We start from the raw sequence: 72,089 nt of genomic DNA on the forward strand, positions 1-72,089 counted from the left end.
ACTTATCATCCACAGACTAGTGGACAAACGAAAAGGGCGAATAATATTTTAGAAGATATGCTAAGGTCCTGTGTGTTAGCTTATTCGGTCAAATGGGATGAGTGTTTGCCTTTAGCAGAGTTTTCATATAATAACAGTTATCAAGAAAGCATAAAGAGGAGCCACACACAATCTGTATCCATATCTTAGAATTTGGAATTGGATCCGAATGGCGGTCATTTCGGCGGACCGTTCGGCGGTCATTTCGGCTGACCGTTCGGCTCCCCGCCCTCCCGCCTTCCCTGCATGCCCTTCCGCCTCCCCCGCCCTTCGCTCCGTCAACGGCGGCCGCCCCACCCTCCCCGCACCACCTAGCCACTCGCTGGCGCTCACCCCGACTCCGGCGACCACTTCCTCCTCCCCCTCCCGTGTGGCGACTTTGTCTCCCGCCGCGGCTTGTCCGTTCTCCCCCGCTGGGCGTTCCAAGGCGCAGCGGTGGGCGTCTTCCTGCCTCACCAGCCCGTCCTCTTCGGCCTTGGGCGTTGGTGCCGTTGGAAGCGGTGCCTCGCAGAGGACTTTCAAGGACGTGCTGCTGCTCCCTCCGCCCCTGCCGTCTGCCCGGCAGTCCCTCCCTCGACCTCCGCACAGACCGAAGTTTGCGGTGGTGCAACGTCCTGGAACGGTGCGCAGGCCTGTTCCTGACCGGGAGGGCTGGGTTAGGGTCGAACCTCGTCGACGTCAACTCCCCCCTTCGCCACCTTCCCGTCGATCGATCCCTAAGGATCTCCGGGGTAGGTGTTTTAACTGTCTGGCCTCCTCTCATCGGGCGGCGGACTGCCGACGTTTGGTGCGCTGCTTCAAGTGTTGGGGGTTCGGACATCGTGCAGTTCAGTGCAAGGTTCGTGCTGCGCAGGTGATCAAAGCTTCAGTTTCGGTGTGGGATCGCCTTGGCCCTAAGCTGGTTCACAAGCCTTTGGACTCTCCTAAACGCGCCATGGAGTGGCGCAGGGTCTCTTCGCCGATCCCGGCCATCCAGAGGTCCGGTGTGGCTGATCCTCCCTTGGGTGGCACGAAGAAACGCCGCCATCGTACGCGGGGTCGAAGGCCTAAGACCGCCCCCGTTGCACCTTTGGAGGAATCCAGTGATGTTGCACCTCCACCCGGTTCCTCTTCCCTAGAGCCGGTCAGGGTGCATGCCCCTCAACCGGTTGTTCCTGATATGGTGGATGCCACACATCTCTGCATTTTGGACCATGCGGATGCGCTTGCTAGAGAAGAACTGCGGTTGCGACGGTGTGCTCTGTTCGTTGTTGTCACTGGTTCAAGACCGAGGGTGGCTGCTGAGACTCTTGCTGATGAGGTGGCTGCTGGTTTCGGGCTGGATGCGTCGTCCTTCTCCGTTCATCGTTCGTACCCAGAAGATTTTGTCTTAATCCTGAATTCGGAAGAGTTGGCCAATCAGGTGTACAACAATGGTGCTGTTTTCAATTCTCTTTCTGGGTCTTTCAAGTTCCTGAGATGGTCTAGACTTGCTCATGCCGAGGTGGTGGCCTTTCCATCTCCTGTTCTTGTGGAGTTCAAAGGGATTCCAATTCATGCTTGGGATTTGGCTACTGCTCAGAATTTGTTGAGGGATCACTGCACTGATGTGGAGCTCCATCCTGACACGGTGAATAGACACGACTTCTCTTCCTTCAAGGTTTTTGGATGGTGCCGACGTCCACACCTCATTCCAAATTTGGTGGAGCTCCTTGTTCCGGAACCGTTGATGATGACGTCTGGCTCTACCTCTCTTGAGAGAAGATTGCTCGCTTACCAAGTGACTGCCCTTGTGTCTCTGATCTCTCCGCCGGTGCATAGCGCTGCTGCACCTCCGTCGCTAGCGTTTGATGATGATCAGGACAACGGGCCTCGTCGGCGCAGGCTCAACAGTTCAGTTCAGATGGGGCATGCTGAGTCCGGGGAAGCACTTGCAGCGCGAAGGCCCGTCCGTGAAAGGCTGGGTGTTGCCCCGGTCTCTGTTCGACATGTGGAGGCTGGATTGTCCGTGAAAGACTCGGCGCCTTCCGTTGCCTTGGTTACTGGGGACACGCATACTGATGTTGTGGAGCCGGTGATTGGCTGCATGGATGATGGGTTGAGTCTGCCCCTGGGGAATGTTCATGGGCCTGGCACTGAGACTTTGGAGATTCCAGGTGCTTGCGATGGCCCGGGTGGTGAAGTCTTCTTGTCCATGACTGATGTTGACGTGGACTCTTCTGTTCTGGCGGTGGAAACTTTGAGTGCTTTTTCATCCCCCTCCCCCTCCCCCTCGAGTGGCCCTGCCATCGCTACCCGTGTGGGGACTGTGTTGAAGCCGTCCATGAAGGCTGTTGGGGCAGGGCTCAGGAGGTGGCCGTGTTCCCCAATCAAATATTTCAGAAGGAAGTGCAGAGGGGCTGTTGCTTCACAATCCCCTCTCTCGGCTGCTCAGTCTGCGACCACTGCTGATTTCATCGCTAGGGTGTCCAGGCCGGCCGCTCGGGTCCTGTGTGGGCCGCAGAAGCTGAAGCGGCAGCGTCGCCCCAGGGCACCTTGTGAGGGGGCTCTACCTCGGCGGAGCAGGCGCTTGGCTGGAGCAGATGTTGAAAAGGTAATGGCCCCAGCACAAGTTTCGAAAGGAAAATGGAGGATTGCTAATGAGCTCGGTCTTCTTGGTGGGGATCCATCTGAATCGCTGTCCCTGGAGGTTCTCGATAACTATGCCAAGGTCTTCGGTGAGCGGCTGACTGATCTGCAAGTTAAAGCTCTTGCGGCTCTCTTCAACTGGACTGTCCCAGAAGACTTGCAGGGTGCAGTGGTGCAGGCCTGATCGCCTCTGTGTGTTGATGGTCGTTTTTCATTGTTTTTCCAAATGGATCCGTCAAAAATTGTGTGCTGGAACGTGCGGGGTCTTAATGGCTCGGCCCGTCAGGATGTTGTTCGTTGTTTGGTGGACTCAGTCAAGGCTGATGTTGTTTGCCTCCAGGAAACAAAAATGTCGGTTTTCTCTCGTTTGTTTGTGTTCCGGTTGCTTGGGTCTGAGTTTCAGAATTTTGTTTTCACACCTTCAGTTGGGGCTAGTGGAGGGATTCTAGTGGCTTGGAAGAATAATATCAGCTCATGTGGCTCTAGGATTGATGACCATTGTGTCTCGGTGAATTTTAGCCTTGAGACTGGGTCATCTTGGTGGTTGTCATGTGTCTATGCCCCTCAAGGGAATCATGAGAAAATTCAGTTCTTACAAGACCTCAGGTTGATTAGGACCCACTGTTCTGGGCCCTGGCTGGTTGTTGGCGATTTTAACATGATTCTGTGTGATGAAGACAAGAGTAATTCCAATGTTGATCGTGCTATGATGGGCAGATTTCGAAGGTGGAAGGACGATCTTGCCCTCCTGGAGCTTCCTCTGATTGGGCGCAGGTTTACTTGGTCGAATGGGCATGCCTGCCCTACTTTAGTCAGATTGGACAGGATGTTTTGTACTGCTGATTGGGAAGATTTATTTCCAGATTGCCTTCTCCAGAGTGCTGCTACTCAAGATTCGGATCACTGCCCTCTCTTGTTGGGCCTGTGTGATATTAATAAAAGGAAAGGGCGCTTCCATTTTCAGGCCTTCTGGGTAAAATTGGAGGATTTCCAGGATGTTGTGGCTAACGCTTGGAGTTCGATTCCCGCAGGCCAGTGCCCTCTTGTTAGTCTTTCCAAGAAATTACAGGCTACGGCAAAGGCTTTGCAGCGTTGGAGTGATAATAAAGTGGGGGATTTAAAACTACAGCTTGAAATGGCTCGGGATCTCCTTCATAGACTGGAGATGGCTCATGACAGCAGAACTCTATCTCCAAGTGAGGATTGGTTAAGGCGTACCCTTAAGAAGCACATCTTGGTGCTCTCCTCCTTGTCGAGATCTATAGCCCGTCTTCGGTCCAGAATTAATTGGTTGAAAGAAGGGGACGCTCATACTTCCCTGTTCCATGCTCAGGCTAGTATAAGAAAGAAGAAGAATTTTATTGGCTCGTTATCTACAAGTGAAGGGCTTATTTTGACATCACATGAGGATAAGGCTGATGAGTTGTTCCATTTCTATGATGCCTTGCTCGGGACTGCTTTGGGGAGAGAAAATTCTCTTAATCTTGATGCCCTGGAGATGCCTTCTTTCAATCTCAATGAGCTAGATGTGCCTTTCTCAGAGGAAGAAGTTTGGGGTACTGTAAAATCTATGCCGTCGGATAAAGCTCCGGGCCCGGATGGTTTCACCGGCCGTTTCTACAAGGTTTGTTGGGTAACAATCAAAGCTGATGTTATGGCAGCGATCTCTTGTGTTTGGGCTCGGAAATTTAGGAACATGGGGCTGCTCAATTCAGCGTTTATCACTCTTCTGCCTAAGGTTGAGGGTGCAACCCAAGTGAAAGATTTTCGTCCGATCAGCCTTGTCCACAGTTTCGCAAAGTTAGTAACAAGGATGATGGCCAACAGATTGGCTCGGCATTTGAATGATATGGTCTCTCCGAATCAAACAGCGTTCATTAAGAAAAGATTTATCTTAGACAATTTCATGCTTGTGCAGCACACTGCAAGGTTTCTTCATCGTCAAAGGCAAGCCCGCATTCTTTTCAAGCTCGACATTTCTAAGGCTTTTGATTCGGTATCTTGGGCTTTCTTGCTAGAAGTCTTGCAGAAGTTGGGTTTTGGGCAGATCTGGCGTGACATCATTTGTGGGCTGCTAGCCTCTTCTTCCACGAGAATTTTATTAAATGGTGTTCCCGGGGACTACATTGCTCACCAGCGGGGTCTTCGGCAGGGGGACCCTTTATCTCCAATGTTGTTCATCTTAGTCATGGACACTCTCAACTTGCTGATCCAGAGGGCATCTGATGAAGGGCTGCTTCACTCTCTTTCCACGAATAGTCTGCAGCACCGATTCTCTTTATACGCGGATGATGCAGTGGTTTTCCTCAAGCCGGTGCCTTCAGACATAAATCTGATTCTGGAAATCCTTCGGATTTTTGGGGATGCGTCCGGTCTAAAGACCAACGTTCAGAAGAGTAATGTTTTTCCTATCCGATGTTCTGAGGCGGATCTTGCTTGTGTTCAGGAGCTCCTTCCATGTTCCATTTTGGAATTTCCCTGTCAGTACCTTGGCCTCCCGCTTTCTCTTGGAAAGCTTAAGAGAAGTCAAATTCAAGCAATTGTCGATAAAACTGCAGCACAGTTACCTGGGTGGAAAGCTGATCTGATGACAAAGGCTGGTAGAGCCATTTATGTTCAATTTGTGATGACATCAAGAATGATTTATGCTGCTCTGGCGTTGGACATCCCTTCTTGGGCTTTTAAAGCAATTGATAAGCTTCGACGAGGCTTTCTGTGGAGAGGGAGGAAGGAGGTGAATGGTGGCCATTGTCTGCTGACTTGGCCCAAAGTCACTAGACCCAAGGACCTGGGGGGTCTGGGTATTAGTGATCTTCGGATCATGAGCTGGGCACTGCGGGCTAGGTGGCCTTGGCTGCAAAAATCTGATAGGACTAAGCCATGGTCGGACTTCCAGATTCAAACCTGCGACATTGTGCAAAGCTTGTTGGCTGCGGCTGTTATCACTCATTTGGGAGATGGGTCTGATACTCTATTTTGGAAGGATCATTGGCTGAATGGCAAATGTATTAAGGAGGTGGCACCTGCTGTCTTCGGTATGGTGCCCAAGCGTATTGCTTCTAGACGCCTGGTCAAGGATGCCTTGCCTGATCTCAATTGGTTGGCTGATCTGAGAGGGGCTATTTCTGTTGCAGCCCTTGCTAATCTCATGGACCTTTGTGACTTACTCGAGGGGATGGTTCTGCAGCCGGATGTTCCTGATGTGCATACCTGGAGGTTTAGTGAATCGGGTGAATACTCGGCTAGTTCAGCTTACAGGGCTTTGCTTCTTGGCTCTGTTAGCTTTGAGCCTGCTGAACGCATTTGGAAATCCTAGGCTCCAGGAAAGTGTAAATTCTTCCTCTGGCTTGTGGAGCACGATAGATGTTGGACGGCTGACAGACTTGCTAAGCGTGGCCTGGATCACCCAGTGTCCTGCCCTTTATGCGACCAGATGGAAGAAACTATCAACCATTTGCTGGTTCAGTGCAGTTTTGCAAATCAGTTTTGGTTCAGCCTTCTGCGGTCGGGTGGTTTCCAGGAGCTCTGCCCTTCCCATGATGACGTCTGTTTTGAAACCTGGTGGAGGAATAGTGCTGCCAGGGTGGGCATGCCTTTATCCAAGGGATTCAATTCTCTTGTCATTTTGGGTGCATGGACTTTGTGGAAGCATAGAAATAGGTGTGTTTTTGATAACTGTAACCCTAGCGCTGCGGTGGTGTTGGCAGCTGCAAGGGAGGAGTTGATGGGTTAGCGTATGGCTGGAGCCAAAGCGCTCTCTTTCTTTCATTTAGAAGAGGTGTCTTAGGTGTCTTAGTTGTTTGGGGTGTGTTTTTTGGTTTTGGTTTGCCAAATGTAACACCTTTGTACTGGGGTTTTTTCTCCCCATTTTATTCTTCTTCTTAATACAAAAATATGCAGCTCTCCTGCGTATTCAAGAAAAAAGAAAGCATAAAGATGGCACCTTTTGAAGCCTTATATGGTCGAAGTGTAGAACTCGTTTGAACTAGTTTGAGTCCAGTGAGAGATACTTTTTTGGACCAGACTTGGTGAATGAAGCTGAAAATAATGTTAAGCTTATCCAAGTTGCTTAAAGATAGCAAACCATTGCCACAAAGGTTATGCAGATAAGAGAAGACGACCCTTGTTTTTTCAAGTTGGCAACTACATATATCTAAAGGTTTCACTAATGAAGGGAGTGGCCGATTATGGTGTTAAAGGAAAGTTGGCACCATTATATATTGGTCCTTTCTTGATACTAGAACAATATGGACCTATTGCTTATAAGGTACAATTACCAGAACCTCTCTCAATTGTGCATAAAGTGTTTCATGTATCATAGTTGAAGAAGTGCCTTTGAGTTCCTGAACAAGTGGTGGATATTCTAGATGTCAACCTTGAACCAGACTTAACTTATTTTGAGTATCCCATTAAGGTTCTAGATCAGAAAGAGAGAATCACTCGTAGTAAAACCATCAAGTTCTACAAATTTCAGTGGCACCAACATTCTGAAGAGGAGGCTACCTGGGAATCCGAAGAATACCTAAATATCTAGTTTCCTAAGTTTTTAGACTCTTGTAAATCCTAGGTTTGATGTAATCTGTTTTTGAGTAAACAAACAGGGGCACACACCCTCTGCCTTGAAAGAGAAACTGGGAAATAAGTTTGTGATGCATTTCATTTTCCATTACTTGGCCTAGAACTTTAATCTCAAGACGAGATTCTTTTTAGGGGGGAAGGATGTAACACCCCAGTTGTTACAAGAAACTAAAACTTCGCATGTCATCATATGCATTGGCAACATTGTGTTTGTGATACACCTAGAATGCATTCACTAGGGTAAAAAATGAGTAATGAGTGGAATCATTACTATAGCGTCAACGCTCAGAAGACAAGCGGATTCAAGTGCACAACACGACAGTAGGTAGGGAACTATAGCGTCTTGTTATGCGTGTCTCACCCGTGTGCAGGGTAGGGGTATTTATAGGTAACCGAGAGGGGTAGTGGGTCCCCAAGTACTGTTATGCCCCCGGTTACCTGCTAAATTCCTAGAATATTCCCCTTAACAGGGTCATTACAGTGGACGGAGTACAACGGTTTACACATACTACGAAATCTACCCCTCAAGGGGCTTACAAGTGGGCTCGGATGACTATGAGGCGGAGCCTAGGTTTCTCTGTAATATATTGTGGCCTTCGCTTGTGTGTTGCACTCTTGATTCTGTGAATTCATGTCCTAGCCTTCGCTGGGACTTGGAGTTTGCCATTTGGGAGAAGGCCTTCGAGATGCGTCTGGGGCTATGGCGAGCCCCCCTCCGCGTCTAATGTGGACCTTCGCCTTCGCTTCCTAGCGAAGGGAGAGGACTGGAGAGTGCTGCGTGCATCCCCTTCGCTTGATGCACCTGTAAAAGAAATGCCTGGTCGTAGCCGGGTCAGACAGATCGAGGTCATGTTTGGCCTCCGCTCCAACAATTGAAAAATTAAAATTTAGTATGAACTCTTAAGGAGTTAGACACAGGAAGGTTCATATGACGGTGCACAAACACTAGTAGCATTGGATTACTCCCTATGACCAGGAATGCTAAGCATATTTATTATTGGGACATTTACATTTCACTAGTCTGGACGCTCTGCTCAAATCTACCCTCGCCCAAATTCTCTACTCAGTTTTCCCCTCCCACCTCCACACTATACTCAGAAATCACCTCACGGCGGCATTTTCTCCCGTCAAAGGCTCTTCCATGTGGACCTAAGTCCTTACAAGTGGGACCGGTCCTCACTTCACAACCCTGCTTCTCCCCCAAATCGATCCCAATCGAAATCGCACGCTCCAGGCTCCACCGCGCGGCTCCCCTGCGCCGAGACGAGCAGCAGCAGCAGCCTGTGCACTCGTCGTCGTTGTTGTCCTCCAAGCGCTCGCTCTCCATCGACAGCGGGGGCTCCTCCTCCATCCACCTTCATCCCGGCCGCACAGGCAGGCGGACGCCGCGGGCCGCACAGGCAGGCGGATCTCGGCCACCGCGGTGCGCTCCGACGGGCGACTTCTACGCGGGCGAGCTCGACGCGGGGGTGGGCGCGGTCGGGAACGGCCAGCCGCAAGCGAGCTCGACGCGGAGTGGGTGCGGCCGGTAGCTCGACACCAACATCGACACCAAATCGACACCAAAACTCCATCCCAAATCGACACCAAATCGACACTCCCACTGCCAGGGACGACGCCCGGCCGTGAGAAGACGACGCTCGGTCGTGGCCATCCTCGTCGGCGCCCTGCTCGCTGCATCTCCCTTGGCGCGCGCAGCAAGCTGTATCTGCGATGGCGCATGCGGCTGCTGCATCTTCCCTGGGCGCACACGACTAGATCTCCTTCCACTAGTAGCAATTTTCACTCGACCACCATCCCAATCTAGAGGTATGTAGCAATTTTCAGACCCTCTGTTACTTGATGTTGGTGCTAGTTTAACGACTAGAATAATTTTGTTGTCAACTAGGATGGATTTAAATACATCTTTTGTGTTGAATGTGAGAAGAAAAACAAGTAGAAGGTTGGATGACAGTGGTAAAAAACCATATGTTGGTTGTTATGAATTTCACGTGGGTGCGGATGTTACCTGGACTTTGGAACAGTTTAGCAAGGCTATATGTGATCGGTATGCTTGGAATGTTGATGATGAGGTACAATTCAGTTACTTTGACAAGTTTGAGAATAAATCTATGAAAATTAAGAGTGATTTGGATTTATCTCTGATGTTTGCTATGCATCTTGGAGAAAGGTCTGTTGTTGTCCAAAATGATGTGGTTATTGGAGGAAGGGCTAATCAGTCAATACGCTCTCAACCATCTTTTAGCCAAAGCCATCTAGTGTTGACACTAGACTATGATGTACCTGATGAGGTTGTTTATGATAATGAGGATGAGAGGTTGTATCCAGATTTGGTTAAAAGCCATCCAACATTATTACTAGATAACAGACCTGCACAATTTGTGGACACTGACCAAGAAGAGGAAGAGGAGAACATTGACATGGGGATGTCTGGGCATGAAGATGATGAGGACAGACCAGTGATCGATTATGACAAGGACAATCCTTCCCTAGCAGAAGGCACCATATTTCCATCGATGGTTGATTGTCGAAATGCACTCGCTACTTATTGCATTAAGGGTGAATATGACTTTGAAATTGACAAAAGTGAGCCAAGTAGGTTGAGAGTGCACTGCACATATGAGAGGTGTAGATGGAGGATGCATGCCTCTAAGATGCGAGATAGAACACTCATTCAGGTCAAAGTGAACCCTTTTCCTCACACATGTCCAAGTGTTGAAAGAAAAGAGACTTTGAAGATAGCTAAGAGCAGGTGGTGCGCTGATGTAATGTTGGATTGGGTGAGAGACAACCCATGTATTGGTCCAACTACATTGATAAAGAAGATACATGAGAAGTATGGAATGAAGGTGCCTTACATGAGAGTGTTTTATGGTAAGGAAATGGCTCTAGACAAGATTTATGGTCCATGGAAGGATAGTTTTAAGTTGATGTACACTTTCAAAGCGGAAGTGGAGAAAGCATGTCCAGGAAGTGTTGTAGAGATTGACAAGCACACTGTGCAGTACAAAGTGAGGAAGATGATTATGGAGAAGGAATGCTTTAGAAGGGTTTTTGTTTCAGTTAAGGCTTGTTGGAAGGGCTTTTTAGATGGTTGTAGACCATATTTAGCAGTGGATGCAACTGCTTTGAATGGAAGATTTAGAGGACAATTAGTAGCTGCTTGTGCCATTGATGCACACAATTGGCTCTTTCCAGTTGCATATGGGGTGCTAGAGGCTGAATCAGAAGAGAGCTGGAAATGGTTTCTACAGAATTTGAGAGTGATTATAGGTATTCCACATGGATTGGTGATACACACAGATGCATGTAAGGGTCTAGAAACTGTAGTTGAGGAGGTGTTCCCTGGAGTGGAGCATAGGGAATGCATGCGTCACCTTGCAGCTAATTTTGGCAAGATCTTTAAAGGAAAGGTGTACGATGACAACCTGTGGCCTGCATCACTAACCTACAGCCTCAAGAAGCATAATTATCACTTGAGCCAATTGCACGCAGCGAACCCAAAGGTGAAGGATTGGTTCAAAAAGAGTCATTCAAAGTTATGGATGCGAAGCAAATTCAATGAAGTATGTAAGGTAGAATATGTGAATAACAACCTTGCAGAGTCTTTCAATGCAAAAGTTAGAAAAATCAAAGGGCTTCATTTGGTGGAAATGTTGGACAAGATTAGGCAGATGCTTATGGAAAAGTTTGAGTTACGTCAGAGAATTTCAGCTGCAAAGTTTGTTGGCCACAAAATAATCCCTTCTGTGATGAAGAAATTGCTTACGAAAACTAGGGGTTTGAAGATGAAAATGATAAAGCGTACGCCATTTGAGGCAGAGGTGACAACATACGACAGAGAAAAGAGGGAATGGAGGTACCCAGTGAACTTAGAGAAGAGGACATGTAGTTGTAGGCAATGGGAGATTACTGGGTTGCCATGTATTCATGCCCTCTTCTTCATTACCTCTCTTCGTGGTCCAGCTGCTAAAATCGACCAATATGTGGATGATTACTTCTCTGTCACCAAGTTTAATGCAACATACGCTGATAATGTGCCTTGTATTGAGTCACAACATCAGTGGGACATAGTCGATCCAGGATTTGTGCTCTACGCTCCAGTACAGAGTAGAGCACCAGGTAGGCCAAGGAAGACTAGAATAAGATCAAGTGCAGAGGGCACTGGACTTGGCCCTAGGAGGCGGAAATGTAAAAGATGTGGAGAGTTCGGTCATTTTGCTAGCAAATGCAAAAATGTCGTGGATGCGGCTTTCGGAGAAGATCAACATTGGGGTGCAGAAAATTCAGAAGTGCCGCCATCCAATGTCATTGTAACCAGGGAAAATAGTCCCCCTACCATGCAAATTGAAGAAGTGCCACAAGCGCCGCCATTCAATGTCATTGTAACTAGGTAATGGTGGTATAATGTCGCTTATGTACTAATCTTGAAATTGTTCTCATCGTTAACCTTTGGTTTGTTGAACAGGGAAAATAGTCCTCCTAGCATGCAAATTGAAGAAGTGCCACAAGCGCCGCCATTCAATGTCATTGTAACTAGGTAATGGTGGTATAATGTTGCTTATGTACTAGTCTTGAAATTGTTCTCATCGTTAACCTTTGGTTTGTTGAACAGGGAAAATAGTCCTGCTAGCATGCAAATTGAAGAAGTGCCACAAGGAGAAGAGAAGGAAGAGGAGAAAATCAGTCCACATAAGGAGAAGAGAAGGAAGAGGAGGAAAAAGAGTAAAATTGAAGATAGTCGAGCAAATAACACAAGGAGCAAGCGACTAAACATAACAAGGAAGACTAAGAGCATGAAACAACTTCTTATGTAGCATGGGTAATGTCTGAACTGGTGCTGCTGCTGTAATGAATAATGTCTGAACTATCTTGTTTCTGAAAATGGTGTTTGTGTCTGAACTGGTGCTGCTGCTGTAATGAATAATGTCTGAACTGCATGAAACAACTCCTAGGAGGAGGAAATCTGTTTCTGAAATATCTTGCTGCTGCTGCTGTCTGTTTCTGAATAATGTCTGAATTGCTGTAATGAATACTGAAATCTGAACTGTTGTCTGTTTCTGAACTGTTGTCGCACTGTTTTTGAACTGAATGGCACTGGTTTCTAGTCACATAGCATTGTTCTGTCTGTTCAACAAAAACAGGCGTGTGTTGTAGTGGTCTGGTCTGACGTGCAGTAAAGATACTTGAGGTGCTGGGTTTGATTCCCTTCTAATTTTTTTTTGCATTTTGTTGCATATAGGAGACGTGTCCATTTTGTTGCACACTTTTGTCTATGTGTCTCATTTTTTTATCTCAAGCAACTAGGTTCAAATTATGACTCCCTGCCAAGTTTCACTATTTTTTGACAATATTTGGTATTTATTTATTTATTTTTGGCCCTAAAAGGCATTTAAACCATATAAATCAATAAATAAAAAAAAGTGGATTCTTTACATGAAGTAAGTCATCAATGATTAGATGAACTAATGGTTCACTTTTTGAGCAAAAACAAAGAAAAAAAGTAAGAATTATAGCTCAAAGAGTGACGTTGTAATTGAATGTTATGAAACTTAGTGAGAGACGTGTCCATTTGTGAAGCACATATTATTACACTTTTGCAAAACCTCATGGTCTTTTATCTCAAGCAACTAGGTCCAAATTATGACTCCCTGCCAAGTTTCACTATTTTTTGACAATATTTGGTATTTATTTATTTATTTTTGGCCCTAAAAGGCATTTAAACCATATAAACCAATAAATAATAAAAAAGTGGATTCTTTACATGAAGTAAGTCCTCAATGATTAGATGAACTAATGGTTCACTTTTTGAGCAAAAACAAAGAAAAAAGTAAGAAATATAGCTCAAAGAGTGACGTTGTAATTGAATGTTATGAAACTTAGTGAGAGACGTGTCCATTTGTGAAGCACCTATTATTACACTTTTGCAAAACCTCATGGTTTTTTATCTCAAGCAACTAGGTCCAAATTATGACTCCCTGCCAAGTTTCACTATTTTTTTTACAATATCTGGTATTTATTTATTTATTTTTGGCCCTAAAAGGCATTTAAACCATATAAACCAATAAATAATAAAAAAGTGGATTCTTTACATGAAGTAAGTCATCAATGATTAGATGAACTAATGGTTCACTTTTTGAGCAAAAACAAAGAAAAAAGTAAGAAATATAGCTCAAAGAGTGACGTTGTAATTGAATGTTATGAAACTTAGTGAGAGACGTGTCCATTTGTGAAGCACCTATTATTACACTTTTGCAAAACCTCATGGTATTTTTATCTCAAGCAACTAGGTCCAAATTATGACTCCCTGCCAAGTTTCACTATTTTTTGACAATATTTGGTGTTTATTTATTTATTTTTGGCCCTAAAAGGCATTTAAACCATATAAACCAATAAATAAAAAAAAAGTGGATTCTTTACATGAAGTAAGTCATAAATGATTAGATGAACTAATGGTTCACTGTTTGACAATATTTGGTATTTATTTATTTAATTTTGGCCCTAAAAGGAATTTAGATGTGTAAGACTATGTAGTCTCGGTTGCATATGATACTCGAACATCTAACTTGTCTACTTGGTCACTGTTATATGGCTTGGGTTTGTATTGCAGCGGTGTAGGTTCAAATCTTGCCCTTGCACCTTTTTTCGTTTCCCAACTTTTTGGTCCTTTTTTTTGCCAATTGTGTCGCCAGCCTAGCTATATTACACGACAGCATTTTTTTTACAGCCATATGAGACCTTATTTCATCCATAATTCATCTGTAGTGCTTACAGCTTACAACGGAACACAAAAAAATTCATAGTTCATCCATAGTGCTTACAACTTATTTCATCCATAGTTCATCCATAGTGCATAGAGCTTACAAATTTCTAGTGCTTACCACCTTGGTTCATAATAAAAAGTAAACCAACAAATATCATAAAAGCACAAATGACTAAAATGTAAATAATTTTGTTGAGGTTGCCATTTATCTTCATCAATTCAATTGCTAGAATGTCCAACTTCACAGACACATCTCCTTTATCTGCACCACATAACTCTGCTCCACAATTGGTCACCATCAATTGTGTAGCACCTTGTTCTTGCTCAAAACTGGACCGTGTCTGTTTAGTCATACCACTCAAGCGCAACCATTCGATGTACTCATCCATCCACATAAAAAAGTTGCACTTCTTAAGGATCTAATATAACAACACAAAAACCACATAATTAATCTAAAATCACATGACATAAAGGATGAATGATAAACTACGTAAACAAGGAAATGATCATGAACCTTGCCGGGTTGTGATTTGCTTTCGTCTCGGCGCAGGGTCAGGCCGTGGTGGTCGTTGTCGGCGGCCGAGATCCGCCTGCCCGTGTGGCCCGCGGCGTCCGAGACCCGCGGCGGCCGAGGGGAACGCTCGCCGGAGAGGAGCGCTCACCGCTCGAGCGAGGCGCGGTGGAGGGGAGCCGCGCGGTCGAGCCTGGAGGCTGGAGCGTGCGATTTTGATTGGGATCGATTTGGGGGAGAAGCTGAAGTGAGGACCGGTCCCACTTGTAAGGACTTAGGTCCACATGGAAGAGCCTTTGACGGGAGAAAATGTCGCCGTGAGGTGATTTCTGAGCATAGTGTGGAGGTGGGAGGGAAAAACTGAGTAGTGAATTTGGGCGAGGGTAGATTTGAGCAGAGCGTCCAGACTAGTGGGTGAAATGTAAATGTCCCTTTATTATTTAAACAAATTTCACAATTTTACTGAATTTAAAATTCATAAGCAGAGATGAGTATTATGAAGACGTAGCAGAGAGCAGGACATACAAATTTAAGCAAAGCATATACCATGATATACTTAGAGGCGAGATGGTGATCGTGTCGACGTCGATCCTACCAAGACTGAGGGTGATCGCGGCAAGGCGATTGGACTCTGGTGGTTGGATGTTGGATCAGAGGCAAATTTAAAAATAATTACGTTCTTTATATATTCTTTTGAAAGATTCGAGCTCATTATTAATTCTTGCTCCTTCACTAGCAAGTGCCCTAACTCAATCAATGCATCCAGTGTTGGCTGGTTGAGGGGGGAAGATAACAACAAAACGGGTGAAAGACTTATCTGCCAAAAGAGAAAAAGGGAGCAGGTGATGGCTTCCATACTGAGTATGAACATTGTTGCTTAGGCTATGTAGTGGATCATATGTCGTGGATCAGAGCTGTGTAAAAATAGTACAAACAACCCTGTGATGGCAGCAGTTACAAATCTGCAAATGAGAATACAGGAATATTGGATTTAGATCGCTGTTAGGGCAGATTTGTTGAGTGAAAAGCATTGGTTGACCATATGTCCGTGTAAATTCACCTCCAAGATCGTTGTTGGGGCGGTAGGGGCAGGCAGGCTGAGTGAGATCATGCGTCATGCAGGTCCCATGAGCAACGTAGGTGATGGTTGTGTCCTTGCCTGCTTCAGTGATGGCTTCGGCGACGTAGGTGAGGGGATGGTTATGTGTCAGTGATTATCTGAAGGATTCGGCGACAATGACACGTACGAACTGCGAGACCATCATGAGTGAGGGAGGGAGATGGGGCATGGATGGGCGAGCATTGGGGCTTGCGGCGTAGTAACACATCTAGGACTACGAGTTGTAGCGTTGTGGCGCCGAGGATTGCGGCATTGATCATAGGCGTCGAGGCTAGCAGCGCCACAAGACGAACGCGGGAGAGGGAGGAGGGCTGGAGCGGATGGAGGGTGGGTCCCGGTCGTAAACCACCCAGAACGGAGTGTCGCGGGGCGCAGACTGATAGGCGGTGTACTCCACCTTGGGAAGCCAACGCAGCTATTATCGAGGGCGATCCCTATGAAACAACGCAAATACATGGTGATGACCTAATTGGCGGCCTCCGTCTGGCCGTCGGCTTGCGGAAAAAGGTTGTCATCAGGTGTATCTCGGTGCCAGTGAGCCGCATCAATTCCTACCAGGAGATGAATGTGAAAACGGGTCCCGATCCTAGAACATGGACTGAGGCATGCCGTGTAGGTGCACGATCTAGGCGAAGAAGACCTGGGCCACGGACTCCACCGTGTATGGGTGCGTGACCAGGACGAAGTGGCAGTATTTGCTGAAGCGGTCCACCACCATTAGGATGACGGACTTCCCGCCTATACGCGGGAGTGTCTCGACGAAGTCCCGTCCGATTTCTGCCCAGGTCATCGTTGCCACAGGAAGGGGAATGAGCAGGCCGGCCCGGTGTAGGTGGTCTGACTTGTAGCGTTGACATGTGGCGTAAGCGCGAACGTAGTCCTATACCGTCCGCCGTAGGTTGTGGGAGGGAAAGTTGTGGCGTAGGCGGTGCAGTGTACGTTGGACGCCTTCGTGGCTGTTGTCGTGTACGACAGTGATGAGCTCGTGGAGGAATGGTGATGTTGGTGGAACGTAGAGGCGGCCCATGAACGCCACGAGCCCATTGACAAGTGATCAGGAGCCCGTGCTATGGCCCGCTACGAACTCCTCTTTGAGGGCAACTAGAGAAGTGTGACAGCCCTCCCAAGTTATCAGGTCCACATGCACCAATCCTTGCCTTAATGGCCTCAGATGGTTGTGCACGTGTACCGGATAACTTAACAAGGCTATCGAGTTCGCCAACTGGAACTCATCATCCCAAGGATCTCCCACATAACAGGTATATCACAGTAATCACATTTGATACACACACATTGGAGATAGAGCGGAAGACTTTTATAAAGTACACTTTACATTCCAGAACTCAAGTTTTACATGGTAGAAAGAGATGTATTTATTACAAGTTCTGATAGTACTTGAAAGCATAACTTAACTACAATAATTGGAAGGGTGAAGCCTTTCCATAAGAGATATATAAAAAAAACCTTCTAAGCTTCAAGTCCTCCACATGAAGTAACTAACCCAAAGATAAGGGAATAAAACTTCTCCTACAAAAACAACAAGGGATAAAACCCTGAGTACGCAATTACTCAGCAAGACTTACCCGACTAAAAAAATACTCTCAAGGGTATGCTGGCTTTTGGGAATCAAGGTAAAGCTCATCAAAGTTCAAGGACTCATTTTGCAGTAAAGCTTACTAGAAGTGGGTCCTTAAGCCAAGTTTTATTTCACAAGTTAGTTTATTACCTGAATCTTCTAGCCTGAATCTAGCATTTTCCTAATCTAGATCATTCACTTGACCTACACTAGGTTGCTTTTAAAATCCAAATTTTGTTTCGCTTGTTATCTACGATGAAAGGCAGCGATCCAGTCTTCATATCCGAGAAGTAACGGCAATCCGAATCGATTAATACCCAGCTGGGGATCTCCAGCCACACAACATATGTAGCACTTAACCCTTGCATATGTCAACCATTCCCACGGATCCTCCACTACATGAACTGGTCCGCGCTACCCGGGAGCACATCACCCTTCCATTCAGCCTCTTGCCAGGAGGGTAACTGCTACTCCCACCATCTCCCACGCCCAGTGCGCGGTTGTCTTTTCACGTATGGAATAGTCGGGTTCAGGCTTACCCATGACGAGGTATGTGGCCAGTTAAAAGGTCCTAGATCATCAGGCCAACAATCGGTACGGTCCTTAATCGACACAGACGGGCGACCTTTCCTGCTCAGCGTCTGGTCCCATTTTAAACTATTTCAAAATTTTGGCGCCTGACAGAGGGGCCATGCCTGGATAATGAATTTATCAACGTCTTGATGCCTTCATTATCCCAAGCCCATTTTCTTTTTTGTAAAAACATGAGTCATATATCAAAAACATTTTTCTTAGTCTATCAGCATGACTAAGCATCTCTAGCTTTTATAAAACAGGTGACAAGGTGTGGCAATCAACCTTTCAAGGATGGTAATGCATCAAGTGTTTAATCAATCAACTCCTATAACCTAATGCATCATATAAGTGATAAAAATTTTGTAAACACAAGGGAGGTGGCAAATGCACCGGGGCTTGCCTTGTTGCAGAAAAGATCCAAAACCTTTCTACAGTTAGATGGGACTCCACCACTGGATCTACAACACTGGAGCAGACTCCTCTTCAGGAACCACTTCTTGAATTTCAACTTCCTTTTCTGGGAGCTCTACACGAAATGATATGAATATGAATGCTTATGCTTTTGTAATTTGCAAAGAAGATAGCAAAACAACTCTCTAGACTATACCAAAATCAATGGTCTTTTATGTAAACTTGTTTCTTCACCAACTAATTCCTTTCATCCACTGATCGCACCACTACGATTCATACGCACATCACAAAGCCCAAGCTGATGGTGTGAACCACAAGCCAGCTATAAACAGTCGCGGACAATCTTTCCCGGGACATAAAATTATGCTACGATTAATCCAAACACACACGCAACCATGCCAATCACCAAGGTGCAGTTACCCAACGACGACAGCAAGTTCTACGGACGCAAAGACGTCGAGTTGGAGGACGGTGCTGCGCTAAGGAGCTAGATAACGTACGACGGCGCGACGACGATGTCTTGATGGTGAGGTAAGGACTCTGACGTGGAGAGGAGGACTGGGTGCCAGCAAGCTCGCACACCAGGGAGCGCGGCGAGCAGCAGCGTATGTCCAGATGCAGCGATGAGGGAGGTCGAGTAGAGAAAACCGCCGGCGGGCCGGAGCTGCAGGGGATAATGACAACAATAATACTAAGTACATGGTCGGCAGTTCCAAAAAAAAATCTACGGCGAACCCATGAGGCAGGCGCCAGGGAAGACCTGTGCTGAGCGCTGCTGTAGCCTCGGCGAGGTGCTCAGCAGCCACGTACGATGGGGAAAGCCAAGCAGGGTGGAGGCACGACGAAGTGGGGCTTTGTGTGATGAAGGAAGGGAGCTGAGCCGAGCGCTACTGCTGCTGCACGAGGGAGGCACAGTGGGGAAACCAGGAAATCGTCGAGAGCACAAGCAATTCAGTTTGGGCTCCAAACTAGCATAACAAGAGTTGGCTTAATGGAGGTCGGGCTGGGGCTATTTCAGAGGGAAAATGCGAATTAACAATCCCCAACACACACCTGCATGTTTACCACGCAAGGTGGAAGCTCAGGGAAAAAGTCCAGCACACCTTTACTGCATGTATGACACCTCATCAACAGTGAAGCAGCTGAATCATCCAAGAGATAGGCTTTACACCCTTCCTGCATCTATCCTCGGGGTGGTGAATTTTTGACAATAAACTTTCCTTTCTCATAAGTCTCTTTTGGGCTGGCATATCCTAGAATTCCCTATATCAATTTGGTGGATGGAGATACTTCCATCAGATTATTCTGAAACTGCTCCTGCTGTTTTACTCGACTGAAACCTCAAGTTCAGCTCCCCTTTTCTCTTTATTCTTAACACAACATGCCCACTTCATTGCCCCAAGATTATTCAGTAAACATAGCTTTTCCCGGTTACTGTAGTTTGTATAGGCTAAAAAGACCTATAATCAAATCTAGAGTACCCACAAGTGGGGTACATTACTCTGAGCTCGAACTTCCTTATCTGAACCAATCAACAGCCATTAACGTCTGACAGAGCCATTTTGCGACCCCTTTTCTCCTAAGTTTATGTAGTACCAGGTCCAGATGACTTAAAGGAATTTATGCACCTATACATGATCTCCCATTTTGCTACAAAACTCTCAATTCAAAAACCACAGGGATTGGCTGCACAGGGACTCTAAACTGAGCACCAACACTGAGATTCAGTCTCTGCCAGTTACTATTTCTAGTCTGAAATTTCAGACTACACTAACTGCTCTGAACTTCTTCAGTTCGACTGCAGAGCCAGATTCATCCTTCTTTTGCTCCCATTTCTTCATAGAGACAGAGCTACCTCCCCACATCAACTTGCACACTAATATATGTTCTTCAACTCTGCTTATAATGATATGGCTTAATACTCCAAGGATTAGTCACAAAATAGCTCCAAAAATTTGGAAAATCACACTGGACCAAAGCTACAGTTGACTGAATAACCTTCTGTCACCGCAGACTGAAAGTCCAACTTTGGACAGCCATTACTTCACTTTTGGTGTGGGATCACACCCAACATACTTAAAGGCACTTATTCACTAACATATGGTCTTCAAACTTTCTACAAAAACTTCAGTCCAAAACCTTATTGATTAAGCAGAACAGGCTCCCCAAACAGCACTCCCAACACTGATTTAGAATTCAGACACTATGCAAAATCTGAAAAATCTAGAAGTCTGACAGCCCCTATTTTAAGCAACTATTGCTCCACTTTTTATGCAGTACCAAGCCAACCTTCCTCAAAGGAACTTGTTCACTGATATACACTCTTCAACTTTGACACAAGGAGTATGGCTCAAAACTCTATGGATTAAACTCAAAAGGGTTTCCAAATTGCACCAAAACACACAGTTTCAGGTTCTGGTTTTTCACTAAGTCTGAAATCCAGAACAGCACATTGCATCTTTGGGCCATTGTTTCTCCCAGTTCCATACATCTTTAGGGGCATAACCTTTAACCAAACTTATACACCAACATGTGGTATTCCACCTTGGTACATAAACTTTAACCCATAGCTGTATGTATCAGCCACTAACAGGCCTCCAAGGTTGCTTCAGAATATAAAATCTTCAGTTTCAGAGATTGCACTAAGTCTGAAACTCCACAAGTATTACAACCCCATTTTGGACTAGTTTTACACCCAGTTTCACATGGTTTTAGGGACAGGTTGTATAAGCAAATTTGTATCCCTAGTGTAGCTCTACAACCTTATTATAATGTCCACCTTCAAACCGTTCATAGATCAAAAGTTATGAGGACGCAAAAACAGCTAGTTGATATTATTTTCAGCAAACTTCAAATCTGATTCAAAATTGATTTAAGCATTTTACTCCAACTTTTCCTCTAAAACATGGAGTTCTCCATACATGAAAGTTGTTCAGCTCTCCAAACTCTACAACTTTGATATATGGATCTTTAGCAAATTCTCTCTAGATTTAAAATTCCACTATTAGGCTACTTTAGTGTTTCATTTGAGATTGCTTTTCTCCAGACAAATCTCACCAGTCTGATCCCTTACTTAAAGCAAGAATACACTTCACCTCAAAGTTCAATTTTAGTACTTGGATTTCATGGCCAAGACATCTTTAGCTTGGAAGTAGTTTGCTTTCACTCGACCACTCACTAACTCTTCAAACTCCTTTGGCTCTCAACAAGATAACACACCACATATAGTTTGAAAATTTTGACCTAGTGAAATGCATTCTAGGTGTATCAATCAAAATGATGCTGATGCATATGATGACATGCCAAGGTTTTAGTTCTCGTAACACCAGGGGTGTTACATCCTTTCCCCCTAAAAAGGAATCTCGTCCCGAGATTAAAACTGTGGGCTAAGTAATGGAACAGGAAATGCGTCACCAGTTTATTTCTCAGTTACTCCTACAAGGCAGGGGTGTGCCCTTCATCGAAAGACAACTTATACAAACCTAGGGTTTACAGGACACTAGGAACTCAGGATTATACTTTTCCAAATACTTCTCTGACTACTACGTGACTTTATCTTGCGGGCGTTAGTTCCACTGTATCTCGTAAAACTCAATAACTTTTCTTCGAGTGACCCGATCCTTTTGATCTAACACATTTATGGGATATTCCGAGGAGGTTAAACCTGGTTTATGGTTAACATCTAAAATCTCAATACATATTTGGGGACTCGAAGACATTTCTTCCATTGGGACACGTGGAACACGTCGTGCACTGTTGAAGGTCCTTTTAGCAACTATACCTTATAAGCTATAGGTCCACTAAAATCTCTGTTTCAAACCTTGGTACCTATTGCTATCTTCAGGGTGAATGGAGTCCCGGACTGCAACCCAATCGCAATTCCACATCTCTTTCTGGACGCAACTAGTCAAATCTTCGAGGAACACATCCGAGAACTCCCTCACATCAGGTATATCCTTTACTTCTTTCACTTAAACTCCTGATGTAGACGAATCTTATTATTTCCTAGAATAGCCTGACTGACCATTTCCTTATATCCTTCAACCAAACTAATTGCCATTAGGAGCTAAAGTTTCACATTAAGATCATGTAGGATGTATTGCTTTTTTTACTGGCATCCACATAATCCAAAACATACTAGGATAGGCGAGTAAACCTCTTAAATAGTCCATTACACTCGCTTCTTCACCTTGCTTTAGATCCAAAAACTCTTTGAACTTTATTTACATAGGGGCTTCTTGAACATGACGTGCCCGAAATGCCTTACAGAACTCAACCTGAGAACTTAACGTCCTTCTGGCTGCAGCGCAAGGTATTCTGCCCACCAACTAAACTTGCCTTCCAGTCTTCAAAAACAGGGAAAGGTAGCATAGAAAGGCAAAGACAGGTAGCACGAACAGGGTAGACGAAACACGTACTAAAGCTACTACATAGGGGGTTTAACTTAAAGTTATATGTCATGATGCATGCTCGTCCTATTCGTCCTCACAATCTTGCCAGCATATAGTGGCTTGCACGCTCTATGGCGGTGGCATACCTACTCACTCCGGAGTTAACTAGTCGTAATTTCCTAGAGTTTAGTCAGTGTACCTGCAGAAAATTCCATTACAGCCCAAACCCCATGATGCAATTCACACATTTGGTCACAGTTTATACTCCATATATTTCTATATGGAGGCCAGCTCCTCATTAAGCGTCGAGCCACGCATAGGCGCCGCTGCCACACTTTTAACCACAGGGCAGCCCATTGTGGTAACTTACTTTCTTACCTGCGCGTAGGTGCGTCGTTACAAGTACATTACACTTTTCAGTATTCCAATGTCTGTATACCCATACACATCCATGGGGTACTGAATTCCCAGAAATTAAATACTCCACATTGCAACCTTCATATATACATATGTAGAATATGTATATAGTTTAGTGCCACATTTAAGCACTCCTCTAGACCGACGTTTGTTCGGTCATGCTCTCACAACTCATCTTTACCTGAGCGTCTATCCATTCAAAACTGAATGGCACTAAAAATAACATTACACATGTATGCATTACCCTTCCCAGGTTGTGGGTTAGTGGTTAGCATCTTAAACTAAGCCACCTGATAGTCCTTAGTTTTAACCACATATTATTTGCACTTTTACTATCAGGCCTTGATTATAGATTGTTAAGTTTATAAAAATCATTTTGAAGTTTGTCAAAGGATTACTTTAATATCCATGCTAATGGGGGATCGCTCCGATACCACGCTGTGACAGCCCTCCCAAGTTATTAGGTCCACATGCACCAATCCTTGCCTTAATGGCCTCAGATGGTTGTGCACGTGTACCGGATAACTTAACAAGGATATCGAGTTCGCCAACTGGAACTCATCATCCCAAGGATCTCCAACATAACAGGTATATCACAGTAATCACATTTGATACACACACATTGGAGATAGAGCGGAAGACTTTTACAAAGTACACTTTACATTCCAGAACTCAAGTTTTACATGGTAGAAAGAGATGTATTTATTACAAGTTCTGATAGTACTTGAAGGCATAACTTAACTACAATAATTGGAAGGGTGAAGCCTTTCCATAAGAGATATATAAAAAAAACCTTCTAAGCTTCAAGTCCTCCACATGAAGTAACTAACCCAAAGATAAGGGAATAAAACTTCTCCTACAAAAACAACAAGGGATAAAACCCTGAGTACGCAATTACTCAGCAAGACTTACCCGACTAAAAAAAAGACTCTCAAGGGTATGCTGGCTTTTGGGAATCAAGGTAAAGCTCATCAAAGTTCAAGGACTCATTTTGCAGTAAAGTTTACTAGAAGTGGGTCCTTAAGCCAAGTTTTATTTCACAAGTTAGTTTATTACCTGAATCTTCTAGCCTGAATCTAGCATTTTCCTAATCTAGATCATTCATTTGACCTACACTAGGTTGCTTTTAAAATCCAAATTTTGTTTCGCTTGTTATCTACGATGAAGGGCAGCGATCCAGTCTTCATATCCGAGAAGTAACGGCGATCCGAATCGATTAATACCCAGCTGGGGATCTCCAACCACACAACATATGTAGCACTTAACCCTTGCATATGTCAATCATTCCCACGGATCCTCCACTACATGAACTGGTCCGCGCTACCCGGGAGCACATTACCCTACCATTCAGCCTCTTGCCAGGAGGGTAACTGCTACTCCCACCATCTTCCACGCCCAGTGCGCGGTTGTCTTTTCACGTATGGAATAGCCGGGTTCAGGCTTACCCATGACGAGGTATGTGGCCAGTTAAAAGGTCCTAGATCATCAGGCTAACAATCGGTACGGTCCTTAATCGACACAGACGGGCGACCTTTCCTGCTCAGTGTCTGGTCCCATTTTAAACTATTTCAAAATTTTGGCGCCTGACAGAGGGGTCATGCCTGGATAATGAATTTATCAACGTCTTGATGCCTTCATTATCCCAAGCCCATTTTCTTTTTTGTAAAAACATGAGTCATATATCAAAAACATTTTTCTTAGTCTATCAGCATGACTAAGCATCTCTAGCTTTTATAAAACAGGTGACAAGGTGTGGCAATCAACCTTTCAAGGATGGTAATGCATCAAGTGTTTAATCAATCAACTCCTATAACCTAATGCATCATATAAGTGATAAAAATTTTGTAAACACAAGGGAGGTGGCAAATGCACCGGGGCTTGCCTTGTTGCAGAAAAGATCCAAAACCTTTCTACAGTTAGATGGGACTCCACCACTGGATCTACAACACTGGAGCAGACTCCTCTTCAGGAACCACTTCTTGAATTTCAACTTCCTTTTCTGGGAGCTCTACACGAAATGATATGAATATGAATGCTTATGCTTTTGTAATTTGCAAAGAAGATAGCAAAACAACTCTCTAGACTATACCAAAATCAATGGTCTTTTATGTAAACTTGTTTCTTCACCAACTAATTCCTTTCATCCACTGATCGCACCACTACGATTCACACGCACATCACAAAGCCCAAGCTGATGGTGTGAACCACAAGCCAGTTATAAACAGTCGCGGACAATCTTTCCCGGGACATAAAATTATGCTACGATTAATCCAAACACACACGCAACCATGCCAATCACCAAGGTGCAGTTACCCAACGACGACAGCAAGTTCTACGGACGCAAAGACGTCGAGTTGGAGGACGGTGCTGTGCTAAGGAGCTAGATAACGTACGACGGCGCGACGACGATGTCTTGATGGTGAGGTAAGGACTCTGACGTGGAGAGGAGGACTGGGTGCCGGCAAGCTCGCACACCAGGGAGCGCGGCGAGCAGCAGCGTATGTCCAGATGCAGCGATGAGGGAGGTCGAGTAGAGAAAACCGCCGGCGGGCCGGAGCTGCAGGGGATAATGACAACAATAATACTAAGTACATGGTCGGCAGTTCCAAAAAAAAAATCTACGGCGAACCCATGAGGCAGGCGCCAGGGAAGACCTGTGCTGAGCGCTGCTGTAGCCTCGGCGAGGTGCTCAGCAGCCACGTACGATGGGGAAAGCCAAGCAGGGTGGAGGCACGACAAAGTGGGGCTTTGTGTGATAAAGGAAGGGAGCTGAGCCGAGCGCTACTGCTGCTGCACGAGGGAGGCACAGTGGGGAAACCAGGAAATCGTCGAGAGCACAAGCAATTCAGTTTGGGCTCCAAACTAGCATAACAAGAGTTGGCTTAATGGAGGTCGGGCTGGGGCTATTTTGTTAACAGCACTCAATCTCGAGGACGAACTCACACTCAATTCACTCCAACACAAACTATGATTTGAGACAGAATATAGGATAGACAGCAAGCAGGTGATCAGATACTAGAGAAAGACACTAGAAGAATCTAGAAGCACAGGAAATGTGGATCTGGGTACAAGAGGAAGACGCTAAGGAAGAAGAAGCATAATAACCAAGAGTCTGTTCTCTGAATAATTCCCTGCTGCTATGTTTCCTTGCTCCTTTGTAGCACAAGACATCAGATAGTTGGGCTGCACCATGGGCTATTGGGCCGGCAGTCCCTAACATTCCCCCTTTCTTAAAATGCGGCTTGCCCTCAAGCCGATGTGTAACATTACTTCCACCAATTACTTCCACCAGGATCCCAGGAAAATTGCAAGCACCAGATGACTCTAAAAAGGATGAACATGATCCACATAACTGAATGAATGACCTGAGGAATCCTTTGTGATCCAAACACTATTACTGCATCAACGGACAAAGCCTTTATTTTCCCTGCTCTTGGAATTTCTAACTCATACAGTCCAAATACAACTAGTGCCACCAAAGGAGTAGCTGAAAGTGAACTCAGATACCTGGCAACATTACACCAAAGGCCACTGAAGGCAACTATAATCTGTAAAGCTGAAGCCACAATCAACGCACCATGTGTCCCACGCATGATGCCCAGAAATTTAATGTGTGAACTAGGTTCATTAGCAGAACGTCCACCAAGGATGATAGAAATGGTATACAGAACAAAAGTGTATGACCCGCCAGTCACTGCAGGCAACCTGGTACCCAAGAAACTCTGACGTAGGGTGTTCATACCTACAACGAACATCAATGTCTGGATAACCACAACTTTGTCCTCATATTTTCCTCCCATTTGTGGAACAAGTGCAGTTGGTATGATCACAGTTGTACCAAGCATGACCGCATAATGTTGGAACCCAAGAAGAACAACTTTAGCTCCATATAAATTTCCAGGTCTGTGATACGAGGGATGATCAACAAACACCCGTTCAACTGAATCTCTATACTCATGGAAGAAAGTAACTTCGTGTTCACCGCCCAAGCATGGAATCTGAATGTGCTTCTCTGTGTAAAATGCAATTGCATAATTCTTAGCAGTAATGTTATCTTGATCCAAGTCAACAAGTATCTTGTTTAGCTGACGATGACCATTGTCTGCGACGCTAGCCTGTCTCATTTGCTCTTCATTCAGACCTGTGCCCTGGAGTGTTTTCCTATGAAGTGCATCCACAACACCCTGAATTGGAATCTTGAGCACAAGAGCATTGCTAGGGGAGCCAACAGAAACAAGCAGCTGCTGAACCCTGACGTTCAGTGCTGACCCAGTGATTAAATTTACTAAACACAAATCCAAACATTGATTCTGAATATTCCCAGCATCAGGTGACAATTGCAATGTATACTGTAAGGAAGCACTTCTAGTACTGCAGGTGTAATGAATTCTGAACAAATTGCCTCGATCAAATGCTAACCAAGGAGGCTTTGGCAGGATGTATCCGACTACTACCAGTGATTTAACGGGTTGTGGCCATGGTGGACTTTGTTGTAAAGCAACCAGGTCCAGAATGAAAAAATACCATAAAATGAAGCGCAACTCAATGGTGGCTGTCATCAAAGTGCTATGTTCCCTTGGTTGCATTTCACCGAGCACCACTTGAGCATCAATCAAAGTAGATGAAGGTGTGCCTGCAATAGTCACCACGGCTACCAGACTGGGCTTACCAATGTTGTGCAGTGCCTGGCTGGGACAATTGGTCGAACACGCGAAGGAAGAGCTGCTACTGCTGCCCGTCTCCGGCTTGATGATGATGGAGGAGTAGATGGTAGTGACGACAGCATTATGGAACTCGACGCAGTAGTTGGTGATGTCGTCCTCGGCGTAGGGGTCGAGCAGCAAGAGTTGGTCGAGCTGCCCGGGGTCTCCCGCGCCCGCGGCCATGGCCTCCTCGACAGCGGAAGTCTGGGCGTCGTGCGGTCGATCTTCACAAACATCCTGATCTGCTCTCGACTCGAGTGCTTCTCCCCTGCCGCTCGTCCTGCTCGCTGATTGATCGCTGCGCACCTGCGCCTGCTGCTGGAGCTCGATCTGGAAGGTGCCTACTGCTGGAGCTCGATCGAGAGGTCCTGGTGGATCCGTCCAGGGAGCAGGGTGCTCGCCTGCTCGGCCGTAGACATTGAAGGCGCCCGGGCCCCTGACCGCGGACTGCATGTGCGCGTCGATCTCCCAGGCCTCCCGGAGCGGGGTGTGGGCGTCGAAGCGGATCTGCTGCATGAAGGAGGGCCTCCAGATGGTGAGGGCGTGTTGCGAGTAGTTCCCAGCGAAGCTGAGCGTCGGGGTTCGGCGTCGGGTTGTGGCCTCCACCGGAACTGGGACTGCGCCCAACTCAACGAGACCGCCTACGGCCACATCGCCATGGCCTGGCTCGAGGGCCCCTTCGCCGACATGGGTGGGGATGCTGTCGGCGCCCGAGCCAAGCGGCGCGTCGGGGTCGGTGGAGGTGACGAGCGCCTTGGTAGGGACGGCGCCCGATTCGCTGTTGCAGGGGAAGGAAGTGCTTCCTGGCAGATCGAGATCCTCGCCACCGAAGAACCCTCCCCAGTTGTCGGCGACGACGGATGGCGCCGTACAGTACTGCTCTCTGTCATCGAAGCACCCGCCCCAGTTGTCGACAATGACGACGGCCTCAACAGCCGCAGCGGGGGTGGCCGGCACGCTGGCGGATGCGTCGGAGAAGTGGTCGACGCTGAGCGGGGTGGCTGGGAGATCGAATGACGCGGAGGGCAATGACCCCAGAAGGTGGGCGGGCTGCTGCAGCTTGTCGAAGAGCCGGTTGACACGGGCATCTGCCTCGTCGAACCTTCTGTTGATCTCGTCGAGGAGGAACTTGAGGGCAGCGGGATCCATTGGAGCTAACCGAGAATCGACTCCTCTGATACCAATTGTTAACAGCACTCAATCTCGAGGACGAACTCACACTCAATTCACTCCAACACAAACTATGATTTGAGACAGAATATAGGATAGACAGCAAGCAGGTGATCAGATACTAGAGAAAGACACTAGAAGAATCTAGAAGCACAGGAAATGTGGATCTGGGTACAAGAGGAAGACGCTAAGGAAGAAGAAGCATAATAACCAAGAGTCTGTTCTCTGAATAATTCCCTGCTGCTATGTTTCCTTGCTCCTTTGTAGCACAAGACATCAGATAGTTGGGCTGCACCATGGGCTATTGGGCCGGCAGTCCCTAACATATTTCAGAGGGAAAATGCGAATTAACAATCCCCAACACACACCTGCATGTTTACCACGCAAGGTGGAAGCTCAGGGAAAAAGTCCAGCACACCTTTACTGCATGTATGACACCTCATCAACAGTGAAGCAGCTGAATCATCCAAGAGATAGGCTTTACACCCTTCCTGCATCTATCCTCGGGGTGGTGAATTTTTGACAATAAACTTTCCTTTCTCATAAGTCTCTTTTGGGCTGGCATATCCTAGAATTCCCTATATCAATTTGGTGGATGGAGATACTTCCATCAGATTATTCTGAAACTGCTCCTGCTGTTTTACTCGACTGAAACCTCAAGTTCAGCTCCCCCTTTCTCTTTATTCTTAACACAACATGCCCACTTCATTGCCCCAAGATTATTCAGTAAACATAGCTTTTCCCGGTTACTGTAGTTTGTATAGGCTAAAAAGACCTACAATCAAATCTAGAGTACCCACAAGTGGGGTACATTACTCTGAGCTCGAACTTCCTTATCTGAACCAATCAACAGCCATTAACGTCTGACAGAGCCATTTTGCGACCCCTTTTCTCCTAAGTTTATGTAGTACCAGGTCCAAATGACTTAAAGGAATTTATGCACCTATACATGATCTCCCATTTTGCTACAAAACTCTCAATTCAAAAACCACAGGGATTGGCTGCACAGGGACTCTAAACTGAGCACCAACACTGAGATTCAGTCTCTGCCAGTTACTATTTCTAGTCTGAAATTTCAGACTACACTAACTGCTCTGAACTTCTTCAGTTCGACTGCAGAGCCAGATTCATCCTTCTTTTGCTCCCATTTCTTCATAGAGACAGAGCTACCTCCCCACATCAACTTGCACACTAATATATGTTCTTCAACTCTGCTTATAATGATATGGCTTAATACTCCAAGGATTAGTCACAAAATAGCTCCAAAAATTTGGAAAATCACACTGGACCAAAGCTACAGTTGACTGAATAACCTTCTGTCACCGCAGACTGAAAGTCCAACTTTGGACAGCCATTACTTCACTTTTGGTGTGGGATCACACCCAACATACTTAAAGGCACTTATTCACTAACATATGGTCTTCAAACTTTCTACAAAAACTTCAGTCCAAAACCTTATTGATTAAGCAGAACAAGCTCCCCAAACAGCACTCCCAACACTGATTTAGAATTCAGACACTATGCAAAATCTGAAAAATCTAGAAGTCTGACAGCCCCTATTTTAAGCAACTATTGCTCCACTTTTTATGCAGTACCAAGCCAACCTTACTCAAAGGAACTTGTTCACTGATATACACTCTTCAACTTTGACACAAGGAGTATGGCTCAAAACTCTATGGATTAAACTCAAAAGGGTTTCCAAATTGCACCAAAACACACAGTTTCAGGTTCTGGTTTTTCACCAAGTCTGAAATCCAGAACAGCACATTGCATCTTTGGGCCATTGTTTCTCCCAGTTCCATACATCTTTAGGGGCATAACCTTTAACCCAACTTATACACCAACATGTGGTATTCCACCTTGGTACATAAACTTTAACCCATAGCTGTATGTATCAGCCACTAACAGGCCTCCAAGGTTGCTTCAGAATATAAAATCTTCAGTTTCAGAGATTGCACTAAGTCTGAAACTCCACAAGTATTACAACCCCATTTTGGACTAGTTTTACACCCAGTTTCACATGGTTTTAGGGACAGGTTGTCTAAGCAAATTTGTATCCAAAAACAGCTAGTTGATATTATTTTCAGCAAACTTCAAATCTGATTCAAAATTGATTTAAGCATTTTACTCCAACTTTTCCTCTAAAACATGGAGTTCTCCATACATGAAAGTTGTTCAGCTCTCCAAACTCTACAACTTTGATATATGGATCTTTAGCAAATTCTCTCTAGATTTAAAATTCCACTTTTGGGCTACTTTAGTGTTTCATTTGAGATTGCTTTTCTCCAGACAAATCTCACCAGTCTGATCCCTTACTTAAAGCAAGATTACACTTCACCTCAAAGTTCAATTTTAGTACTTGGATTTCATGGCCAAGACATCTTTAGCTTGGAAGTAGTTTGCTTTCACTCGACCACTCACTAACTCTTCAAACTCCTTTGGCTCTCAACAAGATAACACACCACATATGGTTTGAAAATTTTGACCTAGTGAAATGCATTCTAGGTGTATCAATCAAAATGATGCTGATGCATATGATGACATGCCAAGGTTTTAGTTCTCGTAACACCAGGGGTGTTACAAGAAGGGTTGGTGTCATGAGCTTGGCAAAGACGATCAAAGAAGTTGAAGGTATGGCTGAATATGGCAAGAAGCACCGGCTCCTCTGTATCGCGCCTGGATAGAGTTCGGCCACTGTGTTGGTGCTGCCCGCCTTGTACTCCACTATGAAGTCGAAGCCCAATAGTTTGCCCACCCCGTGGTGCTGCGAGATGGTGGCATGGCGCTGGTCGAGCAAAAATTTGAGACTGAAATGATCAGTGCGTACAGGAAGCGGTGCCCCCAAAGGTATGGTCTCTAGTGGCGCACGGCGAGGATGAGGCCAATAAGCTCACGCTCATACGCCGCTAGGGAGCGATGTCGTGGTGCAACAGGCCTGCTGAAGAACGCCACCGGGTGCTGGTCTTGGAGGAGCACGACACCAAAACCGTGAGTGAGGTGTCGCACTCAACGACGAATTATTGGCCAAAGTCGGGCAGCGCGAGTACCGACACTGTGGTGATAACTGGTTTGAGTGTCGTGAAAGCTGCCTCAGCCTAGGCGAACCCCTCCTTGCGAAGAAGAGCGGTGAGGGGCGAGGCGATGGCCCCGAACGCCTTGACGAACTTGCGATAGTAGCCGACTAGGCCGAGAAAGCCGTGCACCGCCCGTGCGAGTGAGGGATCGGCCTTCGGAGGCACGATCATTGGGGATGGTGTTGCGAACGTGATGAGAACGACTGGCCTAGACGAAGAGGATCTCCTGTATACGAGGTTATCAAGGGCATCGGCACCTGAGACAGCGAGGCCTCGACTACAGAGTTTGTAGCCTCGACTGTTAATGGCGTCGGGGTTTTTGCCCGGCAGCCTGATGGTGAAGGAGGTGATATTTGAGAGGAAAAGGAGATGAATGAGATAAATAATTCTTGTTTACTTTATTTAATCGCCTGCAAGCATTATATAGTACAACTGGAACGTCGGCCCCGGGATGCAGTACATACCGCGCAGAACACACGCGGCCACGCCCGCAACCGACTTGGCTGCCTGCTTGAATAAACCAGCAGCGACATGGATCGAAACGAACCAAACTAATTCGCCACCTTGCCGAGCCGGAGCTGCAGACGCAGCCGCAGCCCCATCCACGCCGCCGCCGCCGACGCAGGCAGAGGCAGAGCGCACCCAGCGCCACGCCAGCCATGACGTCGTCGTCGTTCAATGTGGGGGAGTCGTCTCGCGCCCGTGAGCAACCAGCGAGCGACGAGGTGCTCGAGTTCCAGCCCCGCCCGTGGGTGGCACCGCAGCCGCAGCCCCATCGACGCCGCCGCCGACGACGCAGGCAGAAGCAGAGCGCACCCAGCGTCACGCCAGCCATGGCATCGTCGTCGTTCAATGTGGGGGAGTCGTCTCGCGCCCGTGAGCAACCAGCGAGCGACGAGGTGCTCGAGTTCCAGCCCCGCCCGTGGGTGGCACCGCAGCCGCAGCCCCATCGACGCCGCCGCCGACGACGCAGGCAGAAGCAGAGCGCACCCAGCGCCACGCCAGCCATGGCATCGTCGTTGTTCAATGTGGGGGAGTCGTCTCGCGCCCGTGAGCAACCAGCGCGCGACGAGGTGCTCGAGTTCCAGCCCCGCCCATGGGTGGCACCGCAGCCGCAGCCCCATCCACGCCGCCGCCGACAACGCAGGCATAGGCAGAGCGCACCCAGCGCCACGCCAGCCATGGCGTCGTCGTCGTTCAATGTGGGGGAGTCGTCTCGCGCCCGTGAGCAAACAGCGCGCGACGTGGCGCTCGAGTTCCAGCCCCGCCCGTGGGTGGCACTCTCCTCCATCCCCATCGTCCTCGACGCCAGAGACGAGCGGGCATCGATGCTCGCGCCTGGCGTCACCGACTTTGTTTTCGCCCTGCAGCACCCGCTGCTCAGGCCGTCCTACCTGGTCCTGCCCGGGCGCATCGTCCCGGGCCCCAGGTCGTTAAGCTTCCCCTACGTCGTCTCCACCTGCTCCGATCGCCTGCTCTTCCGGGTTACCCACGGCGGCAGCGTCTGGGACTACTCCTATTTCCTCTGCGACATCCACGCCCGCACTGCCGCCCTCCTCCCCGACGTCCCAGCCAACCTCGGCGTCAGCACCTTGCCGCGACGAAGCATCGGCCTCATCGCCGACCGGCGACACGTTGGCCACTACATGGTGGCCCAGCTGCAGCCCACCTCCATGAGGACGATCTTGCTCTGCTACTCCACCTGCACCGACCAGTGGACCGCCAGGACGCTGGCCTCCCACCCGAACCACGAGCCCTCGGGCGTTGACGGCGTCATCGCCCACGGCGGCCTCCTCTGGTGGGTCGACATCGCCAGCGGCGTGCATGTTTGTGACCCTTTCGCCGACAACGCCGACCTGCACCTGCGCTTCATCCCACTCCCGGTCTGCTGCCAGATGTCGAGGCTCGACAAGCTCGTCAGCCCCTTTGAGCTCGTGCACCAGCGACGCCTCATCAGGCCCAGCGACGGCAAGCTGCGCTACGTCGAGATCCAGGGAGTCCCCTTTGTTCCGGCTGCCAACAAGCAGCCCTTGTTGAACCCTCGGGTTTGCATGTTCACGCTCGTCAGCCAGGAGAACCGACATTACTGGGTACACCAGTACACGGCGACCTTCGCCGACATCTTCGCCGACGCTGTCCTGCCGTCGGGCGTGGTGCCCTGGCTCGCCCTCGTCGACCCCAACATCCCCCATCTCCTCTACTTCTTCCTGAACAGGACGCTCTTCGTAGTAGACGCACACGCCAAGCTGGTCGTGCGCCGCTTGGAATACCCGGTAGACATGGATAAAGCGGAGCTCAGGTTCCAGACCTCCCGCTTCGTTGATGCCTGGTTGCTGCCACCAAGGTTGACGAGTGTGATGTTAATTAACTATCTCGGCAATGCGCCAGCCGGTACGTACTTAACTATCTCGACATAGCTAATTAATCTGCACAAGCAATAGCGATCCTTAACTTCTCATGCCATCAGATCAGGTATTTTGTTGCTTCGGTTAGTAGTACTCTTGTAGATGTTATGTTATATATGTTATGTTCAGATTGCACACGCACATTCTGAGCCAAATTACGACTCCAATTGAAAATGCACAGCGTGCATGCACATCATATATCCCGATCGTATGCACACGTAACAATAGAACTGGTGTTCCTATGTTGCATTGCGATGATGCTGGTTGGCACCAGCATACTACTAATTGATAGTTGCGTGCTGATCCACCATCGGATTAACTGATGATTGTTGTTGTTCTATGCATGCATGCTGCAGGTCGGAGCGGGATTCGGGAGACTAATGACGAAGGAACGGATGGATCTGATTTCGACCAAACAGCAGCTTTGTTGTCTCAGATGGAGATCAAGAGCCAGCCAGATAGGGATTAGGGAGGAGGTGGCTACCGACGACCAAGCTGCCGACTCCGATGAACAAGCTGATGCATGATAATTGCTGAACCATAGATATCCAGCTTACCTAAGGGCTTGTTCGGTTCTACCCCAATCCATATGGATTGAGGGGGTTTCAATCCCTAGTAAGTCAAAATCCCTCCCAATCCGTATCAATCCCCTCCAATCCATATGGATTGAAAATAACCGAACAAGCCCTAAGTGGGGGATCGAGAGGCCACTTCTTATTCGTCTCAACAAGTAGTGCAGGGTTATGCGACCTTTATGATGGTTTCGGACATGTGTCCACTAGGAACCATCATCAGATCCAAGTAAGGAACAAAGCCTGTTTTGTGCGCTGTGGATGTCCGAGATAACATTTTGTGTTGTGTTGCACATATCGATACGCTAGCTAGCTAATAATTGAAATGTAATTCAATTTTGGTTCTATTTGGGTGCCACTATATATTAGGACTAGGACACGAGTCCAGGCACGGCAGATCCAGGATGAGATATAAAGGGGGGCTATTAGCTAAAATTAGACAAAGCTAAATGATCTAATTAATATAGACCAAACAAGCCAAGTACGAAATATATAAATACAATACTTCAAATGTAATTTTGTTAGAAACATTTTTCTTCTTGTTCTTCATGAGAAATCTATGTATCCTATCCCTATAAATATAAAAAATAATTTTATCAACTAACCTAGCAAATAATGACCAAACCAAAATACTTAAAGTCTAACCTAGCAAATAAAACCTAATCTCGTGAACAAAAATATATATTTAGCAAGTGAACAATTTTATGTGTTAGAAAGTATTAAAATATAAATTCTAGACGGCGCACAACTGAGTTGATTGAAAAGAAAAATGGGCTAGACACAAGACAACAATTTTTTCTTGACATGACCCGGCACCAATTCTCTTGCCCCTTGCCACATTTTGTATTTGGTGGCTTGGATCCTGCGCTTCAGCAACCTATAGATGGGTCGGATGGGCCGTGTCGGGCCGACTATTTAATAGAGCCTTTGTATGACCCCATATGTTGGAAAATGGGCTCGTGCCGGTCCTGCACGAGGAGTGGGTCGGGCTTGGGCCGCCTCCTTGGCACACAGTACCGGCCTGGTCCGGCTCAATTATTTTTTATTTTAAAATACCAGTATACATATATTTACAATAACAATACTCCATATATCACCACCACTACCGGAATACGGCGCTTTGCTGAGTGCTTTTTGTCCGGCACTCAGCAAAAACGTCTTTGTCGAGCGCCGCACTCGGCAAAATCCTACTCTCAGTAACGACCACGTTTACCGGGAGCAGGACTCTCGGCACAGGAAGACACTCGGCAAAGACCGCTTTGCCGAGTGCCGAACACTTAGTGAATGACGACACTCAGCAAAGAGCCGTCAACAGCCGTCTATGGCTGACAGTCGTTACCTTTGTCGAGTGTCGGGCTGACGGCCGATACCTTTGCCGTGTGTTTTTCAGGTTTTACCGAGCGCAGCTGATTCCGGTAGTGAACTAAATTGTGGTCGCACCGGTTACCATCGTTTGGCTAAGGCTCTAGCCAGAGTGGCCAAGGTTTGATCCTGGCTTGTGCGACCCTTTTTGGGGATTTTTACTATTTATTGGTATTAAGTTGTATGGGTCTGATGTGCTAACGGGCCGGCCTGGCATGCCTAACAGGCCAGCATGTCGTGCTTGCGCCTCGGCCACGACACGCGGGCCAGCCCGACACAACCCGATTAAGTAGTCGAACATAACAGTTAGTGCCTTAGCGGGCCCATGCCGTGTCGAGCTCGGCCGCCCATTTAGGCACCTAAGCCGTAGCCTACACTGCAAGGAAACATCTCTGGTGGCTCGCGCCTTGGCCTGCCTATGCGTCCGCGTGCTGCCGGTCGTTGTGTACGTCCTGTTTGCCGTGTTACCGCCTGCGCCGCGACCGAGGCTGCATCCCGGACAGCCCAGGGTTCAAATCCGACTTGAGTCTAGGAGCGGTTCTTGTCCTGCCCTATTTTGTATGCTTCTATGTTACACACTATTGGGGACCTGCCTTGCTGAAGGTTCTCAAAATGCCTACACTTTAGCATAATTAAATATGTTTCCGGTATATAATGAGGGTTGGATGAAGCTGGCCTTCGATCGAAGCAACATATAAAGAAGCTTCACCCGTACGTGCAAGTAGTGAAGGTGCGAGCCGGAGTCGGTAGCTTAGGCAATGGAGAAAAGCTTCAAACTCAAGCCAGTGAAGGAGAAGAAGTCCAAGACTTGCGCAGGATAGAAAGAAAGGGAAAATACAACAATGTCTCTGCGTAAACACTATGGGCCTTTATGTAAACACTATGGGTATGTATGTAATTGTCGGTACCCTGAAACAGGGGTACCCCTTACTACAGTATAAAGACGCGATGCCCGTACGCCGTTCCTTAGCCACACAGTCAACAGCGCTCGTCCCACCACATGGGCAGATCAAGGGGGCACCATATGGCAATGAAAGATGATACATCTAGGATGTGTCAGTCGAGCCGGACCTCCGCAAGGGAGCGCCGGACCCCTGTACGCACAACCCGGACCCCCGATTGTGGCCCGGGACTCTCGAGTAAGGTCTGGGCCGCAACAAGGTCCTAGGACAGGGGAAACCCTGGCATGAGCAAGGGTCCGGGGCTGATGTGTGGCCGGGCTTTACACTGCGCATGCGCTCCTCGCTCAGGCGGAGACCCGATGCGCCCACATGGCTCGTTGCCCATGACATAAGCCAGCATGCGGAGCCTGATGTAAGGCCCCTAGACCGCGCGGACTCTACATTTATTACGGAAGGGACACGCCGCCTGTCCACCCTGCTGACAGGCGATGTGCCCCCTCAGCATTTAATGCGTCCTGTCCACTCCGCTGTCAGGCGGCGTCAGGGCCACCCTGCAGACGACGCACCTGTCCAATCCACTATCAAACAGTGCGCCTGTCACACCCGGTTTTAGAAGGCAAACCGAATGCGAACCATGTACGTGCCAGGATCAGCAATTCACGTACACAGCAGTTACATAACATGGACATCTTCACACAGTGCTCAAATAATATTAAAAAGGGAAATAGTCGATTACATCATATGTCTGAGACATCCACATAGTCTTTATAATAAATCAAAGTGCAGAAAAGAAACGTAGATAAACGCGGCCTTCACAGGCAGCCGACTGGGGGTTGCCGCTAACCCACGCCTAGAACTCGTCGTAGTCTTGGAACTCCTGGAAGTCTCCTTCCACAACTTCATCTTCTCCTGAGCAGTGGTTGCAATGCTGACAACCTGGGGATGGGGGGGGGGTTTGGTGTGTAGAGCAAGGGTGAGTACACATCAACATACTCAGCAAGTATCCTGTTTGGCTGTAGTGGACTAGATTTATGTGGGGATAAGTCAAGCAGTTGCTTTTAGTTGGTCAGATTATTATTTACTAGTAGAAAGCCAGGTTTTAGCATTAACCCAAGTTATTAGCCCAATGTACCCTTTCCAAACGGAAAGAATACCACTTACCAGCACCATAGACATAACCAAAACCATCAGTCTCATTGCCACCTGTAAACCAAAGTGTCTCTGATCAAGTACCACTAATCACTGGAGCTCCCTTGGCCGCTCATAACCGCGAGCACGGCTGATATATCAGTTTTCAAACACTCTGCAGAGGTTGTGCACTTTACCCACAAGCCGTGATTCCCTTTCTACCCGGAGAGAGCTACTCCCCATTGACCACTACCTAGGTGGCCTAGCAGGGCATCACTACGTAGCCTTTACAAAGATTTCCCGGGGCTGTAGCCGCCCGTTAGGTTTCCTAAATGCACCGCACTCCTCCCCAAGGGAGCGAACCCAAGCTTGGCAGAGCGAGCCGCATACACCGAGCCCCATTGACGGCACGACGGCTAAGCGAACTACACCCCGGATCCTCTAATTATTCAGCTAAGGGCACCCCATCCACCCTCATGGTTGCACTGTTTTCCCGGGCGGTCATCCATAGAACAGGTCCTTACGGAGAGGCACTCGAGAAACCGCTCGAGCCCCCTTAAAGGCCACAAGTACAACATCATAATAAGAGAAGGGAAAACAGCGTATCATAGATAATCTCATCATGTTCATTGATTAGAGTTTGAGCAATAGCATAAAGCTAAACAATAATAATCCAACCCAAATAGGTAAACAAGGACATGGATAACAAAGCTAATCAATCCTTAGGCATAAATGTGTAATGCGGGAGGTGAATTAAAGAATGAATAGGACAGAGATAGGTCAAGGGACACTTGCCTCCACCAACCGACTGTTGCTCAGGGGCTTCTCCTGCGAGTTCTTCGAGCTCTTCAACCGGATCGTTCTCTATGCGAGCGCAAACATACATACATCCACACATTTAATACAAACGAACAGTACACCATACAATAGAATGCAGTAAGTAAACAGACGTTCCACGCGGGCTCGCAATTAAGGTTAAGAGAGAAAGAGAAAAAGAGACAGTCGAGAAACGATTACGTTACATTATTATAGATTAAACCACTTGCTATATAGAAGGGAATCAATTTGGATACTACGTTTAGCATAAAGTAAAGTCATGTTTCCTGTCTAATCATTATAAGCAGATGAAGATAAAATAAAAAAGATTGTCGCGCGACGAGACGCGCGACATAGCACTCTAAATCGAATTAATAAATCCACGACTCGTCGCGCGACCGAGCGCACAACGAGACACTTTGCATTAATTATAAAGAGACGTTAAGCTTCGCACGACGAAACACACGACGGCATACGTCAATTAAACTGAGTCTAAAGCGGAACGTCGCGTGAATACACGCGCGACGTTACACATTAAACAACCTGAAATTAAAATGGATCGTCACGCGACGAAGCGCACGACGCAACACATCAATAGAATATGAAATTAGACAAATCCGTCGCGCGACGAAGCGCGCGACGCAGCATGCTAACTAACGGAGCTTGACATTAGCTACGAACCAAAAATAATCACCGCGCACGGGTTTGCGCACGCGGGAACGCGCTAGCGGTAAACGGGGAAGCGCGAGGCCACGCGAACCAAGCCAAGGGCCAGGACGACGCGCGCAGGGGGCCGAGGCCGCGCCGGGGGCCGGGGCCAGGGCCGCGCCGTGGGCCGGGGTCGGGGCCGGGGCGGGCGCTACGCCGGGGCCGAGCCGCCGGGGGCCGCGCCGGGCGAACAGGGGGCGTGTGGCGGAACTGCCCGAATTATTCCAACTTAAGTGCCTAAGTCCCGCCTCAGAGGCTAGACCACACTTAAATGGGAATAACCTGTCAATCCCTCGGATCTAGTCCGACACGGCCACTGACAGGATCAAGTACCACAATCTCACTCGATGGTGAGTCACAGAGCAAATACAATAAAGCATAAAACCATGCATGAAAGAGTATTAAATTATTACATCATCATAGAAGTTTTGCAAAAGTAGTTGTCATTGTTCGAAGTGCAGCGGAATAAAACTAACGGTATTTAAACAGAGAGATGGGGAAGCCTGTCCCATCACTCCTCATGCTCCTCCTCAGCCGAGGCGGGGTCCCACTCGATAGTCCAACCCGGTGGCAAGATGGACGACCAAGTCACTCCAGCAACCATGTCCTCCAGAGAACCTGTAAAATAATGCCACAAGCAAGGCTGAGTATACTAATACTCAGCTAGACTTACCCGGTGTGAAGAGTCTACTCCTCTACCTCTAGACATGCAGCTGTTTGGCTGTGGGGTTTGGTTGTCAAAAGAACTAGCTGAGTTTCTAAGTCAAGTTTTAACTTTGTCAATTTAAGTGTGACTCTCTTAAGGCTAAAAGTGTACTATCTACTCATACATAGTAGCAAGCAATATTAGCAATCAACAACTTATATCAACTCATCATATTTCCACTTGTTACTCAATGCAGTACAATGGATCAAGCAGTCTCATTAGCTGCGAGAAGCAGATGATTCGAATCGAGTTTTTATCCTTGCAAGGTAAACCTAAACACACGATATGCAGGGGCACTCCGTCCCCACACACATCAACCGTCCCCATCGATTCCCTGGCAACAGAAAGGGGCTCACCGCCTTGGCGTACAATGCCTCACTGACCCCGACTGCCGTCGTGCAGTGACCGCACTTGTACCCACCATAACCGGAATGGGAGACCATGTCTCAGGTCGCGTGAGGAGGGCAATCTGCGGGCAGGTTCACTCAGGTACTAGGCTTACCGATTTACCATATTTCTCGGTATGTGTTTAGTACGTTCAAATGCTTGACACAGGTATCCGCACATTAATCCTTATTCCATTTTCCCATCTCGTAGACAACCAATCCCCATGGATTGTTGTCTACCACTAGTATCATAATAGTATGAAGGTGGGTACAACCAAATTCTGATCTCGCGCGAGTGCTAGAAAAATCACTCGTCTTCTACCGAGATCCTAATTAAATAAAGCAACTACTCGACCTATCATACTAGTATTCATCTCAAAAGGATTCCTGAGATCATGCAACTAGGGTTTCAAACAATTCCTACACCTAAGTGCACAATCAATCATACAATCATTAAGTGAAGTAAAATAGTATAAATAATAGGTTATGCATAAACCGGGGCTTGCCTTCCAAAGCAGTGGCAGGCAGGTCCTCTAGTGCAGGCTCTGGTGTTGGATCTGGGGCTACCTCCTGAGCAGCTCCTTGCTCCGGCACGAGGACGTACTCTCCATCAGCAAGGTTACAGTCTATCGAAATGCAATGAACATGTATGTCATGATTATGCAGGATTTAATAACATTATGCTAAAAGAAACTAAGTCAAGAAGTAACTTAGGGTTTCTTAGTCATGCGGGGCTTCCAGTGGGTTATGCCTATTTTTTTTTAGGCTTAGGTTTTTATTGAGGATAAACATAGTGGATTTGTATTGTATTTATACATTTCAGTGGGCAATTTACAAGGGTTTTAGGATGACACTAATTACCATTATTCATTTTCATTTCTTTAATTTCTACTTATGGTTTCTAGTGTAGGTTTGAACTACGACAGTGGTTTAATAATTTCCAAAAATTCTGTAAAAATTACAGTGGGTTGCCATTTGCTATTCTAGCCTGTTTTAAGAATTTGAGGCTCAACATATAAAGGCTAGGCTTAAGACAAAAATAATAAAAGTTGGGTAAATGGGCCACTTTGTACTACAACTCTCAATTAGAGGTGGGGTCTGTCTTAAAGGTTATTTTTGTTGGCATCTAACAGTAATAATAGGCTTCTGTGCCAAAAACCACAGAAAGCTAAGGGGTGGTTATTTAGTTATGATTTTCTAAAGTTTAATGTCAAAAAGGCACTTTCTACTACATTGTTATTTGAAAAATGTCAAACAGTAGATTTCATATTTTTCCTAAGTTCTTAATAACAAAACATTAGCTATCCCAAGGGTGGGGGTGTTTTCACCTTGGGGTTATTTTTGTAGGGTTTTTCTAAGTTATCCTTGTTTTATTCAATTAAAAGGTATTCTACTTATTTTATACTAAACCAGGGTATGATAGATTTTTCTAGTGAACTACATTGAATAAGTATCCTAACAAAAATAGAGGTGTCCTCTAGTTCACTATTTAACTCACATTTTCTATTTTCCTTAACCTTAAGCATTTTGCAAAATAAGGGGCAAAAACTAACTTAATGGGGTGGACAGAGAGGTTTAGCATTTTTAATTGGGTCAGTAGGTAGATATAAACTTCTCCAAAGTTTTCTAGCCCTAGTCAAATAGTGCAACATATTTTAGCCCTATTATTTAGCTTATGGCCAAAACAATAATTAAATCAGAACCTTAAAGTTTTCTATAGTACCTAGGGGTTTTATATTTTTCTTAAGTAGGTCACATTAATTAGAGTCTGGCAAAATTAGTTTGACCAAATTTGGATGAACTAAACAGAAGTTATGAGTTTTTAAAGTTTCTGTTCAAATTAAAAACAGATTTAATAAGAGTTTCCTGGAAAAACAGTTTACACTGAGGTCCCTGGGTTTAAACTAAATCAATCTTCGTAGTTCTACCCTTGCGCCACTATTCCCCTGGGTCGCTGACAGTTCAAAAAGCCCCCTGACCTTCTCTTCCTCTCACCCGCAGTCCTTCCCCCAATGTAAACAGTACCCGCGGGAAAGAAAAGGGTGGCGCGGCTTACCGGCGGCGAGATAGGTCCGGCGAAGGGCAGGGTTGGCTCGGGGAGGCTCTGGCGGTCACAGCGAGGTGCGGCTCGGCGGCGGGGATGGCCGAAATCGCTCGGTCCACGCGCGCAGGCGGGTGTTCTCGTCGGCGGCGAGTGTACTGGACAAACCACGACGATCTGGTTCAATCCAAGGGCACGGTGAGCTTCACGGGGTAACGTAGTGACCGTGTGCACAAGGAATCGGAAAAAGGTTGAGTGGATTACCCGGTCCACGTACTCCGGCGGGATTGAGAACTCCGGTGACCGTGGACTGGCCTCTCCGGCGAAGCAGGCTTCGATTCCTCACTCGGGGAGCTTTACTGATGTGTGCACACTCGTCTCCGAGGGTTGGATGGGGCTGGGGAAAGCTGGACTGGCCGGTCTACGGCGGCAGTGGCTCGGGTGGCCGCGGACACGCCGCACACGGGCAAACGGCGGTGAACTGAGCTCCGGTGAGGTTTGAGCGTGCACGGAAGAGTGTAGCCGATGCCTGGGTGGGCTTTATAGGCGCGGGCGCAAGACAGGGCGCCGGCTGGCCGTTGGCGCGACGCGGGGCGCGCGCGGGCATGCTCTGGCGCACACAGAGCGCGTCGAACATGTGGAGCTTTCATTCTGCCCGTGTTCCACAGCTCACCCAAGTCGCAAATGTGCGAATCTTGGCAAAAATCCGGCGCGAGTCTTTTCCTGGCACCTAGGGCTGTCTCTCATCCGTGAGCTGCCATGGCAGATATGGCCTAGGTAGGGAGATCTCTGGTCGCCAAATCGGGTGTGTCACACTGCCCACTTCGCGACAAAAACCATGCCAAGGCATGTCAAACGTCCAAGTCTCGGGCTCATCTTTTTCCAGTGGGTGCCTTGGGTGGTATGCCACATTTTTGGTATAGAACATAGGTGGATTTGGTGCCAGCTTCGAGGTGAACACAACTGATCTTTAGTGTAGGTGTAGTTTTTAACTTAGAGAGAAATAGAGAGCTCTAGCTCTCTCTCCACTTGGAGATTTGATTTGGGGTTTCTCCAGGGGTCTTTTTGCAATATTTCCCTCCCCTAATTGCTGGTTATAAGGTTACTTAAGGTTTGGTTAAAGATCACCCATGTTTTGCACATTTTGCTCACTCTCTTTCCCCTTTTATCCATGGTTTGGGAGATAGGGTTTAAGAGAGGTCTAGGGTTCTTTCCCCCCTCTTATCCAAGGTGATAGTTGCACACAATTAGAGTAATGCCTTTGGTCATTCACAACTCTTGGTTAAAACCTAGTTTCCAAAGCCCTTATACCTTTGCTCCTTAAGTTCTTCCACATGTGATCATAGTCTTTAGTGCCAAGGTGTGCTCTAGCCATGGTAACACCTGGGGTGTTACAGCCCTCCCCCCTTAAAGGAATCTCGTCCCGAGATTTTAGGTAGAGTCCCTTGGAGGGTGCTTGAAGGTGTGTTGGTGCTATTCTTTCTTTATACTCAAGTTTCTCTTGTTAACTGCTCTTCGAATGTCATTCTCTTTGCAACTTCAGAAGGAAGCCCTTCTTAAGTTAAATCCACAACTTAGACTACCCTTGTTATCTAAGTTTTTCTTATAATTGAATTCAAAGGGCAGGTGGGGGTGGGGTTTTGGGGTTACGTACCGACTCCTTTGGGTAGAAAGTCGGGGAAACGAGAGCGCAGAAAATCCTCAGTCTCCCATGTAGCTTCTTCTGCTGAATGGTGATTCCACTGAACCTTGTACATTCTGACTGATTTTGCTCGAGTGGATCTCTCCTTCTGATCTAATACCTTGACGGGGTACCCTTGGTAGGACAAGTCCGGTTCTATCTCAATATCTGGTTCTGGCAGCACTTCAGTGGGTAGGCGAACACATTTCCGCAGCTGAGATACATGGAACACATTGTGAACTGCTGACATGTGAGGTGGCAATTCCAATTGGTAGGCCATGGGTCCACAACTTGCTTTGATCTCATAGGGTTCAATGTAGCGAGGAGCTAACTTGCCCTTGATCCCGAATCTCTGGACACCCTTGGTGGGTGACACCTTAAGATAAACATGATCTCCCACCTCAAACTGTAGAGGCTTCCGCCTCTTGTCATGATAGCTCTTTTGCCTAGCCTGAGCAGCTTCTAAGTTCTTGGTAATAACCCTTACCTTTGCCTCTGCCTCAAGTACCAAGTCTGGCCCAAAAATTTCCCTCTCTCCTGCTTGAGACCAATTTAGTGGGGTCCTACACCTTCTCCCATATAAGGCTTCAAAAGGTGCCATCTTCAGACTGGACTGATAGCTGTTATTGTAAGAAAACTCTGCCAAAGAAAGACACTTGTCCCAATCCTTCCCGTAGTGTAGTGCACATGCTCGCAACATGTCTTCCAGAATCTGATTCACCCTTTCGGTCTGTCCATCTGTTTGGGGATGGTATGCTGAGCTTCGGTTTCCTTGGGTCCCAAGTGATTCTTACAGCTTCTCCCAAAAGCGTGCCACAAACAGTGCTCCTCTGTCAGATACAATGGTCTTTGGAATACCATGCAATCTTACTATTTGATCAACATAAATTTCTGCGTACTTCTCTGTCTTGTGGGTGGTGTGCACTGGCAAGAAATGAGCGGTCTTGGTCAACCTGTCCACAATAACCCAAATAGAATCATGGTGCCTGGAGGTATTGGGTAATCCCACTATGAAGTCCATGCAAATGTCCTCCCATTTCCAAGATGGTATGGGAAGGGGTTGCAAAGGGCCTGCTGCATTCAAGTGACTGGCCTTGATTCTCTTGCAGGTGTCACACCCGGATATGTACTTGGCAATTTCCCTCTTCATTCTGGTCCACCAATATAAAGATCTGAGATCATGGTACATCTTGTTGCTACCAGGGTGCATGGAGAATTTGGAAAGGTGAGCTTCATCTAGTATCTTCTTTCTGAGCTCAGGGTCCTTGGGAACAACCAATCGGTCTTCAAACCATAAAATTCCCTTGCTGTCCTGACGGAAGCACTTGTATTTCTCTACCTTTTGCTTGATCATTTCCTTAATCATTTGAACACCCTTATCCTCAATCTGTGCCCTCACTATTTGCTCTTGCAATGTGCGTTCCACCGAGATATAACTTAAGTCACCCGAAGAAACAACTTCCAGGTTCAGCTTGCACAACTCATCGCACAGGGTGGTAACTCTTGCATCCATGCTCATACAATTGCACTGGGCCTTTCTGCTCAAGGCATCTGCCACAACATTGGCTTTGCCAGGATGGTAATGCACTTCCAAATCATAGTCCTTGATTAACTCCAACCATCTCCTTTGCCTCATGTTCAGATCTGCCTGAGTGAAGATGTATTTGAGACTCTTGTGATCAGTGTAGATGTTACAGTGAGCTCCCATCAAGTAGTGTCTCCATATCTTAAGAGCATGAACCACAGCTGCCAACTCCAGGTCATGTGTAGGGTAGTTCTGCTCATGGGGCCTGAGTGCTCGGGAAGCATAAGCAATGACTCTGTTCTCTTGCATCAAGACACACCCCAATCCTGTACCAGAAGCATCACAATAAACTTCAAATGGCTTGGTGTTGTCAGGTTGAGCCAGCACTGGGGCTGTTGTCAAATGCTGCCTCAAAGTATGAAAGGCATCTTCACACCTTTGGCTCCAATCATACTTGACTCCTTTCTTCAACAGTTCCGTCATTGGTTTGGCAATCCTGGAGAAATCCGGAATAAATCGTCGATAATACCCTGCCAATCCCAGGAAACTCCGAATTTGCTTCACTGTAGTCGGGGGTTTCCAATCCATCACCTCTTGTACCTTCTCAGGATCAACTGATATCCCATCCTGAGAAATTGTGTGACCCAAGAATTTGATCTCCTTCAGCCAGAATTCGCATTTAGACAACTTAGCATACAACTGATGGTCACGCAGTCTCTGAAGTACAGTATGCAAATGTTTGGTGTGCTCGGCTTCATTCTTGGAATAAACCAGAATATCATCAATGAAAACGACCACGAACTTGTCTAACTCTGGCATAAATACTGAGTTCATCAAGTACATGAAATAAGCCGGGGCATTGGTCAGCCCAAAAGACATCACCAGAAATTCATAAAGCCCATATCTGGTTGAGAAGGCCGTCTTGAGAATATCACTGGCACGGATCTTGATCTGATGGTAACCTGAGCGAAGATCTATCTTGGAGAATACCTTGGCTCCTACCAACTGATCGAACAGAACATCAATACGGGGCAGTGGGTATTTGTTCTTGATAGTCACCTCATTGAGAGGGCGGTAGTCAACACACATCCTCAAACTCTCATCCTTTTTCTTTACGAACAAGGCGGGACATCCCCAAGGCGAAGTACTTGGGCGAATAAACCCCTTGTCCAACAATTCTTGAAATTGCTTTTTCAGTTCTGCCAATTCTGCGGGAGGCATCCTATAGGGTCTCTTAGAGATAGGAGCAGTCCCGGGTTGCAATTCGATGGCGAACTCAATATCTCGGTCAGGTGGCATCCCTGGCAATTCATCCGGAAAAACATCCGGGTAGTCACGGACCACTAGGATCTTTTCCACTGGGGACTCTATCATAACAAAGGCACAAGAACGGGTGCATCCCTGGCCGGGTAAATATAAAACAGTCTCGCCATAAGCAGGGGAATGAATTTCAATGGCCCTGGCTGCAATATCCAATACTGCCTGATGCCTGGTCAACCAGTCAGCTCCCAATATAATATCCACGCTATCCAATCCTAAGATGAGAAGGGTGGTTCTAATCACAAGGCTACCAAATTTTATAGGCACTTGCCTGTTGATTTGATAAGTGGCAACCCTGTCTCCTGGTGTTGAAATTGTAATGCCCCCATCGGTGTGGTGAAAGGGCAACTGGCACTTGGCACTAAATTTGGCACTGATAAAACTATGCGATGCACCAGAATCAAATAGAATAATAGCAGGATAATTCAAAATTGTAAAGATACCAGTCATGACGGGTGCTCCCTCGGGAATATCAGCCATGGTGGTGAAGTTCAGCCTGCCCTGCCTCACTTGCACCTTCTGCCTCTTGCCTTGGTTCTGATTAACATTCTGCCCCTACCTCTGCTGGTTCCTGGGGCAATTTTTGGCATAATGTCCGGTGTTGCCACATGTGAAACACCTGTTGTCATTTGCCTGGCGGTACTGCTGCTGCTGTTGGTTGTTCCTCTGAGCTGGAAACTGGGTACGGTTGGGTGCCTGCTGCTGCTGCTGTTGTGGTTGGATCACCCATCTCCCTGGCTGCTGCTGCGGTCCCCTGCTCTGCGTGTCGGACACAATCCTGAAGCGCTGTGGCTGAGCTAAAGGTCCTGCCACAGGGGTCTTCCTCTTCTTTTCTGCCTGTTGAGCTGTAATGCAGTCCTCCTGGGAAATAGCCATGTTGACCAACTCATTGTAACTGTTGGCCCTGACGGTGTTGAGACGGTCACGGAGCTTAGTGCTGAGCCCCCTCCTGAACCTGTCTCGCTTCTTCTTGTAACACCCCGGGATCCACAAACACCCCAGAATGCTACTAAACTACACATCTAACATTCGTATATAAAATTTCGACAGCATCTCCTTTGAAAATGGCATAAACGGGGAAGCAACAAAGTATAAATAGATATCATGATAAGAAAACATAATAGACATTAATAGTCTACTAGCAATGGGAAGAAAACCATAACGGCATGAGCTAAATTATCCAGTGCGCACAACTAGTTAGAAACAAACATCCTTTGACAAGAAGCTTCTAATTAAATCATGACCGCGCCTAAGCAGCGTTATTATAAGAGTGAAGGTGGATGTGCTGCTACTTCCCACTTCCCTTGATGAGCAACAAGCACCTGCATTGAGTAATGCAAGAGTGAGATGAAACATCTCAGCAAGCGAATAATTTTGACGAGATATTTAAACCACAAATTGAATTCATCAACATTTTAAAAGAGTCACAATTAAAATCAGAAATACTTGTAGATATGGAACCCAGTAGTCCCACTATAACCAATATCATCTCATTACCTCGAACAACCACAATAGGTTCTATAACACTTCCCTGCGTCAACAATACCTGCAAATATCACTTCAATGTATGCATAGGAATGCAATGTGTAGGTACTCTATCTTCATACCTCTGAGAGTATAAAACCACATCATCTGCAAATATCACTTCAATGAATGCATATGAATGCAATGCATATGTCCACTGCCTTCATACCTCTAAGGGTATGAAGCCGCATCGTACCCCTCCTCGGGCAACGTACGATGCTAAATTGTACCGGTACGGTCGGACCATAGGTCACGACAAAACTTCAGATGCAAATGAGTCATGCAATGTATATGACATGCTGCATTTATCAATAACCTTCACTTCCTTCAGATACAATACAAACCTCAAATAATACTTTATTTACCTTCAGATACAATACCAACCTCAAATAATACTTCATTTACCTTCAGATACAATACCAACCTCAAATAATACTTCATTTACCTTCAGGGGTGTGAATTAATCTCATGAATCATACTCGAATCATAATCATCATCAATATATGATTGAGCATCAGTATAATGCAAGCAAGTAAAGCATCACCATAGAGTCCAATTATGAAAGAATCCAATACTTCTGAATATTAGAGTGTAGGCAATAGAAATAACAGGTCAGAACGGAAGCAACCACCGCTACATTCACTTGCCTTCATCGAAGAAGAAGAAATGTACTAGACATGATCTGGAGTGTAGCCACCTGCTAGCGGGCATAAAACTTAGTACAAATATTTCACAAACATTTGCCATCAATCAACAAAATACTCCTACACTTGAAACCAAGACCCAGTGGAAAGACTCCCACCCTGAACCACATGTCATATAGCAGCAGCGCTGTTTGTTAATTTTGTATCTTTAAAATTAAAACAGCAGTGATATCAAACAAATACTCTAGGAGTATCTACACAAAATACTCTACAATTTCAGTATTCAATGGATAATTAAATTCTGCCATCTACAAGTTCTAAAACATATGACAAGATAACTGACTGAATCTGTTTTAGACAACAGTATGGTTAACTTTAAAATTCGATATCTCCCAAACTACAGAACCAAAAATTATGAAATTCTGCCGGAAGTAAGAACTTTTATCCCTCTACAAAAGTCTCCATAGTTGGAAGAGCCAATTCGGCCATTTACTAGATGAAACCCACCAGTGAACAGACCCACTCATTTTTGTCAGGCAAACAGGAACAGACACAGTAAAACAAACATAACTGGAGTTTCACAAATCATATCAATACACTCTTTAACAATCTGGAAAGCTTACGAAATTATATACAACTTCTTTTACCAACCCACAGTTTAATTCTGTTGATAAAATTGCCTAACTCTTAAGAGAACAGATTCTGCATAGAATTATGAGACTGAAAAACTGCTATAATCAAACTGTCATAACTTTCTGTTCTGATGTCCAATTGAGGTGTTCTTCGCGGCCACGGAAAGATCAACAAATTATCTACGACTCATATATAGACTTTTTATTTTTTTGAGGCAACTAAGATCACGGAAAACTGGTATGAACAGAAACTATCGAATCTGCCATTCTGCAGAAATTAAATTCGAAATCAAAACCTAACCCCACACCTAATCCAACCTCTATTGCTTCAATCCACATGATCCACAACCTCCAAAAGCACATAATTATAGGGAGAAACAAGGATCCCATCCTTACCTAGGGTTTTCCCTAAGAAAAATCTGCAAGAGATGGGGGTAGCACATCTCCTTGATCCTCTCTTCCTCTTCAATCCATCTTGTTCCTCCTCTTCTCGATCCTTGTTGCGTGGGGGGGGGGACATCTAGGGAGGAAGAAGTATTGGAGGGCTGCTGCAATGGGGGGAGAGGGGGCGACCATCCAAGGGGGAAAAGTGAGGCGGCCAAGAAAGGGGAGGGGGTGGCGGCCAAGAAGGGGAGGAGGGTGGCCACCTATGGTTTATTTTGTGGGAGAAAAGAAGTGACGCCTCAGATGACTTCTGATGCAGCATCCAACGGCCCACAACCTTTTTCCCATATCCACTCACCGAAGATCAACTTTTGGGTCAACATTTTTTTGGGATATTACACTCTACCCCCCTTAAAAAGAATTCGTCCTCGAATTCAACCACTCCAACCAAAACATCCAAGGTACCCCATATAGCACCACCATTCAAAACATGGGTCCATTATTGGTCTTAATTAACACAAGAACTTCTACCTTGGACTAATTGTTTAAGGAAACTACACGACCTGACATCAAGCATGAAACAACATGCAATGAAGCTCAAAGCAAGTCATAGATGCAATCAACACTACAATTTCACACCATCGAATTTGGATGCAACTATACATCAACATCAATGTCTTAAGACAACACTCTTTTATGAAGGGGTAATATGCACTAAGCACAACCCTTACCAACTTCAACAATTAATTTTAATTAAATGGTGAAACATCCCCACACGACGAATGTATAAGAAGATCAAACCCCTCACCTCAAAGCACCACGAAACAAGTAGTTCTATTGAAACAAAACTCCTAATCTTCCTAAATCTTATTCTTGCCATCATGAAAAGATAATCATGTAATCTAACATTCTTTGCACCCCACAAAAGGGAGAAAATCTATAGAACTAATGGAGCAATAAAGCCAACAAGAAGCCAATAACATTCTGTGTGGCACATTTCATCGAAGAAATGCCAAAAGCTCCACAAAGAGCACTGACAGCACAACAACACAATACTTGGTTAACCAATGTCACTATACTCCATCCAACAACTCAACTAGGGAAAAATATCTAAACTAGTGAGGTTAACCTACACATAACATAAGTCTTCATCTACTGTAGTTCAGAAACTTACATTTCATTCTATCATACGATGCACTCAAAGTACCAGACATACAAGGTCAATAATAACCCCTAATCCTTTACACATTTGACAAACATATTAAGCTGATGTAAAAACCACATCATCTAGGAGTAGGTGACTAGCCACACCCCACCAACTCTAGGCTAGGCAATGACTTCCTTCAAACCAATAGATAGGTGGTCTAAAAATGGCTCCACAAGCATGGATCAGAAAGGGAACCATCAGATCCTCAATGTATTAATACATAATCAATGGATCAAGAGAATCAAAGATTTATTCTACAATTAGTATGACTAACATGCAACCACTTTAAACCACATCTAGGCTTTGTGGCAACTAAAACACACAATAGGAGAGAGACATGTAAGCCATTATGGCTATGAAAAGACTTCCCCCAAAAATCCATATAAAGTACCAATATTCATTTCTTTCAGAACCGGTTTCTCGTCATAAACAATCATTCTTTGCAAAGATAGTTGGAACTATCCACCAACCGCTCCACAACTAAAATTCAAATTGATGGTTGCCTTGTAACCCAAAACACACAATTCACACTCCTCTTTGATACATCCTCAATCAAGCATATATAACAATATTATTGTAATAAAACTCAACCATGAAAAACATGGTGAAAACAACATAGGCATACTTGTATATCACAAGCATAATAACAACGTCAATCTCACAAAAGACTAGCGATATCAAACACATTAATAAAACAATATAAAGATTTAGAGATAAATTATATCAGGCATTAGGTCATAAACAACTTACCACATCACCATAAAGCAATAGGGAGGGGTGAAATTATTGTCATCTGCACTTCAAAGACATTAATATATATCAAAGATATTTGTACCCATACCCTTCCTATATGTGCAAGTGTGTCAAATTTATCTTCAAATTGCCAAGAATCTAAAGCCTATGCTTTGATACCAACTGTAACACCCCGGGATCCACAAACACCCCAGAATGCTACTAAACTACACATCTAACATTCGTATATAAAATTTCGACAGCATCTCCTTTGAAAATGGCATAAACGGGGAAGCAACAAAGTATAAATAGATATCATGATAAGAAAACATAATAGACATTAATAGTCTGCTAGCAATGGGAAGAAAACCATAACGGCATGAGCTAAATTATCCAGTGCGCACAACTAGTTAGAAACAAACATCCTTTGACAAGAAGCTTCTAATTAAATCATGACTGCGCCTAAGCAGCGTTATTATAAGAGTGAAGGTGGATGTGCTGCTACTTCCCACTTCCCTTGATGAGCAACAAGCACCTGCATTGAGTAATGCAAGAGTGAGATGAAACATCTCAGCAAGCGAATAATTTTGACGAGATATTTAAACCACAAATTGAATTCATCAACATTTTAAAAGAGTCACAATTAAAATCAGAAATACTTGTAGATATGGAACCCAGTAGTCCCACTATAACCAATATCATCTCATTACCTCGAACAACCACAATAGGTTCTATAACACTTCCCTGCGTCAACAATACCTGCAAATATCACTTCAATGTATGCATAGGAATGCAATGTGTAGGTACTCTATCTTCATACCTCTGAGAGTATAAAACCACATCATCTGCAAATATCACTTCAATGAATGCATATGAATGCAATGCATATGTCCTCTGCCTTCATACCTCTAAGGGTATGAAGCCGCATCGTACCCCTCCTCGTGCAACGTACGATGCTAAATTGTACCGGTACGGTCGGACCATAGGTCACGACAAAACTTCAGATGCAAATGAGTAATGCAATGTATATGACATGCTGCATTTATCAATAACCTTCACTTCCTTCAGATACAATACCAACCTCAAATAATACTTCATTTACCTTCAGATACAATACCAACCTCAAATAATACTTCATTTACCTTCAGGGGTGTGAATTAATCTCATGAATCATACTCGAATCATAATCATCATCAATATATGATTGAGCATCAGTATAATGCAAGCAAGTAAAGCATCACCATAGAGTCCAATTATGAAAGAATCCAATACTTCTGAATATTAGAGTGTAGGCAATAGAAATAACAGGTCAGAACGGAAGCAACCACCGCTACATTCACTTGCCTTCATCGAAGAAGAAGAAATGTACTAGACATGATCTGGAGTGTAGCCACCTGCTAGCGGGCATAAAACTTAGTACAAATATTTCACAAACATTTGCCATCAATCAACAAAATACTCCTACACTTGAAACCAAGACCCAGTGGAAAGACTCCCACCCTGAACCACATGCCATACAGCAGCAGCGCTGTTTGTTAATTTTGTATCTTTAAAATTAAAACAGCAGTGATATCAAACAAATACTCTAGGAGTATCTACACAAAATACTCTACAATTTCAGTATTCAATGGATAATTAAATTCTGCCATCTACAAGTTCTAAAACATATGACAAGATAACTGACTGAATCTGTTTTAGACAACAGTATGGTTAACTTTAAAATTCGATATCTCCCAAACTACAGAACCAAAAATTATGAAATTCTGCTGGAAGTAAGAACTTTTATCCCTCTACAAAAGTCTCCATAGTTGGAAGAGCCAATTCGGCCATTTACTAGATGAAACCCACCAGTGAACAGACCCACTCATTTTTGTCAGGCAAACAGGAACAGACACAGTAAAACAAACATAACTGGAGTTTCACAATTCATATCAATGCACTCTTTAACAATCTGGAAAGCTTACGAAATTATATACAACTTCTTTTACCAACCCACAGTTTAATTCTGTTGATAAAATTGCCTAACGCTTAAGAGAACAGATTCTGCATAGAATTATGAGACTGAAAAACTGCTATAATCAAACTGTCATAACTTTCTGTTCTGATGTCCGATTGAGGTGTTCTTTGCAGCCACGGAAAGATCAACAAATTATCTATGACTCATATATAGACTTTTTATTTTTTTGAGGCAACTAAGATCACGGAAAACTGGTATGAACAGAAACTATCGAATCTGCCATTCTGCAGAAATTAAATTCGAAATCAAAACCTAACCCCACACCTAATCCAACCTCTATTGCTTCAATCCACATGATCCACAACCTCCAAAAGCACATAATTATAGGGAGAAACAAGGATCCCATCCTTACCTAGGGTTTTCCCTAAGAAAAATCTGCAAGAGATGGGGGTAGCACATCTCCTTGATCCTCTCTTCCTCTTCAATCCATCTTGTTCCTCCTCTTCTCGATCCTTGTTGCGTGGGGGGGGGGACATCTAGGGAGGACGAAGTATTGGAGGGCTGCTGCAATGGGGGGAGAGGGGGCGACCATCCAAGGGGGAAAAGTGAGGCGGCCAAGAAAGGGGAGGGGGGTGGCGGCCAAGAAGGGGAGGAGGGTGGCCACCTAGGGTTTATTTTGTGGGAGAAAAGAAGTGACGCCTCAGATGACTTCTGATGCAGCATCCAACGGCCCACAACCCTTTTTCCCATATCCACTCACCGAAGATCAACTTTTGGGTCAACATTTTTTTGGGATATTACACTCTACCCCCCTTAAAAAGAATTCGTCCTCGAATTCAACCACTCCAACCAAAACATCCAAGGTACCCCATATAGCACCACCATTCAAAACATGGGTCCATTATTGGTCTTAATTAACACAAGAACTTCTACCTTGGACTAATTGTTTAAGGAAACTACACGACCTGACATCAAGCATGAAACAACATGCAATGAAGCTCAAAGCAAGTCATAGATGCAATCAACACTACAATTTCACACCATCGAATTTGGATGCAACTATACATCAACATCAATGTCTTAAGACAACACTCTTTTATGAAGGGGTAATATGCACTAAGCACAACCCTTACCAACTTCAACAATTAATTTTAATTAAATGGTGAAACATCCCCACACGACGAATGTATAAGAAGATCAAATCCCTCACCTCAAAGCACCACGAAACAAGTAGTTCTATTGAAACAAAACTCCTAATCTTCCTAAATCTTATTCTTGCCATCATGAAAAGATAATCATGTAATCTAACATTCTTTGCACCCCACAAAAGGGAGAAAATCTATAGAACTAATGGAGCAATAAAGCCAACAAGAAGCCAATAACATTCTGTGTGGCACATTTCATCGAAGAAATGCCAAAAGCTCCACAAAGAGCACTGACAGCACAACAACACAATACTTGGTTAACCAATGTCACTATACTCCATCCAACAACTCAACTAGGGAAAAATATCTAAACTAGTGAGGTTAACCTACACATAACATAAGTCTTCATCTACTGTAGTTCAGAAACTTACATTTCATTCTATCATACGATGCACTCAAAGTACCAGACATACAAGGTCAATAATAACCCCTAATCCTTTACACATTTGACAAACATATTAAGCTGATGTAAAAACCACATCATCTAGGAGTAGGTGACTAGCCACACCCCACCAACTCTAGGCTAGGCCAATGACTTCCTTCAAACCAATAGATAGGTGGTCTAAAAATGGCTCCACAAGCATGGATCAGAAAGGGAACCATCAGATCCTCAATGTATTAATACATAATCAATGGATCAAGAGAATCAAAGATTTATTCTACAATTAGTATGACTAACATGCAACCACTTTAAACCACATCTAGGCTTTGTGGCAACTAAAACACACAATAGGAGAGAGACATGTAAGCCATTATGGCTATGAAAAGACTTCCCCCAAAATTCCATATAAAGTACCAATATTCATTTCTTTCAGAACCGGTTTCTCGTCATAAACAATCATTCTTTGCAAAGATAGTTGGAACTATCCACCAACCGCTGCACAACTAAAATTCAAATTGATGGTTGCCTTGTAACCCAAAACACACAATTCACACTCCTCTTTGATACATCCTCAATCAAGCATATATAACAATATTATTGTAATAAAACTCAACCATGAAAAACATGGTGAAAACAACATAGGCATACTTGTATATCACAAGCATAATAACAACGTCAATCTCACAAAAGACTAGCGATATCAAACACATTAATAAAACAATATAAAGATTTAGAGATAAATTATATCAGGCATTAGGTCATAAACAACTTACCACATCACCATAAAGCAATAGGGAGGGGTGAAATTATTGTCATCTGCACTTCAAAGACATTAATATATATCAAAGATATTTGTACCCATACCCTTCCTATATGTGCAAGTGTGTCAAATTTATCTTCAAATTGCCAAGAATCTAAAGCCTATGCTTTGATACCAACTGTAACACCCCGGGATCCACAAACACCCCAGAATGCTACTAAACTACACATCTAACATTCGTATATAAAATTTCGACAGCATCTCCTTTGAAAATGGCATAAACGGGGAAGCAACAAAGTATAAATAGATATCATGATAAGAAAACATAATAGACATTAATAGTCTGCTAGCAATGGGAAGAAAACCATAACGGCATGAGCTAAATTATCCAGTGCGCACAACTAGTTAGAAACAAACATCCTTTGACAAGAAGCTTCTAATTAAATCATGACTGCGCCTAAGCAGCGTTATTATAAGAGTGAAGGTGGATGTGCTGCTACTTCCCACTTCCCTTGATGAGCAACAAGCACCTGCATTGAGTAATGCAAGAGTGAGATGAAACATCTCAGCAAGCGAATAATTTTGACGAGATATTTAAACCACAAATTGAATTCATCAACATTTTAAAAGAGTCACAATTAAAATCAGAAATACTTGTAGATATGGAACCCAGTAGTCCCACTATAACCAATATCATCTCATTACCTCGAACAACCACAATAGGTTCTATAACACTTCCCTGCGTCAACAATACCTGCAAATATCACTTCAATGTATGCATAGGAATGCAATGTGTAGGTACTCTATCTTCATACCTCTGAGAGTATAAAACCACATCATCTGCAAATATCACTTCAATGAATGCATATGAATGCAATGCATATGTCCTCTGCCTTCATACCTCTAAGGGTATGAAGCCGCATCGTACCCCTCCTCGGGCAACGTACGATGCTAAATTGTACCGGTACGGTCGGACCATAGGTCACGACAAAACTTCAGATGCAAATGAGTAATGCAATGTATATGACATGCTGCATTTATCAATAACCTTCACTTCCTTCAGATACAATACAAACCTCAAATAATACTTTATTTACCTTCAGATACAATACCAACCTCAAATAATACTTCATTTACCTTCAGATACAATACCAACCTCAAATAATACTTCATTTACCTTCAGGGGTGTGAATTAATCTCATGAATCATACTCGAATCATAATCATCATCAATATATGATTGAGCATCAGTATAATGCAAGCAAGTAAAGCATCACCATAGAGTCCAATTATGAAAGAATCCAATACTTCTGAATATTAGAGTGTAGGCAATAGAAATAACAGGTCAGAACGGAAGCAACCACCGCTACATTCACTTGCCTTCATCGAAGAAGAAGAAATGTACTAGACATGATCTGGAGTGTAGCCACCTGCTAGCGGGCATAAAACTTAGTACAAATATTTCACAAACATTTGCCATCAATCAACAAAATACTCCTACACTTGAAACCAAGACCCAGTGGAAAGACTCCCACCCTGAACCACATGCCATACAGCAGCAGCGCTGTTTGTTAATTTTGTATCTTTAAAATTAAAACAGCAGTGATATCAAACAAATACTCTAGGAGTATCTACACAAAATACTCTACAATTTCAGTATTCAATGGATAATTAAATTCTGCCATCTACAAGTTCTAAAACATATGACAAGATAACTGACTGAATCTGTTTTAGACAACAGTATGGTTAACTTTAAAATTCGATATCTCCCAAACTACAGAACCAAAAATTATGAAATTCTGCTGGAAGTAAGAACTTTTATCCCTCTACAAAAGTCTCCATAGTTGGAAGAGCCAATTCGGCCATTTACTAGATGAAACCCACTAGTGAACAGACCCACTCATTTTTGTCAGGCAAACAGGAACAGACACAGTAAAACAAACATAACTGGAGTTTCACAATTCATATCAATGCACTCTTTAACAATCTGGAAAGCTTACAAAATTATATACAACTTCTTTTACCAACCCACAGTTTAATTCTGTTGATAAAATTGCCTAACTCTTAAGAGAACAGATTCTGCATAGAATTATGAGACTGAAAAACTGCTATAATCAAACTGTCATAACTTTCTGTTCTGATGTCCGATTGAGGTGTTCTTCGCGGCCACGGAAAGATCAACAAATTATCTACGACTCATATATAGACTTTTTATTTTTTTGAGGCAACTAAGATCACGGAAAACTGGTATGAACAGAAACTATCGAATCTGCCATTCTGCAGAAATTAAATTCGAAATCAAAACCTAACCCCACACCTAATCCAACCTCTATTGCTTCAATCCACATGATCCACAACCTCCAAAAGCACATAATTATAGGGAGAAACAAGGATCCCATCCTTACCTAGGGTTTTCCCTAAGAAAAATCTGTAAGAGATGGGGGTAGCACATCTCCTTGATCCTCTCTTCCTCTTCAATCCATCTTGTTCCTCCTCTTCTCGATCCTTGTTGCGTGGGGGGGGGGAACATCTAGTGAGGAAGAAGTATTGGAGGGCTGCTGCAATGGGGGGAGAGGGGGCGACCAGCCAAGGGGGAAAAGTGAGGCGGCCAAGAAAGGGGAGGGGGTGGCGGCCAAGAAGGGGAGGAGGGTGGCCACCTAGGGTTTATTTTGTGGGAGAAAAGAAGTGACGCCTCAGATGACTTCTGATGCAGCATCCAACGGCCCACAACCCTTTTTCCCATATCCACTCACCGAAGATCAACTTTTGGGTCAACATTTTTTTGGGATATTACACTTCTCATCTGTATCTGCATGATATCCAGCATATTGGCATAAGTCATTAAAAGCCTGGGCATACTGCAACACTGTCCTGTTGCCCTGAGTGAGTGCCAGAAACTCATTGAGCTTTCGGTCCATAATCCCGGCTGGTATGTGGTGTCCCCTGAAAGCTGCCTTGAACTCCCTCCATTCCACCTCTCGATCCTCTGGCTGCATGGCAAGAAAATGGTCCCACCAAGTCCTTGCGGGTCCGCGAAGCTGCTGGGTGGCGAACCTGACTTTAGTGACTTCAGAACAAGCTCCATGGAGTAGCGGGAATTTGGATTCCACCACTCGCAACCACACATCTGCATCAAGTGGATCCTCTGCCCTGGTGAACAATGGAGGCTGGGTACTAAGGAACTCCTGGTAGGTAGCTGCCGCGGGGTGACGCTGATGGTCTCCACCACCATAATGCTGAGGTGGTGGCTGACGCTGGGCCAGCTGTCTCAAGATCTCATTCTGCTGAGCCATGAGCTCCTATAGAGTAGGAGGCGGTGGCGGCGGCGAAGGAACGCGCTCGTTCTGGCCACGACGCTGCCTCCCGGCCATATGAAAAACCACATATATACTTAACACCATAACTCCCAGTTCAAGGTTTAATCGCGGCGAAAAGAGTCAAAAGCAAAATGATAGATTTCAACTTAACTAAAAGGATTTAAAAAGGCATAAATTTTTCCTTCGAAATTTAAAACTGATAACCGCATCCATTAAACATGCTTCCAAGAGAGTTTATCACGATTACATCATTTGTCCCAAAAAGACTCGACTCTATCTAGCCTAGTACCCCAAGGGTGCAAAAGCTAAGCTAGATGCGAGGAGTCCTACCATCCAACTTCTAACCCTGTCCTGAACACCTAGTGAGCGAACGAGGCAACACTCGACTCGGGGAAAGGTGGTCTCCCTGAGCCAGCAGTGTCCACACTAGAGGCAGGCTCCTCTCCTCCCTCGATGTCGACGTCCTCGTTGGCCTCCATGTCCTGGATCTCCTGATGATGCATATCCAGGTGCTCATTAGCCTCGGCAAGCTGCTGCTGGGTGTTAATGAGCTGATCCTCGAGAACCTCGATGGTGTTCTCCTTGGTGCCCACTAGTTCCTCCAACTCTTGGATATCAGTGGATAGCTGCTCCACGTGCAAGTCCTTCTCCACCATTTCAGTGGACAAATCAACCACAAGCTCCTCCCTGTTGTCCAAAGTAATCTTTGTCGCCTCCAATAGTGCCATCAGATGGGACATTGCCTCACCGCGCATCACTTGCAGACGGTACAGAGCATTCATGCACCGTACGGTCAAGTGCGCAGTCTGTCCTGGGTAGATGGCCCAGATATCCTTGGCATGCTCCACCCGATCCTTCCACATTGGATCGTCCTCCCTTTCGGTGGTGTAGGAAACGGGTGACGCCTAAGAGGGGGGGGTGAATTAGGACTTCTAAAACTTTTACTAAACTTGGCCACAATTAAATCCCTAGAGCAAAACCTATGCAAGAATCAAAACTAGAATGTGCAAACTAGGTTTGGTCTAAGTGTTGCTATCTCTACCGCAAAGACTAAGTTTCAATCTACACTAAATAAGTATGACAACAAGATTGAAACTTAAATGCTTAATATAAATGCGGAATGTAAAGAGCTAAGTAGAGAAGCAAACTCTCGTGGATGACGCCGGTATTTTTACCGAGGTATCCGGAACCGCGCAAGGTCCCGACTAATCCTCGTTGGTGCCCCTACGCAAAGGGAAGCCCACGCGAGGGCCAAGCACCACGGTCGAGTAACTCCGTAGAGAGCCACGGGCCTTCTCCACGCGCAAGTGGTGCTCCGCTTCCGGCTCCTCTCGGACGCTCCCCGCCGTCTCCACTATCGAGCTTCCGGCCGAAACGCCGCGGGCCTCGTTCCCTCCGGTACACGGTGGCGGCCGTGACACAAACGCGGTTGTCACGGTCTCGCAAGACTCTCGCCCCACTCGGTACAATTACAACGACTCACACAAGAGCCGAGGGGTTGTGTGGTTTTACAAAACTCACTCAACTAACTAGGGTTCACCTAGAGCAAGCGCTAAAGCGGTCTAACTAACCTAAGCACTTCGCAAAGCACCTACGCTAATCACCGAGTGATTCTATTAAGCACTTGGGTGTTTGAGCTCTTGGAAATATGCACTATGTGTCTTGGTATGTTGCTTGGGCTCCCACACTTGAGAATGGCCGGTTGGGGTGGTATTTATAGCCTCCACACCCCCAACTAGCCGTTGGACAGAAAGCAGCAGCTTTCTGTCGACGGGTGCACCGGACAGTCCGGTGCGCACCGGACACTGCACTGTAGCATGTCCGGTGCCGCCACGTCAGCCGACCGTTGGCGCCTGTAGCAGTCGACCGTTGGATCCGACCGTTGGATTCGACCGTTGCCGTCTGCCCGTTGGCACACCGGACAGTCCGGTGCACACCGGACAGTCCGGTGCTACAGCCAGAGAGTGCCTGCCTGTGGCCTCTCTGCGCAGACTGTCCGAGACCTCACCGGACAGTCCGGTGCACACCGGACAGTGCACTGTAGCATGTCCGGTGCGCCACCAGGCGCTGGCTGACAGCCCTTCTTTGGATTTCTTCGCTGATTTCTTCGGGCTTCTTTGTTCTTGAGTCTTGGACTTCTATGCATCTTTTTATGTCTTCTTTTGAGGTGTTGCATCCTCATTGCCTTGGTCCAATTCTCTTCGCATCCTGTGAACTACAAACACAAACACTAGGAAACTTTATTAGTTCACGGATTGTGTTGTTCATCAAACACCAAAACTCAATTAGCCAAAAAGGCCCGGGGTCCATTTTCCTTACAATCTCCCCCTTTTTGGTGATTGATGACAACACAACCAAAGCAAGCAAATAATACAAGTATTTGAATGAAAATATGCAATCTACTTGCTAAGATGCATGATTGTCCCCACAATGTGACATTATGGACTTAAGCCTCCCCCTAACTCCATAATTCACTTACTTCCTATTTTTGGACCAAATAACCAAAGCCACTTGAAAAGCCATTTGTAGATATAAAATTTTAAATTGGTGGTGTTTGGTGTTTGATATAGTTTTCATTGCTTTGGCCCCTAAACTTCTCCCCCTTTGGCATCAACCACCGAAAAGGAAGACATTAAAAGCATGTAGGAAGGAAATAAAGGCTTGCCCTCAACAAATGATATCACTAGAAGGATATTAAATTAAGCCATGAAAGATACCACTTGTAGATCATGAAAGATACCACAAGGAGGAGTTCCTCAAAAGATTATTTCCCCTAAATGAGTATTCTCCTTTAGAAAGAGTTTTTCTCCCCCTTTAGAGATGAAGAAATACTCCCCCTTACAGAGATCCTCAACTTAGGAAAAAGCATGTGAAAATTAGAGGTGCAAGACATGATTTGAAAAGACTAACTTCCCTTATGCATAGGTAACAGAATATGAGTTAACCACTTATGCATTTTTAGCAACAAGGAGGTATATGATATGAAATATAGTCTAATCAAATATTGGAGAAGACATGTAAATGATACTGAATGTAGTCTCAAAAGATACCAATTGAAGATCAATGGCGAGCTTGAGAGACATAAGAGTTCTTGGAGATTTCGCAGTGGAAGATTGTTGTCTTTCTCCGGGGACCTTATTTTCCTTACAATGAGACTATCACATAAAATAGACTTGAAAAGGTGTTAGTCTCAAAGTGTTAGATTATAGAGTAACCTCCCCCTAAAGGTGTGCATACAAGTTTTGAATACTTGAGGAGACATGCACTTTGATTTGATATCAAGAGGGACAAATTATCCATAATCCAAACTTTGGCACATATAAGTTAAATGATACACTTTGTAGTAATCAAAATTTTCAATTTATGCATCATTTACTATGGAGTGATATAAAAGCTATGTGCCGTGCTTAAGTAAACATTTTAAGCCATGTAGGTTTGCTTAAGTATATGAATTAAAAGCAAGCAATCCTACCATATGATTTACCTAGTATGCATGATTTTGAACAAAAGTATATAGCAAACGTAATACTAGGCAAGAAAGGTAAACTAGATAAAAGATAAATAGATACCAATTGTAAAAACAATGAATACAATAAAACTAGTTACCTTAGTCATGGGTGGGAAATTTGGGTCCAAAGTTTTCACTAACCCACTTGGCAATAAACTTGATCCAATATGATGTATCCCATGATATACATCCCAAACTTTGCCAAGTCTCCAAATTTCCCGCGGACTTTTGGTCCACTCACTTCCCTTTCGGGATCCAAACCTTCTTGGTGCTTTTTATGGTTGAAATTATCTCTTTTGGCACCCAGATGCGTTTGGCCCCCTTTCCTTTGTTGGCTTGCTTGTTGGCCTTGATTGCTATCACCTTTCCATTCTTTTTCTTCTTGATCAAATATGGTGTAGCGTCCTTTTTGTTCACCTTTTTGATGTAGGTGCTGGAGGTTTTGCTTGTTGGCTTTTGCTTGAGCTTTTGCCTTTGTTTATCTCCGGTCATCGCCTTGCATTGGAAAGACTTGTGGCCTTCCTTGTGGCATAGCCTACAAATCACAGTTTCTCCCTCTACAGGCTTGTTCACTCCCGCAGTGGTGTTATCCTGTGGAGGTCGGATTTGTTTGGCTTTGCCTTTCTTGTCATACAAAGCCTTGCCAAGACGAGCCACTTCTTGCTTTAATTGTTCATTTTCCTTTGCAACCTCATCAGAGCATGTCTCTACAACAATATTCTCAACAACAACTTGGTTGCAGGGGTTAGAATCATCAATTAAGTCAAAGCAGGAAGTAGAAGCATCTTTCTTAATAATTTCAGGAATTTCAACTAAAGATGCTGCTGGGGTGCTACCAATGTTTTCTAGCTTAGTAGTTAGCTCATTATTGTGTATGCTGAGAATTTCCATTTTCTCTAGCAAATTTTCAATAGCTTCTTGGGAGTTAGCTAACTTAGCCTTAAGTTTTTCATTCTTTTTAATAAGGCTATCATCGGTAGCAGTGGATGGAGCACTAGATTCTAATAGCTCAAGTTTAGTTGATAGCTCACTATTTAAGTTTGCAAAAGTTTCAAATTTTTCTAGCAAACCTTTGTAATCATTTTGAGAGCTAACCAACTTATTTTTCAAAGTTTTAAGTTGAGCTTTTTGCTTAGTGCAAACATCCTGGAAAAATTCTACGGCTTCCGCAAGCTCATCTAGAGAGGCTTTTCCCTCACCTTCATCATCACTACTACTTTCATCACTAGAGGATGGAGTGCTTTTGTTACCTCTTGCCATAAGGCATTTGTGTGATGACCGTGATGATCGTGACGAGGACCGGTGGCTGCGCGTCCTTGGAGGTTCATCTTCACTTGAAGAATCATCCCACGTTCTAACACTTGTTAGCGCCTTGCCTTTGCTCCTCTCCTTGTTGGGTTTGGCCATATTTGGACAGTTGTCCCTGAAGTGGCCCTTCTCCCCACATGCGAAGCATCCTCTCTTCCTTTGCTTTTTCCTGTCAATGTTAAAGAGAAGATCCTCGACCTGCAGGGGCACACCCATTAGATTAATCTTGCGGATCATCCCCATTACCTTTCCGACGCGTTGGATCGTTTCTTCGTCCTCGGAGGATGATGTGCATGGTTGATTATCTTCATCATCATCACTTTCTTCTTCTTCCTCTTCTTCACTTGAGGAACTTGGAGTGGGAGCCTTCTTTTTGCCCTTCCTTTCATCACATGCAAAAGCATATGGTCTTGAGGAAGTTGGCTCCTCTCCCCGACTCATTTTTCGCGACATCTCAAAGGCCGCGATTTTCCCAATCACAATGGTCGGGGTCATGTTGCTCAAGTCCTCCATGTTGTGAAGGATGGTGATGATGCTCCCATATCTTTGTTGTGGTAGCAGGGAGATAATCTTCCTCACAATGTCCGCATCACCTAGCTTATTAATGCCAATAGAATTGAGCTCATTGATAATTAGATTCAAGCGAGAATACATGTCTCTAACAAGCTCATCATTTTTCATAGCAAAAGAATTATACTCATTTAAGACTAGGCAATGTTTTTGCTCACGGACATTGGATGTGCCGTCATGGAGCTCATGCAATTTTAGCCAAATCTCATTAGCAGTTTTCAGGGTAAATACTTGATTGAAAATATCCATGCTAAGAGATTCATACAAGCAATTTTTGGCTCTAGCATTTAAATGAATTTCTTTTTCCTCACTCGTGGTGGGTTTCTCGGGATTCTTGAGGGGTTTCATCCCGTCACGAGTGACTCTCCAAACACCTAGATCAACGGCCTCTAGGTAACAAGCCATTCTAGCACTATAATATGGGAAGTTAGTGCCGTCGAAGTGTGGTGGCCTATGGGTATCCATCCCTTCCTCTAAAAAGCGTCGGCCCTTTTAGCGGTGAAGCTAAAACGTTTCAAATGAGCCAAACCGGGCTCTGATACCAATTGTAGGAAACGGGTGACGCCTAAGAGGGGGGGGGGTGAATTAGGACTTCTAAAACTTTTACTAAACTTGGCCACAATTAAATCCCTAGAGCAAAACCTATGCAAGAATCAAAACTAGAATGTGCAAACTAGGTTTGGTCTAAGTGTTGCTATCTCTACCGCAAAGACTAAGTTTCAATCTACACTAAATAAGTATGACAACAAGATTGAAACTTAAATGCTTAATATAAATGCGGAATGTAAAGAGCTAAGTAGAGAAGCAAACTCTCGTGGATGACGCCGGTATTTTTACCGAGGTATCCGGAACCGCGCAAGGTCCCGACTAATCCTCGTTGGTGCCCCTACGCAAAGGGAAGCCCACGCGAGGGCCAAGCACCACGGTCGAGTAACTCCGTAGAGAGCCACGGGCCTTCTCCACGCGCAAGTGGTGCTCCGCTTCCGGCTCCTCTCGGACGCTCCCCGCCGTCTCCACTATCGAGCTTCCGGCCGAAACGCCGCGGGCCTCGTTCCCTCCGGTACACGGTGGCGGCCGTGACACAAACGCGGTTGTCACGGTCTCGCAAGACTCTCGCCCCACTCGGTACAATTACAACGACTCACACAAGAGCCGAGGGGTTGTGTGGTTTTACAAAACTCACTCAACTAACTAGGGTTCACCTAGAGCAAGCGCTAAAGCGGTCTAACTAACCTAAGCACTTCGCAAAGCACCTACGCTAATCACCGAGTGATTCTATTAAGCACTTGGGTGTTTGAGCTCTTGGAAATATGCACTATGTGTCTTGGTATGTTGCTTGGGCTCCCACACTTGAGAATGGCCGGTTGGGGTGGTATTTATAGCCTCCACACCCCCAACTAGCCGTTGGACAGAAAGCAGCAGCTTTCTGTCGACGGGTGCACCGGACAGTCCGGTGCGCACCGGACACTGCACTGTAGCATGTCCGGTGCCGCCACGTCAGCCGACCGTTGGCGCCTGTAGCAGTCGACCGTTGGATCCGACCGTTGGATTCGACCGTTGCCGTCTGCCCGTTGGCACACCGGACAGTCCGGTGCACACCGGACAGTCCGGTGCTACAGCCAGAGAGTGCCTGCCTGTGGCCTCTCTGCGCAGACTGTCCGAGACCTCACCGGACAGTCCGGTGCACACCGGACAGTGCACTGTAGCATGTCCGGTGCGCCACCAGGCGCTGGCTGACAGCCCTTCTTTGGATTTCTTCGCTGATTTCTTCGGGCTTCTTTGTTCTTGAGTCTTGGACTTCTATGCATCTTTTTATGTCTTCTTTTGAGGTGTTGCATCCTCATTGCCTTGGTCCAATTCTCTTCGCATCCTGTGAACTACAAACACAAACACTAGGAAACTTTATTAGTTCACGGATTGTGTTGTTCATCAAACACCAAAACTCAATTAGCCAAAAAGGCCCGGGGTCCATTTTCCTTACAGGTGGGGAACAAGCCAATGGGGTGGGTAGCCAGCTCCAAAGGATGGAATCCACAGAAAGTGGTCAATCCATGCAGAGCGATCGCCTCGATCGTGTCCTCAGCTCGGTATCCAAAAGACTCGGAGTCCAAGGAGTGCCAGCCTGGCTGCAGGGGATGAGGCTCCAAGGTCATCCTCACCCTACAACGGGGTACTCGGTGCTTCTCGAACTGCTGCACCGTGTACTGAGGGGGTGTCGCGTATCTGGCCCCCTGAAGTACCTCCCACAAAATGCGGGGAAAACCCTCTCGTGCAAGCCCGTCAGTGTGGGACAGTGCATTCCGTCCTCTGAGGATCCGTGGGAAGTCATCTGTGTACGGTTAAGCGTAAGTAAAAGAAAAAGAATTATAAAAAGAACAAGGAAAATAAAACTCAGCCTTTCTCTAGTTAAATAAAAAAAATACTAGGGACCTAGTTGGTTATCATTTTGTAATTAGGTCCTCACTTAACTTTTCATTTGTTTAATTTTAAGAATGCATGCATGCTCGTCCTGAACGACCTCACAACAAGATGAAGGGAATAGGGAAAAACTCCCATCCTGTAAATGTGGCCTGTAGGGCCTAATCACTTAGCCACCTAGCTACCCTTCTATCATCCTAAGGCTTCACGTCCTAGGTCTATCCTGCTCGTCCTACTACCTATCCAACATTGTTTCTATCAAGTTTTATTTTGGAAAAATGATGGTATTCACATTTTATTGATTCCTCTGTGGTGGTACAAGCTCCGATACCAACTGTGGCGGAACTGCCCGAATTATTCCAACTTAAGTGCCTAAGTCCCGCCTCAGAGGCTAGACCACACTTAAATGGGATTAACCCGTCAATCCCTCGGATCTAGTCCGACACAGCCACTAACAGGATCAAGTACCACAATCTCACTCGATGGTGAGTCACAGAGCAAATACAATAAAGCATAAAACCATGCATGAAAGAGTATTAAATTATTACATCATCATAGAAGTTTTGCAAAAGTAGTTGTCATTGTTCGAAGTGCAGCGGAATAAAACTAACGGTAATTAAACAGAGAGATGGGGAAGCCTGTCCCATCACTCCTCATGCTCCTCCTCAGCCGAGGCGGGGTCCCACTCGACAGTCCAACCCGGTGGCAAGATGGACGGCCAAGTCACTCCAGCAACCATGTCCTCTAGAGAACCTGTAAAATAATGCCACAAGCAAGGCTGAGTATACTAATACTCAGCTAGACTTACCCGGTGTGAGGAGTCTACTCCTCTACCTCTAGACATGCAGCTGTTTGGCTGTGGGGTTTGGTTGCCAAAAGCACTAGCCGAGTTTCTAAGTCAAGTTTTAACTTTGTCAATTTAAGTGTGACTCTCTTAAGGCTAAAAGTGTACTATCTACTCATACATAGTAGCAAGCATTATTAGCAATCAACAACTTATATCAACTCATCATATTTCCACTTGTTACTCAATGCAGTACAATGGATCAAGCAGTCTCATTAGCTGCGAGAAGCAGACGATTCGAATCGAGTTTTTATCCTTGCAAGGTAAACCTAAACACACGATATGCAGGGGCACTCCGTCCCCACACACATCAACCATCCCCATCGATTCCCTGGCAACAGAAAGGGGCTCACCGCCTTGGCGTACAATGCCTCACTGACCCCGACTGCCGTCGTGCAGTGACCGCACTTGTACCCACCATAACTGGAATGGGAGACCACGTCTCAGGTCGCGTGAGGAGGGCAATCTGCGGGCAGGTTCACTCAGGTACTAGGCTTACCGATTTACCATATTTCTCGGTATGTGTTTAGTACGTTCAAACGCTTGACACAGGTATCCGCACGTTAATCCTTATTCCATTTTCCCATCTCGTAGACAACCAATCCCCATGGATTGTTGTCTACCACTAGTATCATAATAGTATGAAGGTGGGTACAACCAAATCCTGATCTCGCGCGAGTGCTAGAAAAATCACTCGTCTTCTACCGAGATCCTAATTAAATAAAGCAACTACTCGACCTATCATACTAGTATTCATCTCAAAAGGATTCCTGAGATCATGCAACTAGGGTTTCAAACAATTCCTACACCTAAGTGCACAATCAATCCTACAATCATTAAGTGAAGTAAAATAGTATAAATAACAGGTTATGCATAAACCGGGGCTTGCCTTCCAAAGCAGTGGCAGGTAGGTCCTCTGGTGCAGGCTCTGGTGCTGGATCTGGGGCTACCTCCTGAGCAGCTCCTTGCTCCGGCACGAGGACATACTCTCCGTCAGCAAGGTTACAGTCTATCGAAATGCAATGAACATGTATGTCATGATTATGCAAGATTTAATAACATTATGCTAAAAGAAACTAAGTCAAGAAGTAACTTAGGGTTTCTTAGTCATGCGGGGCTTCCAGTGGGTTATGCCTATTTCTTTTTAGGCTTAGGTTTTTATTGAGGATAAACATAGTGGATTTGTATTGTATTTATACATTTCAGTGGGCAATTTACAAGGGTTTTAGGATGACACTAATTACCATTATTCATTATTCATTTCTTTAATTTCTACTTATGGTTTCTAGTGTAGGTTTGAACTACGACAGTGGTTTAATAATTTCCAAAAATTCTGTAAAAATTACAGTGGGTTGCCATTTGCTATTCTAGCCTGTTTTAAGAATTTGAGGCTCAACATATAAAGGCTAGGCTTAAGACAAAAATAATAAAAGTTGGGTAAATGGGCCACTTTGTACTACAACTCTCAATTAGAGGTGGGGTCTGTCTTAAAGGTTATTTTTGTTGGCATCTAACAGTAATAATAGGTTTCTGTGCCAAAAACCATAGAAAGCTAAGGGGTGGTTATTTAGTTATGATTTTCTAAAGTTTAATGTCAAAAAGGCACTTTCTACTACATTGTTATTTGAAAAATGTCAAACAACAGATTTCATATTTTTCCTAAGTTCTTAATAACAAAACATTAGCTATCCCAAGGGTGGGGGTGTTTTCACCTTGGGGTTATTTTTGTAGGGTTTTTCTAATTTATCCTTGTTTTATTCAATTAAAAGGTATTCTACTTATTTTATACTAAACCAGGGTATGATAGATTTTTCTAGTGAACTACATTGAATAAGTATCCTAACAAAAATAGGGGTGTCCTCTGGTTCACTATTTAACTCATATTTTCTATTTTCCTTAACCTTAAGCATTTTGCAAAATAAGGGGCAAAAACTAACTTAATGGGGTGGACAGAGAGGTTTAGCATTTTTAATTGGGTCAGTTGGTAGATATAAACTTCTCCAAATTTTTCTAGCCCTAGTCAAATAGTGCAACAAATTTTAGCCCTATTATTTAGCTTATGGCCAAAACAATAATTAAATCAGAACCTTAAAGTTTTCTATAGTACCTAGGGGTTTTATATTTTTCTTAAGTAGGTCACATTAATTAGAGTCTAGCAAAATTAGTTTGACCAAATTTGGATGAACTAAACAGAAGTTATGAGTTTTTAAAGTTTCTATTCAAATTAAAACAGATTTAGTAAGAGTTTCCTGGAAAAATAGTTTACACCGAGGTCCCTGGGTTTAAACTAAATCAATCTTCGCAGTTCTACCCTTGCGCCACTATTCCCCTGGGTCGCTGATAGTTCAAAAAGCCCCCTGACCTTCTCTTCCTCTCACCCGCAGTCCTTCCCCCAATGTAAACAGTACCCACGGGAAAGAAAAGGGTGGCGCGGCTTACCGGCGGCGAGATAGGTCCGGCGAAGGGCAGGGTTGGCTCGGGGAGGCTCTGGCGGTCACAGCGAGGTGCGGCTCGGCGGTGGGGATGGCCGGAATCACTTGGTCCATGCGCGCAGGCGGGTGTTCTCGTCGGCGGCGAGTGTACCGGCCAAACCACGGCGATCTGGTTCAATCCAAGGGCACAGTGAGCTTCACGGGGTAACGTAGTGACCGTGTGCACAAGGAATCGGAAAAAGGTTGAGTGGATTACCCGGACCACGTACTCCGGCGGGGTTGAGAACTCCGACGACCGTGGACTGGCCTCTCCGGCGAAGCAGGCTTCGATTCCTCGCTCGGGGAGCTTTACTGATGTGTGCACACTCGTCTCCGAGGGTTGGGCAAAGCTGGACTGGCCGGTCTACGGCGGCAGTGGCTCGGGTGGCCGCGAACACGCCGCGCACGGGCAAACGGCGGTGAACTGAGCTCCGGTGAGGTTTGAGCGTGCACAGAAGAGTGTAGCCGACGCCTGGGTGGGCTTTATAGGCGCGGGCGCGGGACAGGGCACCGGCTGGCCGTTGGCGCGACGCGGGGCGCGCGCGGGCGTGCTCTGGCGCACAAAGAGCGCGTCGAACACGTGGAGCTTTCATTCTGCCCGTGTTCCACAGCTCACCCAAGTCGCAAACGTGCGAATCTTGGCAAAAATCTGGCGCGAGTCTTTTCCTGGCACCTAGGGATATCTCTCATCCGTGAGCTGCCATGGCAGATATGGCCTAGGTAGGGAGATCTCTGGTCA

At 45.4% G+C, this 72,089-nt stretch overlaps 2 protein-coding genes and 1 long non-coding RNA gene across 3 annotated transcripts; 1 reads left to right on the top strand and 2 right to left on the bottom strand.

Moving 5' to 3' along the window:
- Positions 1-18,171: 18,171 nt before the first annotated feature.
- Positions 18,172-22,810, bottom strand: LOC103646949 (uncharacterized). Its single transcript, XR_562560.2, has 3 exons — positions 18,942-22,810; positions 18,682-18,845; positions 18,172-18,296 (listed from the first exon to the last, which is right to left on the bottom strand). It is a non-coding gene; the product is annotated as an uncharacterized lncRNA (long non-coding RNA).
- A 786-nt stretch (positions 22,811-23,596) lies between these two features.
- On the bottom strand, positions 23,597-29,511 carry LOC118476357 (uncharacterized). Its single transcript, XM_035965342.1, has 4 exons — positions 25,644-29,511; positions 25,383-25,546; positions 24,872-24,997; positions 23,597-23,845 (listed from the first exon to the last, which is right to left on the bottom strand). The coding sequence occupies exon 1, from the start codon at positions 28,839-28,841 to the stop codon at positions 26,256-26,258; it is 2,586 nt and encodes an 861-aa protein (XP_035821235.1). The 5' UTR covers positions 28,842-29,511; the 3' UTR covers positions 23,597-23,845; positions 24,872-24,997; positions 25,383-25,546; positions 25,644-26,255.
- A 3,011-nt stretch (positions 29,512-32,522) lies between these two features.
- On the top strand, positions 32,523-35,198 carry LOC103648913 (uncharacterized). The gene is made up of 2 exons (XM_023301784.2): positions 32,523-34,327; positions 34,698-35,198. The coding sequence occupies exons 1-2, from the start codon at positions 32,596-32,598 to the stop codon at positions 34,808-34,810; spliced, it is 1,845 nt and encodes a 614-aa protein (XP_023157552.1). The 5' UTR covers positions 32,523-32,595; the 3' UTR covers positions 34,811-35,198.
- Positions 35,199-72,089: the final 36,891 nt, after the last annotated feature.

The sequence above is a fragment of the Zea mays genome, chromosome 2, assembly GCF_902167145.1.
Source record: "Zea mays cultivar B73 chromosome 2, Zm-B73-REFERENCE-NAM-5.0, whole genome shotgun sequence".
Lineage (NCBI taxonomy): Eukaryota > Viridiplantae > Streptophyta > Magnoliopsida > Poales > Poaceae > Zea > Zea mays.

Bases quoted from the DNA above. Each gene is read 5' to 3' on its own strand.
- LOC118476357 (XM_035965342.1), bottom strand. From the start codon at position 28,841: ATGGATCCCGCTGCCCTCAAGTTCCTCCTCGACGAGATCAACAGAAGG.
- LOC103648913 (XM_023301784.2), top strand. From the start codon at position 32,596: ATGACGTCGTCGTCGTTCAATGTGGGGGAGTCGTCTCGCGCCCGTGAG. The intron at 34,328-34,697 runs GTACGTACTTAA...TGCATGCTGCAG, and splicing joins TCTCGGCAATGCGCCAGCCG to GTCGGAGCGGGATTCGGGAG.